Source organism: Scardinius erythrophthalmus (assembly GCF_964197995.2).
Source record: "Scardinius erythrophthalmus genome assembly, chromosome: 13".
Classification (NCBI taxonomy): Eukaryota; Metazoa; Chordata; class Actinopteri; order Cypriniformes; family Leuciscidae; genus Scardinius; species Scardinius erythrophthalmus.
Genome location: NC_138233.1, coordinates 21,249,865 through 21,321,953, shown reverse-complemented (window position 1 = coordinate 21,321,953; position 72,089 = coordinate 21,249,865). Strand labels below are relative to the sequence as shown.

General features: G+C 38.7%; 2 protein-coding genes across 2 annotated transcripts in view; both read right to left on the bottom strand.

The window, feature by feature from the left end:
• The window catches only part of mtnr1ab (melatonin receptor 1A b), a gene marked incomplete at its 5' end in the record, with an annotated part of 14,509 nt that extends 1,749 nt beyond the window's left edge, over positions 1-12,760 (bottom strand). Inside the window, one exon of the mRNA XM_081382146.1 lies at positions 12,571-12,760. Within this exon, the coding sequence (XP_081238272.1) occupies positions 12,571-12,760 (190 nt within the window). The remainder of the gene's footprint in view (positions 1-12,570) is intronic.
• An 8,128-nt stretch (positions 12,761-20,888) lies between these two features.
• On the bottom strand, positions 20,889-60,816 carry fat1b (FAT atypical cadherin 1b; the record flags this gene model as incomplete). The annotated part of the gene is made up of 27 exons (XM_081382101.1): positions 20,889-21,286; positions 23,575-23,694; positions 24,043-24,641; positions 24,724-24,834; positions 24,935-25,088; positions 25,697-26,159; positions 26,247-26,398; positions 27,755-27,886; positions 28,145-28,946; positions 30,422-30,610; positions 30,756-30,899; positions 31,051-31,188; positions 32,078-32,292; positions 32,377-32,766; positions 42,033-42,266; positions 43,346-43,499; positions 43,651-43,847; positions 44,756-48,814; positions 50,175-50,385; positions 50,512-50,787; positions 51,968-52,107; positions 52,338-52,403; positions 53,828-54,038; positions 54,321-54,635; positions 55,028-55,089; positions 56,030-56,344; positions 57,555-60,816. 27 exons carry the CDS (start codon positions 60,814-60,816, stop codon positions 20,889-20,891), a joined length of 13,509 nt encoding a protein of 4,502 aa, XP_081238227.1.
• Between the last annotated feature and the right edge of the window lie 11,273 nt (positions 60,817-72,089).

The window sequence follows — 72,089 nt, the reverse complement described above, 5'->3', positions numbered from 1 at the left end:
ATTTCCAGATGTTTGTTCTTCATTCATGTCATGATTTGTATGATTCACTGACTCCAATAACGTCAAGTTTTCCTTACACCTTGAATACACTTGTGAATACACCAGTGTACACATCTTTATAATTATTTTATAAAATCATACCTTTTCAAAGTACCAGATGTTTTCTTTAAAATATTTTAATAAATTTTTTCGTTAAATATTAATATAAAGAATATGGATATTTTTAAGAAATCAACAGTCTTAAGTTTTTAATTATTTTTTTAGTTGATTTCCGCCATTAATATGATACCTGTGTAACACTTTATTTTTTAGTGTCCTTGTTACACATTACATGTACTTACCATAGTACCATACCATACTACCATAGTAATAACAGTAAATTTGGTTAGTTAATATTACTCACTTAAATAAATAATTACATTGTAACAATGACTCCTTAAAATAAAGTGTTACCGAGACTTGTTTCTCCTGCCTAGAGACTTTTGATTTTTATGTCCCAGAAAGAAAGAAAGAAAGAAAGAAAGAAAGAAAGAAAGAAAGAAAGAAAGAAAGAAAGAAAGAAAGAAAGAAAGAAAGAAAGAAAGAAAGAAAGAAAGAAAGAAAGAAAGAAAGAAAGGTCATCAAATAATCAGGCAACTATCCATTTAATTGAACAATAATAAGCTTGTTATATTACAGGGAAGAACTAATTTTAAAGTGTCAGCAAGTGTATTTTCTATTATAATTCTGTCAATTTCTATATTCATTCTCTACTCATTTCATTTTGGCTCACTTAAAAAGAAAAGGTCAATGATAGCATTTTAAGTTCGAATCATTCAAACTAAACGGACATCCAGTTCAGAGGCTGAACACTGCACTCGCATATTGGCATTTTAATCTCATATACTTGTGAAAACATGCTGGGCAAATCTTGTAACCCTGATGGTTTGCCAAATAAATACATTCATGATTTAGCCAATTAGGAATCATTAGATCAGAAGATCGTTCCAGAACATTCCCGTGACATATCAATGGCTTCTCTATTTTCAACTGTTTTTCTAAAATTTTATTTGAATTGAGGACGACCAGCAGAGAGAGTGCACAACTGCAACAAGCCCAGTTTATCTCCCTAGAGTTTTTGATGCTTTATATGATTACAACTGGAAGGAGATAAATGTACTGTTTTTATACAAACTTTGTTAAGTATCTGATCTGTTGCCGGTATCAAGGGAAAATTAACTGTTTAATTACAGGTTTTGTAAATAGAGTATAGCATGCTTCACCATGTCATAGTGAGATGGCAAGCTGTAGGCTCAAATTAGAATTGTTGTCTGTAAGCACACATCAAACCGCTAGGAGTTTTGGCAAAACTGTCAACATTATGTCACAAACACTACAAAATGCAATATTGGAAATTATCATAATTTAATCATGTCCAAAAATATCAACTTCCCACTGCAAACATGAATGAAGCACTGATCCATGACCATGTGTCTCTGAATGCTGAGCCATTCTACTGTAGCATAAGAGGCAAAGACTCTGAGACTGTAGAGTAAAAGCCCTTACAAGCACGTCACTTCTCCCTGGAGAGTTTGTTTGTGCCACTAATGGCATCTAGGCTGCAGGGCAAACCTTTGGCCATGATTTTTCCACACCACCTCACATACAGTGAGAGGAATTCACAGCCAGATTCACTAGATCCTCTGAGAGCCAGAGGAATGCAAAGAGGATTTTTCACTCTGTTAACTCTTATACATCCAACTGTTTATGTGACTGCTTTTTTCTTTCTTTCTGCTATGCACTATAATGTGATTAAATTAGCCTATCTTGCGAGATTTATTGTTTGCATTTACCTTCCTGCATTTGCCAGATGCTTGGCAAAGCAACTTACATTTTAACAGTTCTTGCATCACCACACTTTACTGTTTGAGCTACATGAAAGTAATCAATCACAGCATATTTCTTGAATTGAAAGTTTTCAATCAGGAACATATATACTACAATTCAAAAGTTTGAGGTCAGAAAGATTTTGGTTACACTTTATTTTAAGGTGTCATTGTTACAGTGTAATTATATATTTAAGTACTGAGTAATATTAAGCAACTACATGTACAGTACTTACTATAGGGTTAGGATTTGGTTTAATGTAATTATGCATAATTTACTGTTATTACTATTATGTTACATGTAACAAGGACACTGTAAAATAAAGTGTTACCAGATTTTTTTTGTTTGTTTTCTTGGTTACGGATTAGTCTCACCTGTTTCTTCAGTAGTTTAGGTCCTCGTTTTTGTTTATAGGCCTTTGATCTAGCATTCCTTTGTCGGTTCTTTTCTTGCTATATCCTAAGTTTGATGTTGATGGTAAACTGTAACGCTGTTATTTTTGTATTGGATTCCTGTGTGTTCCAGTAATTTGCTTTAATAAATTCAGCATGCCATTAGATACATGCCTCAACTTCTCTTCTTCCACATGCACCATGACAACAGTAAAGACATTTATAATACTGTTCTTTTGAACTGTCTATTCATCAAAGATTGCTGGAAAAAGGTGTATCACGGTTTCCACTAGGGGTGTAACCAGTGTTGCCAAGTCTGCGGAATTGGGCCATTTTTAAGTTGTTGCCGTGGGTAAAAAAAAGATTTAACGGGTCGATTGCCACCCCTGTAAGTATGATTTGGGTGATCCAACACCCCCAAAACACCCCACAGACGTACAAATTCAGTGGAGAATTCGGCCTCCCTATATGGAGAAAATCGCATGGGGCTACTTTTGACTGGCCATTGGGCTACTTGGGCACAGACCTGGCAACCCTGGGTTGTAATGGTTCTCTTTAAAAAAAAAAATCTAACTGTACCATTCTCCACCCTCGGTTCGGCACGCACTTGCACCGCGGTTCATCTCAAATCTGACGACGCATTCATAATTTGGTGTGTTAAAAATAGCAACGTGTAAAACACACAGAGTTTCTATGATGTACTGTATTGAGTTCGTATTCAAGTTTTGTGCTTGAATGGACAAATTCACAAAAAAATTATGTCAACATGCCCATCTTAAAGGGATAGTTCACCCAAAAATAAAAATTCTGTCATCATTTACTCACCCTCAAGTTGTTTCAAACCTGTAAGAATTTCTTTTTTCTGCTGAACACAAAAGAAGATATTTTGAAAAATGTCTGTAACCAAACAGTTGATGGACCCCATTGACTTCCATAGTAGGAAAAAAAAAAATCCTATCAGTGAATTATGTCTTAAAGTGACAGCAGCCTAATATTCCTGCTCTCTGTGTTTTTAATGTTAATCAAACGACAAAAGACAAGGAAATCACTCACTGCTCTTGATTGAATAGCTTTTGAAACTTCAATTAATGATTAATCTTTATTTAATTTATACAGTGAAGATTGTATGCAGTGTTAATTTACATTTGATTACTTTATTCAATTTCTGTACCTGAAAAGCACTGTTTTCACAGTAAAACTGTTTTCATAATTGATAATACTAATAAACGTTTCTTGAGCATATTAGAATGATTTCTGAAGGATCACGTGACACTGAAGACTATATTCTTATATATAAGAAAATTTCACAATATTACTGTTTTTACTGTGATTTTGATCAAGTAAATGCAGCCTTAGTGAGCATAACTGAGACTTCCTTCAAAAACATTCAAAATCTTACAAACCCCAAACTTTTGAATGGTAGCATCTCTACAAAGCAAGTATTTTCTTTGTTAAAGCAAACTCATATGTTTTATTTTATTTAGCACATCACACAAATAGATGCAGAGTCATCAGAAAGCAGAGAAAAACAGCAAGAGAGGAGAAAATGAGGTTAAACTGAATGAACCAGTAGCCTGAATTTTCATGTCAATCATGTTTCATGTCTTAGTCATGCGATTCCCCGTTAGTCATGTGATCCTGCCATGTGTTCCCTTGTCTTATGTGTCATGTTGTCATTGGTTGATTGTCTTGATTATTTTCACAGGTGTCCTTTGTCTAGTCATTAGTCTTGTGTGTATTTAAGCCCTCATGTTTGCCATGTGTCTTTGTCAAGTGTTGTTTCCTGTAACTCTAACCTGTCTCCTGTAACCTGGAGTGCATGCCATGCTTTTGTTTGATCACTTTTTCTAAATAAACTGTGCTTGGGTACAAACTTGCCTCCAGTGGACTATCGTTACAGTTGTATGTGAGCAACCTCTTTTAACTTGGAAGCACAAATTCACTGACTGTCAGTGCAAAGAGATAATTACTTACTAAATTTCTCATTGACTACTTTGTTTCCTGCACTGCTATTTCACCACTGCTGAATCTACAGTGAATAAAATAATATTTTAGTAGCCGAGTCGTGACCTTGCTGTATGTGATGAGATGATAAATTTTTACTGGGTACTGTGAAATGAAGCCAAAACAGTAGGGCATTCAACTGTGCAATAAAAAAATAAAAAATAAAATAAAAAATCACACATGCAGCGCAGCGTGACCACAGTAGTCTAATTCACTGATGAATGACTCCTTAGCTGGTTTGCTCAATAAAAAACACTCAAAAAGACAGTATTTTCTTTGCTATAAAAATGTCTACTGTGTAAATGAGATGTATCCTTTTTTGCTACAGAAGATACTTGTGTACTCTTGTTTACATGCAAACAGACTAACAGGCCTACAGGATGCAGAGGTGAATGTATTTATAGTAGTTTGAGATGGTAATGAAGACTAATTGGTTACACACAACTTGTTCAGTAGGAAATGTGATAGAACATGTTTGCTATCAACACAGCATCAAGTTGAAATGAATTTAAGCCCCGTTAGTTTAGACACTGATGCTATAACTACACCATCTAGATCTAAAAAGCATCTTTCACCAATGACAGCCATTCAAAAGCAGCCAAGTATTTCTCTTTTCCCAGATCATGATTTGTTTTTGTTGGGCACTTAAAAGAGTGAAGTGTAAATCATATTGTTCTCGTTTGCTGCCTTTGACATCACAGCTCAGGTTAGTCACTAGTGAAGTCAGTCAATCAGCGTTGTCACATGACATGTGCAGTTCAGGTGATTCAGAATCCTTTAAATGCAAAACAACAAGGGATTCAACAGGAACTGCAGCCAAAATCTGTATAGGTCTCTGTGACATCATGCACTGTGAATGTAACAGTCTGTCAGAACCTAGAATTCTGCAGATACATATTCATATTAATCTTTTAACGCAGAGACCATCAGTAACAGGTCTCTTTGCTTATAAAGCACCAAATAAACTACGTCAAATAAACATGAGAAAATGCTGATTCATAGTGTAGATGGACAAGAGACATATATTTAAGTTTGCAGTGGGAAAGCCAATGGGATGTGTACTATTACAGTAAGTTATTCTATTATATATCATTTTAATAAGATAAATACATTCACTTTTCTTGCCAATTTGTTGCATTGCAAACTATGTACAGAAGTATAACATGATATAAAAACATATAATATTATGTTGTATACTGTGCCCTTGATTGATCAAGAGTCAAATACAACAAAAGACAAAAACATTGATATGCAGTTGCTCTTTATCATCATCACTCATTACAAATGACAATGTTGGGTATTTGTTTTCAGAACTAAGCTTTCTTGGCTTTAACCAAAAGATTTTGGGTCCCGTAGGTACAGTATCGGTTATATTTATTCAATATCCCTTTAATGAAGCCTCTCTACATCTAAGCAACCAGATATTAAAGCAAATACTGTATCACACTGATGGTCAAATTCTGGAATACTGGCTTCTAATTAGTATTGGCTGGGTTTTGCATGTTTTTACTGCAGCCTTTGCAAAATAAACTTTGATATAATTTTGTCACTCCAACTGAGCACTAAAGAGAAGCCTCACTAACCTTGAGTTCACAGAAATATTATGCTTAAATCAATATTTTATTGCTTTGGGATCCTGGAGGGCAGTTTCAAATGATACTGGAGTCTTTAAACAGAACTCATCACTCATGTCCTTAGTACAACTAAAGACAAGCAGAGTGGCAAAAGAAAGAGGAAAAAGTACTGTACTGTATCTAGCATGTACTGTTCAGCTCACAATTGTGCACAGATTATATTAAAGGATCAGCACAATAAAATGTGTCATATTCTAAGGTACTGAAAATACCTTGATATGGTACTTCTAAGAGAAACAACTGACAAGAAAAAAGCTAATTGAAAAACTCTGAAGGTGTTTATCTATATACCTACAAAAAATATAGAACCATGGCAACATTTATTCATGAAGATCATTCCTCACTTCATCTCTGTAGATGATGAGACCATTATGAAGCCCAATCAGGGGGTTATCTGACATTTGATATTAAAGGGTTAGTTCACCCAAAAATGAAAATTCTGTCAGTAATTACTCACCCTCATGTTGTTCCAACCCCGTAAGACTTTCGTTCATCTTCGGAACACAAATTAAGATATTTTTGATGAAATCTGAGAACTGGATCACTCCTCCATAGGCTTATGGACACTATAACTTGCTGGCCCAGAAAATTTATTAAAGACATTGTTAATATAGTCCAAGTGACTCCAGTGGCTAAATCTTAAGTTTATAAAGCGACGAGAATACTTTTTGTGCGCAAAAACAAACAAAAATAACGACTTTATTCCACTTTTCATTTCCTTCTCTCTGGACCTCGAGTTTTTTTTACGTAGTGTAATAGCGTAGCGCGTCTGTGATGCACGTCACCACGTATCACACATGACCAGAGTCGCCCAATAGTGAGCCTACGTGGTGACGTGCAACACAGACGCGATACGCTTAAACACTACGTAAAAAGACTCGAGGTCCAGAGAGAAGGAAATGAAAAGTGGAATAAAGTCGTTATTTTTGTTTGTTTTTGCGCACAAAAAGTATTCTCGTCACTTTATAAACTTAAGATTGAGCCACTGGAGTCACTTGGACTATATTAACAATGTCTTTAATACATTTTCTGGGCCAGCAAGTTATAGTGTCAATAAGCCTGCAGAAGGAGTGATCCAGCTCTCAGATTTCATCAAAAATATCTTAAATTGTGTTCCGAAGATGAACGAAAGTCTTACGGGGTTGGAACAACATGACGGTGAGTAATTGCTGCCAGAATTTTCATTTTTGGGAGAACTAACCCTTTAAGTCATCTGCCACAGTCAAACCCTGATAAAGGGTCATAGTCCAGCCTTGCAGAAATACTGAACAAACCAATTCAAAGCCTGACCACCAGTATGAGTGAGTAAGGATATTGTTTTGTGCATTAACACATATGTAAATTATGTTAATTTTGGCATAACTCCACACACTGATATTTTGTTTGACTCTCAATCAGAACAATAACTATGTATAATATATATAAAATAAGCAACAACCTGGCCTGACAAAACCTAAAAAAAAAGTGTGCTTTAAACAAGAGATTGAGATTTAAACACTTTTTGTTGGACCAAACAATAGAAAAACCACAAAACTAGCCCAATAAATGAACATGGCAACTGCTGCTTCAATTATTTGGAGTATTGAAAAAAAAAAAAATAATAATAATAATATAATAAGCAGCAGCAAAATAAAAAATATATTTTGTCTCCACTTTAAAAAAAAATAGTATGGCCACAGAAAAGTTGCTATGTCATGTGACATTTGATTCAGACCCTGGATTAAAATGTCTGGCACGGTGGTGGACCAGGCTGGCTGTGTTTAACAGCGGATGAGCCAAGAGTGGATCTTCAAAAAGGAGTCAGTCTGTAAGTGAGCGCAGCATCAGTACAGTGTATAAGCAATTGTCCATTCATTGCCCAGGCATCGAAACCAGCCCAAGGGCAGGCCGAGGGCCAAGGCAGGCAGGAGTGAGCACATGAACTCCTTGAGAATAAATAAAGCTTCATCTCAAAAAGCAAAAAATTAGTGAGTTTCCAACAGGGCAATGCAGTCTTTTTGTCTGTCTGTCTGTCTGTCTGTCTGTCTGTATTTAGTTATTTAGTTATTACTGTATTTTGCTATTAAAATAGCAATGAGGACATTCAGATGTGTGACATTAGATTCCATGAACTATCCATTCAATTTGTACTTTAAACATGGTGACATTTTTATTGAGATTGAATAATCACATCGTGGTTCAGTTAAACCTGAACAATAACTTTTAATCATCAGTACTATCACTTTATCTCTATGTATGCACTTTGATTGAGACTTTTATATGCTGTTGTTTGAAAATTCTTTAAGTAATCACTATTCTCTGTCCTCGTTCCAGCCTGCTGAAAGGGCCCTTCTTCCGCTCACACAGCCTCTGTGAATAATTGGTAGAGGAGAGTTCCTCTTGAATGAACAGTGAACTTTATCTAATAAGACCGCCTTGGGCTCGTAAGCAAAGTCAGTGCTAAAGAACAGTAGTTCGAGATGGAGCCGCATAGAGAAGACGGCCTCTTTTACACTGTCCGAGACCTTGAAAAATGTAAAAAGGGAACCAAGTGCCTGTATGGGGTTCTTGTAGCTCAACTGGTACTGCATGATGCCCACAATGCTAATGTCATGGATTTGATTCCCAGTGTGAGTGTATATACCTTAAAATCTACAGGTATTGAGATATAACATGCATCTAGTACAGCATATCATTGCTAGCTCTCAGGTAGAGTTTCATTGGCAGTTTTCTGATGTAGGTACACTGGCTGTGTTGAAAGGAGGCTTACCTAACAGCAGGGAATGGTTAGTCTGAAAAATCTAAACAGACAGTTGTGCCACAGCAGATAGAGTCTTTGAGGTTGAGTAGCTTAAATAAAACAGATAGACCGCAATGGGGAGTAGCGGAACCACTTTGTTTCAGCACAGAAGAACAATGAAGAGCGAATGTGTGCCTGCTCATGTGACCGCATTTTTTTTTTTTTTTTTTAAATCACTTTACCTTTGTATATGTGATGGAATGATTGCTAATTGAATATTCACACTGGGTCAGTGGTTTTCAAAATGGGCCATGGGAGGTCCTCTCATGGCGAGGAACATAATGAAGCACGCATCGTGGGAGGCTAATGGAACAATTACTGGGTTAATTTGACCCACTTATCAAAGGTTATAGTGCACTGTACTCAGTACAGGAGGAAACAAAAAATGTGTATGTATGACTGTATATATGTATGTGTATATTATTAAATACAGTTTTTCTAAATCACTTTGGCACATTTTTCGAAACAGTCTTAAAGGGGTGGTATAATGCCCTTTTCACAAGATGTAAAATAAGTCTTTGATGTCCACAAAGTGTGTATGTGAAGTTTTAACTCAAAATACCCCACATATATTTTTATATATCATGTTAAAGTTGTCCCTTTTTGCGGGTCAGCAAAAATGCACTGTTTTGTGTATGTTCCTTTAAATGCAAATGAGCTGCTGCTCCCGGCACAGAGGGCGGAGCTTCAACAGCTTGCACTCACATAGACATGCACTGAAATTTTCAAAAACTTTTAGCCTTTTATGTTCAAACCGGAGTCAGACAATGATGGAGAGACTCAAGAAGAAGTGACAACATGATGAATGCAACAGGACGTTTCTGAATAGTTAGTTGATGAATTTATGTAGCTTATGTGTAGTTATCTTCTAGTCATTGATTAGCATATTCTGTCTTGATAATCTATAAATCGTGTTCAGGGGGTGGGGTTTATGTCAATTTTAGGGTTGGTGATGTCACTAACCTTAAAAAGCGATTTCTTTAAAGCAAATATCTCCCTTTGCTTTGAACTTTGAGTATTGTAACTTTGCAGATGTTGTTTATGCTCAAACAGCAACATTACACACTAACTAAAGTTAAAAAAGGGAAATCATAATCAACCACCCCTTTAACATTATCTAAGTGCAATTGTCACAACTATTTGCTGGAACATCAGAACTCTATTGCATGTCTGCGAAATGTAGTAACTCACCCAAAACTTTTATGCTTCAAAACCTAGTTATTGTGTCAGTAAATTGGCCAATGGCACTAAAATAAAAAGTGTTTTTGTCATTAAATGTGTTTTCACCATGGAAATATTTGTTATATACAAATTTCATGTTTTTTTCTACTTTTTTGTTGACACTAACTGCTTTATACAAAACTGTCAGCGTGACACCGGTGATAAGAACTCCATCCACTCACAGGAAAATGACTGGCCTCTTCAGTTTTGTTCGATATTGGGCCAGTAACCTGAAACCTCATTTTGCTCACACAATGAAGGAATGTTTAGAAGTTGTGAAGAGTTTGACAATTTCACTGGGAATTTTGATCAACAAGCCATGTGAATTTCACTGTGCAAATTGTAGACAGTTTGCTCTTTTACACACATCATGTGCCAAAACGGATGCAATTTGCTTAAATCAATAAGATATTCAAATCTGATGTGGCCAAGAAACTAATTGTTCAGAGATCTGAACTTGTTTTGAGAGAAAAAAAAAAGTCTCATTTGAGAATTGAGCCAAAGCGATTGAGAAAAACTGTAATTAAAACACCTGATGACTGAAAACATTACAACAAAGATGTGTAAACTGGAGAGACAATAATGAAATAGGTCAAATGGAGAGTAAAGTACTACAAAGCACAGTAAATTTCAGGGAAAAGTGTTACAATTTACATAGTAATAATTTGTTAGATTTTGGTAATGAACATGTCTATTCTTATTGTGGGCACTTCAAAACATTGTGAATTCTAGGTACCTCATTTTCTGAATTGTTTCGATTTTTAGAATTCACATTAGCTTATTTCTGCATCGTGATGGGCTTAACGAAAATGCTAATTCTCTATAGCTGTGTCCCAATTCAGAGGCTCAGTCATTCGAAGGGGCGCATTTGGAGGCTGCATACAATATCAAGGATGTTTTGTTTAAGAAAAATAACCGTAAAAAAATTGACTGTTATTCCTTGTGATGTGCAAAATACTGTCATTTCTTTCTTACATTGCAATCTAACAGTTACTTTTCTTAAATGAGACCACCTCGATGACGTATGCAGCCTTCAAATGCGTATAGCCTGCTGAAGTGACATAGGTGGTTCTTATGGAAAATCAGAAATACAGTGGTTGCCCCGGTTACTCCGGTGCACAAAGCAGCTGCATAACATTCTGTTTCTAATACAGAGAATGCTTATCACAGAGGAAAAAAAGGAAGGCATTCAGTATTTATGTGTTTTCAAACAGGCATTCAAATCTTTGGTATTTTTAACATTTAAATATTTTATTTAAATACATGCCAGTCCAGAAAGGATATCTAGATAGTGATTGAAAATGTTCTGATTCTTTATTGTTGTTCTTTGTGTTTTTTAGCACTTTAATCAGTTTGGAACATTTGTTTAATTAATACATTTGTATTATGTATTGTTTTATTGTATTTAAATCTTAAAGTTTCTTCTTGTTATTATAAAAAAGCTATTAAACGTATTATTAAGAGGACAATACTAAAGTTTGTTTATCAATTACCATTATAAAAGCTTCAGCAATTGTCACGATATGAATATTTGATACCATCACATGCCTAAAGCCTAAAAACATCAACATGCTGCTCCACATAATGTAAGTATATTTAGTTCATTGGAGTTGCTTTGTACTTGATGTAAATATAAGCACTGTAAAGCATGCACAAGTGCAGGCTACATTTTTGTCCAAGACTGGTTTTCCTTGTAAAATAGTGCTGTTGTAGTTTTCAAACTGGTGCCACAAACTTCACAGTTGAGGAACAACATAAGGTCTCTGTCTCTATTGGCAGAGAAATGTGACATATGGGCCGGTGTGACACCGGTGATAAGCACTCCATCCACTCACAGGAAAATGACTTGCCTGTTCACTGTTGTTTGATATTGGGCCAGTTACCTGAAACCTCTAAAAATAGTCCCATACAGTCAAATGAAAAACCCTGTCAGGAATGAGAGAAAATATGAAATCGCACTGAGTAAGAATCCAGTTTATGCAGAATGATGCATGATCCTAATTCATTTATGAACTCTTAAAACTCACTTCATACAGTGTACACTGTCTGTTAAATAGTATGCATGTAATCCTGTCGGTATTTGATAGGCTATCCTGTAATTTAAGCACCCCATTGACTGAAATCCTGGTGACCAAATCCTGCTAGGAAGATTTTAATGAAATAAAGATGTTATTATGACCAGTCATTGCCTCAGTAATAAATACATAAATAAATAAATAAAGCAATTGTAGTGAGATAAGAAGTTTAACTACAAATCAAATAGATATAAATATTAAATACAATGAGTAATTACTAGTAAAGCTGAAAACTATGTAGTAAGTACTGGGACAGTGGCTATTGTAATACATATAGTCAGTTATATCATAACAGTTAATATCTGAACCTATGAATGACAAAAATATCATAAAGTTCAACTTATATTGTTCCTTGTCACTACTTAGATTTACCCACTAAGGAATAAGTAGGCTACTGGTGACGAATGAAATAAATGTTAGTCACTATAGCTACTAGTATCGAATGAATAGTTACAGGTGAAAGTGAGAAAGATACTAATACTGGATCATCTGCTAGCAATTAAAAATAAGCACACACAAAAAAAATACTAGTAACCTAGGTTTACATGAATAAATGTTTAAAAAAAGGCTTGCCGTGTTTGTTTTAAAAGCGACCTTACCTGCGTTTCTAAGTTTCTTGTTTCTGCACACGGAGAAAATCACCAAGAGGTTCCCCAATATATCAACCACGATAGTGAAGATCAGAAAGCAGCCTAAAGTTGTGGAGACCCAGGGAGGGCGATTCAGCGAGATCTCGTAAGGGCTCAGTGAAGAACTGTTCATCAACCGGCTGCTGCCATTTATTTTCATCTTATCTTCACTTCAATAATCCTCCTCATAAAGCATAGGATTTGAGTCCATTGGAAAACCATGAGTGGCTGTTTTTGCGTCTACGTAAACTTGCGTAAATTGAAGGTCTCTTGTCATGTCATGGTCCTCGATGGAGCGCACGCCTTCATGGTCTGCGCGCGGACATGTGTCCGCACTTTTATAGCTTAGTGTCTACATCAGATTGTTGGTATGTAACATCCGACAGCAAGTTAAGTTCTTCTCAAATGCACATGGATGGGTGATGAAGCTGTCTGTGGATCGCTGTAACGCTGCCCCGCTGTGGAAGACAACGAAATCGGCTCGGAATTTGGGTCGGAGATGGTTGAGTTCCTTCTTTCACCTTTCACATCCATGTGCTATTATGCATGTGTTCATTCATTATTTTTTGATAATTCATAGTTTATTTACACATTCACGTAGTTTAATTAATCTTTTCAGTGCGTGGCGTATTGGTTATTGACTTGGGCTGAAACTTGTAGGTTCAAACACTGCTAATAAACCTTTTCGCAATGCCTTTAAGCAAGACTTCAGCCCAAGTTGCTTCGTGGCTGTTTCGTTTTTGGTGAACTGTTAAAGCATTACAGTCATACAGACAGAAACCTAAATTTTAGGTCAGTTTGATGTGCACTTGAAAACATACATGTATAAGTTTAAAACTAATACTAATAATTAAACTTTTTACTCCTGTGCATCTTTCTCAGTGTAGATTTATTTTTTCAAAGTCTGGCATTTCCACCGTTATTACTGTAAAAGATACAGTTCATTAAACACATGTGACAGCTTCCTCCTGAGACAAAATTGAGTTGTTGTTTTTTATCACCCAGCCCTATAATAGCCATGCAGTCAGTCATGCATGTGCATGACTTTCAATGAAAAATTCTGAGAAGTTTTAATACATTTTCCTGGTGTTATTATTCTAAAGAAAAAAGTGTGCCTTGCATTCTTTTATCTATATGTAGGAGTTTTCCAACTGCCAGACAGAACTGCAAAAAGGATCTGAGCAGCAATAAATACTGCCCCTTAAAAACAACTTTTAGACCATGCAGCTGTCCATTAGCACATACAGCCAAATGTATTCGTCATAGCATAATGTGGTCCAAATGCTCTTTGGACTGTAGCTCAGCACCATGCATTAGCTTTGCATTAGAGGATGCCTGTCAGTGCAGCTTCTTTAAATAACTCACATTCAATAGTTGCAGTTTTATCTCTCTCATACACACTCCATTTCAGACATGTCAAAGCTACACATTTTAAGTTAAACGGGTTATATCATACATTGGAACTATTTTCCCCTGAAGTCCACTTCTAAAGTTAGTCAAGGTGTCTTGCACTAAAACGAATGATAATTTAAACTTTTTTCACAATCTCTTTGGCCTTTAAATTTACTGCAATATTAATGGGTTTTGGATATCAGACTCAATATAATTCCCTCATTCTTCAAAAACATTCAACAAAATTACATTATGACAAAACAGTCTGCACTTTAATGTGCCATACATTTGACTTAATTGAGTTTTCCCCTCTATGATCAGCTTTCATGTATAAATTCCTTGAAATCAATATGCCATTTTGAAACTCCTCTATAGTTCAAGTGGTAACAATTGCATTTGACTGAACTTTTGACAGTATAACTTGAATGATGCACAGACAACTTTGGGGTCTGTTTTTGATCCAGGTATTGAAGAGCAGCACACTTGAAAGAAGAAAAAAATCATCTTATCTGAAATGGAACAGATTAATGAGTTGGGAGTCTGGGGGACAATTTAAGGAAGAAGAATCCAATACAATTTTGCATTCGCTCATTCATCAAGACTGAAGATCTTAACATGTATTGACATGTACCCTTACCCTCCTATCAGAACACATTAACACTGGATCTCATTACACTTTACTCATGGTTACTCTAGAGGACACATTACAGAGGAGAATATTCCAGCATTTCCATTTTTTTTTCATGACATTGACATTAATATTTACAGTAATGGAGGTAAAGACTATTATAATTTTTTAGGGCTTGGTTATATAATTCTGAAACAACATTGCATTTGATCTCTGTAATGTGACACATAAATAGCAAATAGGTCATGCAATGGTGTGAAACTGCCAGCATCAGCTTTCAAACTTAAGTCACACATGTGACGCGCTTAAACACTTAAACAAACAGAGGCTTGGCCGTTTTCATTTCTGTTTACACTTGTAATATAATAAAAAAAAATACCTCAACCTTTAAATCATGTCACGCTATCTACTACACCTTATTGTGAAGCAGATGGGAACAGATAGATAAGAACAGACAGCTTGGCTTAATGGCAAATTTACAAAGATATGATGATCTGATGACTGTCAGATTGAACAATGAAGGACAAAGCCCCGTCCTAAGTAATTAACTTAAAGTGCATTGTTCGTCTCTCTGGCATTTCATTGATAAAGGTTGACGTGCGGTGGACATGTGACCTCTCTGTGTTACCATTGGTTTCCCAAGTAGAGGTATTCATTTGTATTGAGTTTAATTACATTCTGAACTTTGTCGGTCCTCAGATACGAGGAATCCTCACTCATTTTAAAGAGTGTGAGAAAGGGGATACTGGACCGTAGTCATCAATAAATCATTAAAGTGTACCGCGAGTTAATTCTGAGACAGAGCCTTTGTTGTAAAGAAGTAAGGAGACACTGTTTTTTTTTCGTTTTATCGTTCACTGTGTATCCAAGTAATATTAGGTTTGAGCTGAAGAAACTTTTTGACTCCATTTCAACTTTTCTGAACAGAATGATCAGAATGTTATCGAAACGTCTGTAACAGTGTGCTTATTAAGGACAAGACCTGAATGTCTTCCATTGGCTTTCAGAGAAGATTGATTTATGACCATAGTGGTTGTGGAGAATCCATATCATGATGGTGTTGCTGACAAACTTGTGATTTGTACATTACATGGACAGTTTGTACAAAGAAGATCCTCTAGAAGCCATGTGAGAACATATAAATAGAAAATGCCCTTACTAGGATGAATAATGTTGACGTTTGTGTACATAAATGACCTACCTCAGGCATTAAACCAATTTTCAAGAGCAACAGCGAATCTGTAAAGGAACAGACAGCATATTCAGCTTAGTTAAATTTCTGATTCATTATGACACAGCCATGAGTAAGTCTTGCTGTGTTTCTGAGGCATGCTGCTCCAGGTCTTCGTGCGACTGTGAGTCCTCTGTCTTCAATAAACATTTGAGAAGTGAATTTAAAATGAGAAATGCCATGTTCTGTGCTGACCCAAAATGGTATTTTGAGGTTTATGAAATAAAGAGAGGCTTGTAGTAAAGCCTGACATATTGTTAGGTCAAGATAAAAGGTATTGGGAAGAAAGAAGGAGGATGGAAAAGACAAAGCGAGTGTGACAGTCATATCGGTTACCGAACAGATGACTGAAGGAGGAAAGAGGAAGTTCTAGAAGACACAAAGAAGAGATAATGAGAGTGAAGAGAGTCACCTGGAAAGATGGATGAGGTCGGTCTTAAGTGAAAGAGAGAGAACGGAGAAACATCAAGCAAAGGAGATTGTGAAAAAGTTAACAATTATTGACCACAGTTGAACTGCCATTTTCTTAACTGGTTGTCTCTGAAAGGTAAAGATTTACTGTAGCTTTTCAATGTCTTTCAAATCAAACATTGTAATTTATTATTGTGACCATTATTATTATTATTCAAGGGGATATTATTTATTAATTTTATCATAAATGGGCTGAATAGAAAAATCTATGCTTCAATTAATTTGCTTCTAAATGTCACTTGAACTTGAAAATGGTTTGCACTACAGTAAGTTACAGTTTCTCAGATTCGGAAAAGGTATATGAGAACCGACTATTTGGGAAATGCACAAACCTTTGCAGACGTCAGTGTCTACCACAGCAATATTGAAGTACACTGTTAAAAAAATGCCATTATCAGCAAAATTTTGGCAATGAAGGTAAAATTGATAAGGAATGATTATTTCAAATGACATTTTGTAGGTAGAATGGTGTGTGTGTATCTTGTTGGGCTATTTTGTGTTTCATTTTATGGACAATTGGTATTTTGCAGCAACACGAAATGGCGTTCTCCATTTTCTCTGGATGATAAATAACATCGAGCATGAATAATAGGAAGAGCACAATAGGTATTCAAGGCTGGAATACAGCTTGTTGTTTATTTATGTATCCATTTATTTATTAAATTCATTATTTCTTCATTTTCCTGGAAATGGCCGGGAGCAACAATAGCTGCCATGAAGAGGTTATTCTTTGTAGATTTTTTTTCTTCCCCAAAAAATACTTTGAAAGCACTTAAGAGATCTCTGTATGGGCACTTACAGCAGCCAGAGTTGAAACAAGGACATTCAACATTTCACCACTTTATCACCTTCAGTAGAGGCCAGGTGTGAGGAGACTGCTCATGACAATTACTCCCACTAAACAGGCTATTACCACCTGGTCTGCTCATTAGCATGTTTAATTGAACTTTCTGTGTGTGTGCGTGTGTGCGTGTGTGTGTGTACAAGGATTACATCGAGTGCAATACAATAGGAATACAATTGAAATTCTGAATGTTCTGGACGCAGTGGAATGTGTAAAGTGGTTTTCTTGAAACAAATGTTTTTTCAATTAGCAGAATTTTTTCGTCTTCTTCGATCGTTTTAAAGATAAAATACTGTTAAAAAGGTTCAAGATATAATGAATAGGATATCATTTTATTGTGTTTTTTTATTATTCCTATTTTTTCAAAAGTTTTGAAATGTTTCATTTTACATAATTTCACAATTTTGGGCTTGTCCTTTGCGCAGACCTTTTTTTTTTTATTTTTTTTTATTACTATTCTATAATAAAGGTCTACTTTTCACCTGTCTCCTTTTGAAACAGTTTGAAGAAGTTTTATTTTTCCCAAACTGAAGAATTACCCATTTACCCATTTAGCACTGGGGTAACACTTTATTTGACAGTGTCCTTGTTACATATTTTACATGTACTTACCATAGTAATAACTGTAAATAAGGCATAATTACATGCAACTAACCCTCAACCAAACCCGAATCCTACCCTAACCCTATAGTAAGTACATGTTGTTAAATAATATTACTCAGTACTGTAACAATGACACCTTAAAATAAAGTGTAACCAGCACTGGTCTATAACTGCTGCTCTAAAATATATGTATATTTATATTTTTGGAGGACATTGATTGTATGTAAGTGCTACTCAGGGTATACATATTTATAGACAACCTAACTCAAGCTGAAAACCCCCTTCACGCACCTCTTGTTTAGGAGAGAGTTTCCATCCATCATTGACATTTGAAATTCAATCATCTATTATAGGCAAGCATGTCTCTTCTTCTATGTGCATTGGGTTATACGAGTGCACTGGAATTATACAGACACTTAAGTTGACTAGATTTATTTTGATTATTTTGACTTTTTTGATTAATAAATCAAAATCTCTTATTTGGCAGTTCACTCAAAGGGATGTTGAAAATCCTGACTGGCATATATTACTAGTTCATTTGTATAAATGGAAGGTCAAGTTGAGCACATTGCATTGTAGGATACAGTAATGTATATTGTGTACAGTACACAGTATGTGGTGTGAATTTTGCCAAAAGTCATCCATGGATTCCATGCATATATTCCATATAAAACCAGCATGCCTAATACTATATAAAATTAGCATGGTATTATGTAATTTTGAACATAAATTCCCATTCATGAAGATCCTTGTAATATTTGTTGTTCATCAAGGACCAGGGTAGGTCACACAATGACAGCGTCACATGACTGCATCATACAAGGTCAACCTGTCACACTGCGTTACGCACATATATCCTGTTCCTCGCCTCAGGCCTCTGTCACTACTTGTCAAAGCATTTACATGATGTTACTCTCATATAGTGATTTGTAAGACATGCACTAGTGTAGACCTGTCTTCCCTCCAGTATAGGCTACTATAAGCATGCTGTGGCCATTATATTATGCCTCATACAGTCAATAGAGAGAATCATTTAACTATCAGCAACATTCTAAAATGAAAATATATTTTTATCGGAATAATCTCAAAATTAAGTGTTCAAATGTATTATCGTTATCAAAATAAACGGTATTAAGGTCTGAAATCTTGTAATAATATTTTTTTTTTTTTTTTTTTTTTTGACAGATATGCATGCAGTCAACCTGGTTGTTTGAATTTATGATTGTGCTGCCCTCTAGTGTTCAATTGTATATATAATATGGAAAGAATCTCCCTGGTAATCCCATTTACAATGCAAAGACTTTAAATTAGGCATATAAAGTTGACACACCAATTTTGCACACCAATATATATATTATCTGAAATTGTAACATTGAAACAAGCATTTTCTGTAAAGCTACTTTTGACCTGAATACTGTAGTCAAAAATAATGTAGACGTTTCATTAATCAGCTAGCTATTATTCTATTCTATTCTATTAAGTTTGAATTTTGCGAACATTTGAAACCATTAAAATGTTAACGTGGTCATGCCCTAAGTTGTAAATTAGCGAAACGCTCCTAATTTTACAATAAAATATAGCCTTGATAGCAGACGATCTTCTAGTCATTATTGCCATAACGGCCCTATTGAGGACATCTGCTATTAGCTCCGGATCATCAACCTTTGCGAATGCAAATTTCACAGCTTCAGAAAAGTTTAAAGTCCCCTAATGAGACTGTTTGATTGCAATAGTGGGGCAAAAGCAGCAGGAGAACAGTGGAGGGATCGCATTCTGTCATTCTCAGAGGATTTTTTACCTCACTGAACACAGAGATGCTCTCTACTCCCCAACCTCTTGCTGTTGATTGATGTGCAAGTTACTTGTTAACAAAGACCTTCAGGTTATTTACAGTCTTAAAACAACCACCAAAAGAATATGAATGCATAAATGAGACAGAATAATGTATGTCTTAAAAATATTTTCATTTATGTACATACAGAACATCAACATTTCAAAGAGTCCACAAGGAGAGTATAATATACATTTTACAGACCATACATTATTGTGTAAAAAAAAAAAAAAAAAAAGACAAATACAAATACATTTCTTTTTTATGTTTCTAAAATTTTAAGTTGACATACTTAAATAATGCCTCTTGCTGGGCACTGGTCATTGACAAACCTCAGTAATTAAATACTTCAGGGATTAAAACTTGAAACTGATTTCCCAAAACTAACTTATATCATAACAAATTTCACAACAGTAAAATTCTCACACTGACCATATCATTTCAATGATAATATTTCCTTTTATGTCAATTCATGTCAGCATGGGGAAAATGTTTGTTTAATTAAAGCTGAAGTGTGAAATTTTTAAATACTTCAATATACTGTAAACAACAATGGCTAAACCAATGGAATGAGTTTGGGGTTGGACTACTCTATATGTCTCTCTAAACCAATGGCAGAAGGTGGCAGTGTGGTTCTGTAATTCTGTTTGGTGAAGCTAGTGGCACAGAAATGACAGTTATTCACAATAATTTCAAGGTGCACTCTGGTTTTCTTTCCTCATAAAATAATGCACAAAAGGAATGTATAGTGCTATAAAAAATATATGTTTAAAATCGCATACATAAAATTAAGATCAATCATATCGAAGGCCAAATACTCCTCCGTTTATCTGATTGCCCTGATTTGGAAATTTTCACTTGCAGAATAAATCATGGCTGACTGTGAATAGCACATTTGACTATGATGACATCGATAACTAAAAAAACAATACTTTACTGTGATGCTTCATCTATATTACTAGGTGAGAGTATAAAGTCCAAGACTGTCATGTTGTCACTCATTTTTTGAAGAAAAAAAAAATAACAGGAGTGCACCTTCAAAGTAAATCTAGGAGTGCGTGTAACAGTGACATATCCAACCATACAAGATTTGACTTTAGGAATAAAGACATGATTCTGCATGAGAGACTAAAGGTGGTTTCAAATCAGAGCACATCAACCCACCAGTGTCACACCTCAGGTGTTATCAACCGCAGCTTCACTAAGATCTTCACGGTCACTGACCGTAGAATTGAATTTCTAACCACTGGCTGGCAAGTCTGAGTTAGTGAGTTTAGAAGTGTGTGGCTCACAAATGACTTTCCGAGAAATCGTTAATCTCAGCAGGTCCTATAGGTTGGCCCTGAGGCATCTCAAAGGTTGTTTCAATGGGCCGTGGGTAGCCATGGCTGTGATGTTGACTGGGCAACATGGAGTTTGACCTTGCTGTTGGGTGGATAATGTGATGGACCTCTGGTCTGGTATCCTGGTCGTACTCTGGAACTGCAGACATGTCAGTATTAAGAGGGAGAGCTGGAATTGGCAGGAAGTTCTCAATGTCACCGCCAGGAGTAAGGTAGTCCATGCCAAGAACATCTGGAGCGGTGTGCATAGAGGAGGACATCTGTACAAATTCATACTGGAGAAAACCTTGGACCACAGGAGAGTAGATATTCTGCAGCCAATCTGAGGTATCCCAGTAATAGCCTGTTAGAAAATCAGAGTTTTTCACATTTATCAGAGATGGAAAAAAATTAAAGCTCAAAATATATATAATGTTGGTACTGATAAACAGTCACTATTTTGGACATGTTTTTACACTACAACCATTCAAAGGTTTGGGATTGGTTGAATTTTTTAATGGTTTTGAAAGAAGTCTTTTTTCTTTTCCTATTTATTTGTAATTCACTGTTTTCTATTTCAATATATTTTAAAATGGAATAGCAAAGGTGAATTTTCAGCAGCCATTACTTCAGTCTTTAGTGTCACATAAACCTTCAGAAATCTGATTTGGTGCTCAAGAAACATTTCTTGTTATCATCAATGTTGAAAACAGTTGTACTTAATATTTTTTTGTGGAAACCGTGATATATATATATTTTTTGTGGATTCTATGATGAATAGAAAGTTCAAAGGAGCAGGATTTATTTGAAATAGAAACCTTTTGTAACATTATGAATGTCTTAACTGTCATGTTTGATCAATTAAAGGAATAAAATCATTTAATCCTTGCAGAATAAAAGTATTAATTTTTAAAACAAACAAACAAAAAATCTTTCCGACCCCAAACTTTTGAACAGCAGTGTATATTGTCACATCATTCACACTCTCACAGCTGCAAGACACATTTCAGTAACGCTCACAGGTATCTTCAGACTATGCTTTGATAGTTTTGAGGCTCATTAATCTTAGACAGTGAGAAAGATCTGAGCACACTGGTTTGAAAGAGATTGTTATAACTCCTCCGAGTTAGAGAAGATTAAACAGCAAAGTGCCCCAGAGATCGATGCCAGTGCATAGAGCAGAACTTGTTATAGGCAATTCACAAGAACCGATCAAATTCACACAGTTGGTCAGTGTAACCAAGCTTGCTAAAGCAATGGAGCATGCATGAAGGGTCTGATAAACAACAAAACAGAAATAACCACTGTCATTCTCAGAGTACCAAAGCTCACAAGAAAAAAAAAATGCAAAATTTCAAATGGCAAAATTAATCTCTTAAAATGTCCATGCGATAACATTGGTCAGTGTTTAACAGTGAATAAACAATCATCTGAAGCGAGTTAGAGAAACATACAGAATGATGATAAATATGAAACCACTAACATGATGTGATATGTACATACTGTATACCTTTTTCACACCATGTCAATCTATGTTTTGACAGGGTGTTTCACTTTGAAAGCTTGTAAAAGTAAAGAATAAAACATCAGTTATTAAATCTTATTTTACAATTCTTTTAATTTCATAAAACTTTACAAAAGACCATCCCCCAGTTTCACAGACAAGGCTTAAGCCTAGTCCTAGACTAAAATGCACGTTTGAGCTGTTTTAACTAAAAGCAACTTGACCTAGTCTGTTTTGTCTTAAAAAAAATACCTAATTGAACTAAGGGATATCCTATCTTAATATAAGCCCTGTCTGTGAAACTAGGCCCGTATGTATTAAATCTGATTCTGATGATGGCGTTCGGTAACTAGGTCTTCTGTAAAGTCGCTATAAAATGATTATTAGAACAGTAAGATCAGTATATCACCAAACGAATATTACACTTCTGTTCCAAAATTTGTGGGTCAGTAAGATTTGTTAATGTTTTTGAAAGAAGTATTTTATGATCACAGAGACTGCATTTATGTGATCAGAAATACAGAAAAAAACAGTAATATTGTGAAATATTATTACAATTGAATATAACTGTTTTCTATTGTAATATATTTTAAAATATAATGAATTCCTGTGATGCAATTTTCAGCAGCCATGACTCCATGTCTTCAGTGTTTTTGTTTTTTTGTTTTTTGGAATTATTTGATGATAGATGATAGAAAGATCAAAAGAACAGAATTTATTTGAAATTTAAACCTTGTGTAACATTATAAATGTCTTTACTGTCACTTTTGATCAATAGAATGCGTTCTTCATGAATAAATTTATTCATTTATTTCAAAATAAAACAAAACCCTACTGACCCCAAACTTTTGAACGATAGCACCATAAGGATAAACACATTGTAGTCTAAAAGAAAACATAAATTGGTAACTACTCTAGTTCTAATTAATCACATGCATAACACTTACACTGCAGTCTGTTCAGAATCTCTGCTCAGATTTAATCCATATTGGGGCTGAATTCATTATAGACACAGACACAAGTGAATACACCAGTGCACAAAATAAAAAATAGATGCTCTACAGAAAAATACCTACGTTTGTCAGATTTGTGCATTTGTGGAAAATTATATAATTTCAAACTTGAAATTTTTGGTTTGTGCAACTTACTGTTGTCATCCGTGAAGTCTGATTGGAGGGAGCAGATGGACCGCAGCCCTCTATTATCGCGAGAAAAGGAAACACTGTCGCCCTCAATTTCTAAACAGGAAGTCAAGTCTTGGACTTTTTCTGGAAGAATGAATATACAAAGAAGGAACAGAAAAGTAAAGAGCAATTCTGCAAAGGTCATAACTAAGACCAACTACTAAACACCTGACTATTCATGAATTAATTTCAAGAACTCTTTTGTTGTTTAAAGGTACCCTTGGTTTTTACACCTAAAAATAGTCTTAAATAATAAATAAAAAAAGAAAAGCTGACAATCTACATGGCGGCCACATGTGGAGATCACACAACCAGCCAAATAGTACTTGCTTTTTTACTGAGTGCATAAACTGAAGTTGCGATATACTTTTTTCCCAGATGACGTAAATCTCGAACTTGAGGCCTTCAACTGAAGCTTCAGACTGCACTTACCATCATACTCCTCATCCCAGTCTGCTTGTATGGAATCCTTTTCCGAGTGTGAATGGGATGCTTTGTGATGTGGTAGGTTAGGGGCAACACTGCACACAGCCACAGTCTTCCTAAGACCAAAGAGTGGATCTGGCGTGAAGCTGCTGAACTCAGGCACTGAGCCTCGGTTGTTTCGACATTCTCCAGGAATGCTGGGTGCGTAGGAGATGGGTCGCACCGGGACCTGCGGCGGGGTGTCCGGGCAGGATTCTTTTCGGGCTTGGTTGTATACACTGGACCTCTGAATGTAAGAATCAACATCTTTGTACTTATCAAGGTCTTTATCTCTCTTGCCAGATTTGGAGGTTCCTTTCCACACTATAAAGAAGAGCAACGTCAAAACAAAGATGGCTGTCAGGAATGCCAGCATTGCGACCAGTTCTCCAATCCAAGAGTTCCAGGATGAAGATATAAGTTGGTGTCTCACTTCTGTGTCCATCTCACACAGTCTCCCACTGAATCCCACCAAGCAAGAACAGTTAAAAGATCCATGTGTGTTGACACAACGGCCGTCATTGAAGCAAGGCCTGTCCACACACTCGTCGATATCAATCATGCACCTAAAAAATAAAAATGCTCTGTCAAACATACTTGAGGAAAGTACTAAGATTTGTTAAGAGGTCGATAATAACAACAACAGACCTTTCTCCTTTGAATCCTGACTCACACTGACATATGGGTCCATCAAGACTGTCTATACACTGTCCACCATTTTGGCATGGATTCTCCTTGCAGAAAGGACCTATCTGACACCTGCGGTCATACAGAGAGTTTTGGGCATACAGTAATTATGTCCCATTAGAAGATTTTATAGTCAAAATTTCACTTGTACAGTACATTGAAAGTGCAGTACCTTTGTCCTGAGTACTGGCCCCTGCATTTACAGGAGTAGTCCAGGTTATTCTGGATGCAGGTTCCTCCATACAGGCAGGGGTTGGAGTCACACGGACTGATCTTGACCTCACAGTGAGTCCCAGAGAATGAAGTACTGCATTTACAGGCATAACCTGGGAGAATATCAATGATTTAGCAATAAACCAACTGATAGATACAGTATAACATGGAGGTCAGATAAAGATGTTTCATCTACAGTGGAGTTAGAAACCAGAAAATGTTGGAGTTAGAAAGCAAAAATGTTTCTGTTATTCTAATTTATATGTAACCTATCATCAGATCAAATATTAAAATGTAATTCTGGTATAAATTTAAAAAAAGGAAACATAGTTACAGTTACACACACTTTACTCAAAATTGCAACTACACTACCATTCAAAAGTTTGGGGTCAATAATAGTTTTTAATTACTTAATTACTTCAAGTCTATATTTATTTGGTAAGAAAACAACTAATATTACTACTATACTACTATAACAACTAATATTATAAACGAATATTGTAAAATATTATTACAATTTAAATGAATGGATTTGAAAAATGTAATGCATCCTTGCTGAATAAAAGTATTCATTCAAGTCTTACTGACCCCAAACACTCCCAATGTGACTTAATATTTCACAATGAGATGTTCGGTAACTAGAATAAGTAACTTTTATATTAATACAAATACGGTTAGTATGCTATTTTCATTAATCTACAGTATGTGGGGTTCAGTTTACCTCCACTCTGCCTCATCAAGCAGCTCCCTCCATTCAGGCAGGGATTACTGGAGCAGTCTGGAGATGGGAAGAAGACACAGCCAGGAGACACTCCTACCATGTCCTCAATGGCTACCCCTAATGGATCACTTGAGTCCAAGGACAGTCTCTGTCCATTAAACAGCACAGAGTCCATGCAGGCCTGTAGGCTGTTTGATACAGGCAGATTGCGCCTGAGTCTGGAAATGAGACGTTGAGCGTGTCCACCCAGGACCACCTGGTCGCCCAGGTTTAGGCAGTGGAGGGGTCCGGGTGCGATGCCTGACGCAGAATGGAGCTGATCCAGAACCAGCCTGGCATAGTTCCCCTTCACTTCAAGTTCTGCCATGTGCCACTGTCCATCATTCACCTGGACACTGTGCACAGAAACTGTGGCGAGACCCAAACCGCAGTCAAACTGGAACTGCAGTCTGCCTCCAACTATCTGAGGAATACATACAGTCAGTATTAAGAAAATTAAAGAAAATGAATCAAGAAAATGAAATTAAAGTGATTTAATATTCTTTTATACCTCTAGAATGCTGTGGCCTGTTCCTCTGGCAAGCATTACTGTTCCTTCTCTTGAGAGAGTTTTTAACTTGAGCGTGAGCTTCACTTCTCTTGTGCTTTCTCTCAGGCGATATTTAATATAGCTGCTCTGACTAAATGTCATTGAAGATCCTCCTTAGAACATAGAGGGAAAACAGGAAATAAAGTTAGTAGCACATTAATTAAAATAAATACAGATGACATTTAAGTTTGGATCATGGTTGCATGTGTCTATTTTACGAACCTTTATACTGGCTGGAAAAATAAATGTCTAACTAAATCATTTTAAGCCATGGAAAATTGTAGAAAATGTCATGCACAGAATACCCATACTAAAATGTTTCTACCACAATCTCGTTCTGCCCCACAAAGGGAAAACCCAGAAACTACAGCAACACTAGAACTGAGAGAACTCACGGGACAGTTTTAAATGTACAGTTACTGAGTTTTGCCTTTGGCTGCATTGTAACTACAGTTATTGATTCTATAATAAAAATAACAATATTACAGAAATATTTTGAAAGCTTCATACATGATTTGAAGAATATCCCATTTTAATACTAAAGTGTTACCGTCATTTTTGTAATAACAAAATTAACGTTAAATCCACTTGTAACGATTCTAACAAAAGAAGTATAACACGTGGTTGTGGGGGTCAGAGATAATTAAAGTCCCCCTGTGGTGAAAATCAAGCTTTTAATGTTGTTTATATGTCTATGTGATGTTTTTAATGTTTTAAGACAAACCATGTACAAATTCAGAAGTTTAAAACGGCAGTGAACCAAAGACAGTCTCAGAAAGTTTGAACCTTTGAAATCGCTGGTGTTTCTGATGTCACAAACCAACCTGTAACCAATCAGGTCAACGTGTGATCGTCAACCAGTGGATCTTTGAGCTGGTGTGAGTGAGTGGAGACGGGGATAATTTGCATATTCATAAAACCGCGTATACTAAATGAGGTAAAGGTGTAGCCCTTACATTGAATAACCTGAATAACATTCAAGCTATTTTTAGGCATGAAGAATTTTTTTTCAAGAAAAATCTTTTTAAAAGTCATTTTGGTGATCGAAGATGAGTTTTAAGGGATACAATCATTGACTACAGGGGGACTTTAAAGCTGTCAAGACATTCTCGTTAAGGATATAATGGAGGATACCCATTATCAGCTGAAGAAATTCACTTCTATTATCTTGTAGTTGATTTACTGTTAAACACCTCATAGATCCTACTCAAGGGAAGCTCAAATTATGAAAAAATACCCTTGTGTTAAATTGCGCGTGTAAACACTGCTTCACCTAGTGATTAAATCTGCAAATAGCTGAAAATGAACCCTTTATTATTGTACTTAATGAATGTGTGTTTACACTACACACTAAAAGCTTGCAAATTATTATTAATTAGGTGAGCGGGGAACAATTTAATCTGCACCTGTGATGGGTCCTCAAGATGACACTTCTGTCTTATCTGATAAGGAAATTAATTTACTGTTACCTGAGCATTTGACATTGGCACCACTTGTGCATATGCAGCTGTGTTTTTCTTTCCCAAAGCCTGACACACACTCATAGCCCTCTGGACATGGGTTGTTCACACAGGTGGTTTCATGCTTCAGGCACTTACTGTCTGGAAAGCAGAAGGTAGAATTATTTTTTTAATTGAGATTAAAATTACGTTTCAATTTAATTGTACTTTACTGTATTGGCATGATTGCTACATATTGTCAGTCAAAGCATCAGTACACATAATCAGTACTTTTCAACAAATATTTTTACTTTTATGATTGTTAATATAATAATAGTAGTTAACAGTAAAAATAAATAAATAAATAAATAAATAAATAAGGTTTTTAATGTCACATTTTATAATGGTCACATTGCATACCTGTGCAGAGGCATTCGGCTGTTATGTTGTGTTTAGGAGTGACATAGCTGACTCGGGCAGTGCTGTATGTGGCCATACTGGTCTGGTTAAGCAGGACCACTCGTCTGCAAATACTCCTGGGACATTCAGAGCTTGAGCACTGACTATTCAAAACCCTCACTACTTGTAGTCCTGTCATCTCTTTGATGGCTGCTCTGGAAGAGTTGAGCTTCTGAGAGAGGGCTTCCAGCGAGCTGGCGCCTTGTCTTGGTCTCTCAAAGAATAGAAGAACATCCAGGCCGTCGTTCATTTCTGCAGGCTGCAGACTGATCAACTGCATGGCGCCCCTGCGGACTCCGGCTACACTGCGGATCGCTTTTTGGACGTTTTTCCAGTGGTCCAGGATAAAATCCTCTGCAGAGATGCCAGCAAAGCCCACAGAAACAGAACTGTCCAGCATCTGCTCTGTGACCCGCAACACGTTCACTGTGACACTGGCTAAGGCTGAGAAACGACCGTCACTGACTGAGACATTAAGCTGGTAATAACCCACGTCCAAGCCTCCACGGGCCAACAATCTGCCATCCTTGCCAATGACAGAGAACAAGCTGTGTGACTGTGGTTCCAGATTGAATGTGAGCGTGTCATATTCATCTTGATCTGTGACGTGGACCTTGCCCAGCATGCCTCCGAAATACTCATCTTCCAAGATCATGATGAAAACATCCAGAGAAAGCACAGATGGAGGATACACACTCGCCTGTACTACAAGCACACTGACAGAAATGACTGATTTCAGTGGGGGCCTTCCATTGTCAGACACCTGGAATCAGATACAGACCATTTTCATTTTAAATATGAAACTGAGGTAATGGTTTGCAATAACTTTCATACTTCTCCATAACCTGTACATACATATAGTTCAAAACTCCATGAAACCTTTAATATTTTCCTTTTATTCAAATTTGAACATACATCAACTCACTTTTTAAGCACTGAATAATATTTTTAAATGACAACTTAACCAAATAGAAAAAAAATAATAAAGAAATCTAATCTTTACGCTACCGTTTGGGGTCAGTGACATTTTTTAAATGTTTTTGAAATAAGTCTCTTCTTCTCACCAATTAAGGCTGCATTTATTTGATCAAAAACACAGTAAAATATTGTGAAATATTATATCTATGTCTATTTTCATATATTTTAAAATGTCCTTTATTCCTGTGCTGGCAAAGCTGAATTTTCAGCATCATTACTCCAGTCTTCAGTGTCACATGACCCTTCAGAAATCATTTTAATAAGCTGATTTGTTGCTCAATAAATATGTATTATTATTATCAGTTAGAAAAAAAGTTTTTTAAAGATTCTTTGATGGATAGAAAGTTCAAAACAACATAACTCATTTGAAATAGAATTATTTTGTAACATTATAAATGTCTTAACTGTCATTTTTGTTTAATTTAATGCACCCTTGTTGAATAAAAATATGAATTTATGAAAATATGAATAATATAATATTAAAATAAATATAATATAAAATGACACATAATAATATAAATATAAAAAAATATATGTCTATAATTTATTATAAAATTATGTGTTTAATGTATGCAAATTCTGTCAATATTATAGAACAGGCACAGGACCAGAAGTTGTGGATAGTAAGGTTTTCACTTGACTGCAATGGCACTTGTTCAACACAAGAGGGAACTTTCAACACACCAATCTTTAAGAATGTCTGCTTCGTATAACACGATAAAATCTTCCACTAACAGGTATATTTTGTTAACAGTAAAGGAATTATGCATGTTTTTGATTTAATAACAAATGTACTTTTTTAGGTTTACATACATAATGCTGTTCTCAGCCTACAAATCAGACTTTTTTTTTTCTTCGATTCATTTGGTAGCAGAACCTGATCCTGGATCAACATCTTTGTTGATTCTGGAACAATATTCCAACCAATCAATCAGATTTGAGGGACAAGTTTACAGTTTATGTGAAGTTTAGGCTTACAACAAGGGTGCTGAGGATTGAATTTTCAAGGCTCAAGGCTCTCCTAATGCAACGTTCATTGGCTCTCCTAATGCTCTTTTTTCATTTCTAAAGAGAAAATGAACACCTATAGAACCCCATTCTGCTGAAAAAGTAACTTTTGCACTCTATCAGTGAGGTTTCTGGTCTTCTGGCTATTTGTGAAGGACCCACTGGGATCTGTGAAGTTCAGTTCGAGAAACACTGCTCTGAAAGTCCCCTGAAGGACTGCTACACAACAAAGGGACAAAGCTCAGTTCTCACCTGCACATGGAGTATGTGTTGGCCCTTTCTCAGAGGTCCAGCTGTCTTTATCACACCCTGCTGGTCTATGCTGAAGGGGCTTGTCTCATCACCCTTCAGAATACTAAAGGAGAAAGGAGGCCCATTTTGGGGGTAATCATTGTCTGTCACATTGAGCTGTAACACACTGGTCCCTGAAGGGAGATTCTCCTGTCGAAGAGAGAAAGATACACAGAATCATTCCAACAGACCTGAGAGATTACACCATCACCTCTCACTGAGAACTCAGGCATGGAGTAAGGAAAGAGTGCGTAGGATTTAATTTGCTCTACTCTATAGGAGAGAGTGGTCTTGCCTGGATGATGAGACTGTTGTTAGTCTGAGAGAAGACAGGTGGATTATCATTCACATCAGACACAGCCATGTTGATTACAGCGCTGTCGGATTTGGGGGGATTTCCACTGTCGGAGGCCAGCACGGTCAGCATGTAACTTTCTACCTAATTTAAAGGAGAAGAAAAAGGTGGAAAAGATGAAGTCATCCTTGGCTTTCGCAAAGGAATTAGAAACACTGTTATCAAGACCTGTGAAGATCATTTCAAAGCCCACCTTTCCATAGTGAAGGGGAAGAAGTTACTTAAAAAGCATTACCTTTTCCCTGTCCAACGGTTGGACAAGTCGAAGTTCACCACTGACTGCATCCATGATGAATGGACACGTTTGGTTGTTGTCCTCAATGGAATAGTGGATTTGGTTGTTTAAATGCCCATCAATATCATTCGCTAGTACCTAAGGAAAAAGATCATTACACTTGATGAAAATCTGTTTATCTCACATAAACTATATGCCACATCTTTCTATACTGGTTTAGCAAACCAACCAAAATACTGTGTCATCATTTTAATTATGTGCATACTGCTCACACAAAACTTGCCGGCGCAATTCCAGGGTGTACGGAGTTTTTCATGCGGTTATTGCGGTTGGTGTTCTGAGTGAGTTTTTAGCAAGTTACTACGTACAGCACGTGGTTGCCAGGGCACTTCTAGATGGTTGCTAGGGTTTTTGGGGTGATTGAAAGGCAGTGCTGGTTAGTAACTGTGTAACTGAGTTACGTAATTTAATTACAAAATAAATGTAACTGTAACAGTTACTGAGAAAAAAATGTGTAATTAAATTACTTCTGAATATTTTCTGAAAAAGTAAGGATTTGGTGAATAGAATTTTTTAGTTTTTCCTGTTTTTTATGTACACAACGCTATTTAAAGGCTGTTTAGTTAAGCAATGCTATTCTGATGCTTTTGATTGGTTCTCGTTTGAGTTTGCAGCTCATCACATCTGCCAATTAAATCAATCCACATTACAGATAAAGATGCGTACCAGTGCTGGAAATTAGAAAAGTAATCAAAAAGTAATGAACTTAATGAATACTTTAATAAAGTAATTGAAATAGTTACACTACTTATTATATTTTAAATAGGGTAACTTTAAAATCAGTAACCTATTACATTTCCAAAGTAAACTTCCCAACATTGTTGATAGGTGATAGGCTACAGTATGTGATTGGTAAAACAGATCATATTGTGATGAAAAAGTTAACCTACTGTAAAACATAACTACCTACACTATGGACCACTTCAAGGATAAGGTGTATCTTAATGCAAATATGCTAAACACTTACCGTCAGCACTGTGCTCCCGAGTCTGGCGTCCTCGCTGACTACAGCCGAGTAGATCTTCTGGTTGAACACAGGGCTGTTGTCATTGATGTCAAGGAGGTGAATGTTAACAGTTACTGTGTCACTGAGCGACTGTTTCCCTCTGGCGGTGGCTTTCACTGTCAGGTAGTGCTGTGGAGACACCTCATAGTCCAGCTGCTCCATCACAAAGATGTCACCTGCAAACACAAACATTCACTAAGTGATCCCCAAATCCACAGTGGAGTCCTCTTTGAGCGACTGTGTGTATATGTGTGTGTCACCTGTCTGTGAATCAATTCGGAAAGCTCCTTGCTCGTTGCCACTGGTGATAGAGTACGTTGTCTGGGAAGTAATTTCTCTGTCCCTGCTTGCAGCAAAGACATTCAGAAGCTTAGTCCCTACCGTAACATCTTCAGGAACTGTGGAAACGTAGTTCTTGCGCTCAAACACTGGTGGATGGTCATTAGCGTCCAGCACTGTCACCACTACAGAACTGAGAGAGGAGAGTCTATGGGGAGAGCCCTGGTCTGTAGCACGTACCCTCAGCACATGCATGGCCTTCGTCTGTCTGTCCAGGGACATTTCTAAACTGATAATTCCTGAGCTCTCCTCAATTGAAAACAGACCTCCGGCAGAGTCCTCAAACGAGTAACGTATTTTTCCATTCATCCCTGGAGATAAAGAAAAGGGAAAGAGTATTAGGAAATGTCAGGTTTGGAGGTCTCCATTAGATTTCTAACAGCCTTTATTAGATTTGTGGCAGCAAGGGACTGGGTTGGTGTTGGTGGAAGAAGGCTGTCTGAGAGTAGTTTTATTCTATTATTATTATTTATTTATTTTAGTTTTCTCATTTCAGTGAATCAATTCTTTTGAAGTTTTCATTTCAGTGAATCTGGGCAAAAAACTTTTGAGTTCAGAATCCATTGAGTTCAGTAAGTGTTCACAGAACTCCCCTTTCCCTCCTTCCATTTTAAGTCCACCCTCTCAAACCACTCACTGCAAAAAGATATCTTGTCAAATTTACAGTAAAAAATTATGAAAAAATGCCACATGAATAGGAGTTCATCGTAAGTGGGCTGTCCATAATACATGGTGTACAGTGCGAGCAGAGGGTCATAAACACAAAACCAAAACAGCATCAGGGTAACACATGACATTAAAATAATGAAATAAACATAACTAAATAACAGAAAATGTAACACAAAACATCCTAATGTACATTACTGATAACAAAAATAAAGGTAACTTGCAATTAACCAATAAACAGGTTTATACTGTAGCCTTTTTTTTTGTAAAGGCTTTTTTTTTTTAAAGTGCTTCTTTCTACAATAGTCTTTACTCCACGAGAAAGAAAGAAAGAGTTGACAAAATCATTAGTTGAAAATTTGTTGAAAAAAAGTACTTAATAGGTAAAAGTGTATTTAAAATTAAATTTGTAAGTGTTTTATAGTATATCAAAGGACCTCTGGAGTACATGTACTTTTTTTAAAAACCTTGGCTTTGAGCAGGCCTGAATTAACCTCATATTTACCCCTTTTCCACCAAGGCAGAACTGGTGCTGGTTCGGAGCCAGAGCCTAGTTTCAAATCGGTTCTTTGTTTTTCCACCGCCAAAGCACCAGCTCCGAACCAGTGAAACTGGTTCTCTTACGAGAGGTTCTCTCGTATTGCGTAAGTAGCTTACGCATCGGAAAGTCTTCTTTCTTCGAGATCTGAAGCCAAAAAATTATCCTTAATTTTGTATTCATTGTCAACGCAGTGCAGCAGCCGACAGACCTAGGCAGGCTGTATAAGCGTGCTCATTGGCTGCTCGGCTGCAACTGCTTAAGCCTATCGGTGAGCGCTATGAACGCGGCAACCAATGAGGGCTTCGCGCCCTCCGCGCCCTTCTAACCGTCAGAATGGGCGTGGCCAGCGTGTATATATTCAGCGCTCACAGGCTAAAATTCTGATTTTCTTGTCTTCAGCGACGCTCTTCGCATCGCTGGATCTTGAGAGCCGCCGCCGTTGAAACCAGCGACCAGCAAGCTTAGGACAGCGCCTGAGGAAGCCGGCCGTCTTCGCCGCCTTCAGCCATCCGTGCCTGCTACGCTATCCGGCGACATATCCTTTACATTATTACTGTTTCTGTGTGTACTCTAAAAGAGCACGAGGCGTTTTTGTAAAAACGCCTCGTTTTTGCGGCTCGTGCCGCGCCCCGCTCAGCTACGGAGACCGCCACCTCTCTGCGCTCTCCGACTGGGCCGCGGGCACGCCGCCACCGCACTCTCCGAGTGCGAAGAGCTTTCAATGTCGACCCTGCGGGCTCGACTTGAAGCTTTCGACCAAGCTGTCGCTCCGCCTGTCCCTGCCGGGCCGCGCAATAAGAAGCGCCGCTCGCAGCGACCACCGGAGACTGTTGTGACTGAGGAGCTCGCCGGAACCTCTCCCTCGAGCTCTCTCTCGCCCTCTCCCTCCCGGCCGCTCAACCGCCGGCTCTGCCCGCGCCGCCGCCGCGTCAGGAGATGAGGCGAATGTGATAGATACCCGTACTCTCCCTCTGTTCGAGCCGTGCAATACGCCGCTCACAAGGGATGGCAGAAGCGGACGGTCTCGGAGCGAGTTTCCTCTCCCTCTGTTCGAGCCGCGCAAACTGAGCCGCTCACGAGGGATGGCAGGAGCGGACGGTCTCGGAGCGAGTTTCCTCTCCCTCTGTTCGAGCCGTGCAATACGCCGCTCACGAGGGATGGCAGGAGCGGACGGTCTCGGAGCGAGTTTCCTCTCCCTCTGTTCGAGCCGCGCAAACTGCGCCGCTCACAAGGGATGGCAGGAGCGGACGGTCTGAGCTTTCTTTACGTTACAAGAAAGCTACTCCGTCCTCGCGCGTCACTGGTGAAAGGGGAACAGAGTGTTTTCGTCCCGCCGTGGCCTGGACTATAACCTCCATTCTCACACATTTCTCAGTCCCCTCTTAAGTTCAGGCGACTGGAATTGTTACTATTGCAGTATACGAGCCTGTTATAAATACACGCTCGCCTGCAAGCAAACGCTGTCACAAGACATGATGACGCTAACCGCGTACCTAATGTATTCTCCCCTGTGGCTCAGTGGCGGAATCCTAGACTGTCAAGCTAGAGACCCGGGTTCGATCCCCGCTCTCGCGGCAGTTAAAGTTTATGCTGTTCGCTTCTCCGAGCTCGCGGCCAGTTTTTCTTACATACAGAAAACAAGCCCGCTCTCTCCCTCGTTGGGCCGTGCAGATTGCGCCGTTCAAGGGATGACAAAGCGGACGGTCACGAGCAGCGTTCAGCGTGCGCGCCTCACTCACCGGCGAAAAGAGAAGAGAGTGTGTTAGTCTCGCTACGGCTGGACAACCGCCAATCCTCACACATTTCTCAGTCCCCTCTTAAGTTCAGGCGACTGGAAATATTACTATTGCAGTAAACGAGCCTGTTTTAAACACACGCTCGCCTGCAAACGAACGCCGACGCGACACAAGAGGTCGCTTTTTATATGCTCGCGCTAACTGAAAGCCTATGTGATTCCCCTGTGGCTCAGTGGCAGAATCATACGCTTTCATGCGAGAGACCCGCGTTCGATCCCAGCTCTCGGGGAAAATAAAATTTATGCTGCTTGCTTCTCCGAGCTCGCGGCCAGTCTTTCTTACTTACAGAAAGCGAACCCGCCCCTCGCACCACACCTTCTCAGAGTGCTCGAGTATTTTTTGAGCGTCTAAACACGAGAGAAGAAAAGACGGTTAAATCCCGCAGCCCTGCGGCTGGACCACCGTCGAAGCTTAACGCTCTGTCAGTCCCCGTTGCCACGGCTACTGCAGCTGTTTACCCCGCAGTCAACGAGCCGGTATCTACTCGCTCGCCTGCGCGCATCCGCCGTTCTCACGGCAACCCAGAAAATGTCAAAAGAGCATAATGTCTGGTTGCACGGCTGACGCCGTATGTGTTTCTAGTACAGTGAATGTGCCCACGTTCTGTGCTCACCCCTGTACACAAGCACTATACATCCCGTGTCTCTCACAGAGCCCACTCTCATGAAGCAGGCAAAAGCCGCTTTAGTGTTAAAAGTAGGTCACGTGTCCACTTCTCCGTGCCCACACCTACTCACTGCCCGCTCTGTCACACGGCCTTGCACGACCGGTCATGTTTTAAATGTGAGTCCTGTGCCCGCCCTCGAGCGCTCACACATACATTTTCGCGCCTCACACTATATGTTCCCCGTCCAAAGCCACCGGGACACTGTGTGTAAAACGGCCAGCTATCGCTACGTGCGATCCGCCGTATCTAACCACCAAGAGCGCGCGCGCCGCGCCCGCCCCTGAATGTAACTCCTGTGCCCGCCCTCGAGCGCTCACACATACTAACGAACATTTTCGCCCCGACGCCGCCATCGCGCGTCGCGCCTCACACTTTATGTTCCCCGTCTAAAGCCACCGGGACACTGTGTGTAAAACGGCCAGCTATCGCTGCGTGCGATCTGCCGTATCTAAGCACCAAGAGCGCGCGCGCCGCGCCCGCCCCTCCGTTTCGAGCTCTCGAGCCCACGATGCGCGGCGATCGGAGCCCGGAGGCCATTCTGCCCCTGGCTGCACACGCAAAAGCGTGGGAAACTATTCCAGGCGCATCAGAACGGGTGCTAAGCACAGTAAAACAGGGCTATACTCTGCAGTTCGCTCGCCGCCCTCCGCGCTTCAAGCGCGTATCGAGACCAGAGTGAATGGGGAAGTAGCACATCTACTTCGAGCAGAAATACACTTCTGTGCAAAAGGGCTATGGAACCGGTTTCCCCTTCCATGAGCGAGTCGGGCTTTTACAGCCGTTATTTCCTCGTTCCCAAGAAGGACGGAGCACTCAGACCAATTTTGGATCTGAGACGTTTGAACGAGGCTCTTATGAGAAGACCGTTCAAAATGCTCACAACCAGACAAATTCTCGCGCAAATTCGCCCGAGGGACTGGTTTATATCTCTCGATCTAAAAGACGCGTGCTTTTCAGATCCTGATAATACCCCGGCACAGGCCATTCTTGAGATTCGCCTTCGACGGTCAGGTATATCAGTACACGGCCCGTCTGTCGACACAGCGCGCGCGCTGCATTCGACGCCTGGCCGCGTCTCTCCGGCCGGGCAGCACCGTACCTCTCAAAACATTTCAGAGGCTACTGGGTTGTATGGCCTCAGCCGCAGCAGTGCTTCGGCTGGGTCTTTTACGAATGCGCCCGCTACAATGCTGGCTGAATGCCCGAGTGCCTCACAGAGCATGGGCTTCCGGCGGTATTCGCATCAGAGTGACTCAGAGCTGCGTTTCAGCTCTGAAGCCCTGGTTAGCGGCCGACTGGTACCAGCGGGGAGTGACAATGGGAGCTATCTCACACCGCAAAATTATCTCGACGGACGCTTCCACCTCAGGCTGGGGCGCTCTGTTCGAGGGCAAACCGGCTTTTGGCCTATGGTCAGACCGGGAAAAATGCCTCCACATAAACTGTTTGGAGATGATAGCGGTCGAGAACGCGCTCAGGCGCTTCCTCCCATTCATACGGGATCACCATGTGCTAGTCCGCTCGGACAACATGTCCGTGGTATCCTATGTGAACCGACAGGGCGGTGTCAGATCCAGGAATCTGTGCAGGCTGACAGAACGCCTTCTCGTGTGGGCTTACCGCTCGCTGCGCTCGCTGAAAGCCGCGCACGTACCGGGCCACCTGAATGTCGGTCCAGACAGACTGTCCAGGGACAACATTCCCCCGGGAGAATGGTCTCTGCACCTCCAGACAGTCCAGTTTCTCTGGCGCCTATTCGGCAGAGCGGAAATCGACCTCTTTGCGTCGAAAGACAATGCTCAATGCCTGAAGTTTTATTTGAAGAGCGAAGACGCGCTGTCCCAGACATGGCCCAGCCTCCCGCTGTATGCTTTTCCTCCGATCTCCCTGTTGCCACAGGTCATTTAGAGGATCAGAGAAACGCACCACTCAGTGCTGCTTATAGCCCCGCGATGGGAAAACCAAACTTGGTACCCAGAGCTAGTGAGGCTGTCGCACTCACCCCCATGGCCGATCCCGGTGAGAAAGGATCTCCTCTCCCAAGCCGCTGGATCGATCTGGCATCCCCATCCAGAGCGCTGGTCGCTGCATGCATGGGTGATCAACGGATACCCGTTGACCTGTCAGAAGGGGTCGTGAACACGATCACGCAGTCTAGAGCCCCCTCCACGAGACGGCTCTACGCGTCTAAATGGTCGGTGTTTTCTAAATGGTGCGCTACTCAAAACCTGGATCCGCGCGCATGCGGGGTTCCGCGGGTGCTCTCCTTCTTGCAAGAGCTGTTGGAAAAGGGCAGATCCCCTTCCACGCTCAAAGTATATGTGGCCGCTATTACAGCGTTCGCTGAGACGACGCTCGGCCGGGCAATGGGAAGGAATGAGCTCATTATCCGCTTCCTCAGAGGAGCTAGACGGATGAACCCCCCGCGGCCCCCCTCGGTTCCCTCGTGGGATCTGTCCTTGGTCCTTGCGGCCCTAAAGGCTTTTCCCTTTGAACCGCTTGAATCCGCGGATCTAAAGTATCTGTCGCTTAAAACCGTTTTTCTGATAGCTCTGTCTTCAGTCAAACGAGTGGGTGATTTGCACGCGCTATCAGTTAGCCCTGCATGTCTCGAGTTCGGGCCGAATGACTCGAAGTCATTCTCAGACCGAGGCACGGTTACATCCCCAAAGCGATTGGAACCCCGTTTAGGGCACAAGTTATTTCCCTCTCGGCTCTGCCAGCATCCGATGGTGGGGACAGTGATAACCTCCTATGCCCTGTCCGGGCGCTGAGAGTTTACATCACGCGCTCCGCCGCTTTCAGGCGTTCAGAGCAGCTCTTTGTTTCCTTCGGCGGACGCACCAAGGGTCTTGCCGCCTCGAAGCAGAGCTTGTCCAGGTGGATAGTGGACGCGATAGCAGCAGCTTATGCCTCCAAACACCTGCAGTGCCCTCTGGGCATCAGAGCCCATTCCACTAGAGGCATGGCCTCGTCGTGGGCCTGGTCCAGCGGAATTTCTATCCACGACATTTGTATGGCGGCGGGCTGGGCCTCCCCGTCTACATTCGTGAGGTTTTATAACCTGGAAGTTCCTGCCCTACAGGCAAAAATATTGTCAGTATAAGTGACATGTATGCTCTGCCCAGCTCCCGTGTGCAGACTACGTTCATATGCTGGCGCTATTCTGGTAACTACTCAGGGTGAAGTGTTTGACTCAGACCGGCTGATCCGTTCTGTTTCCTATTTCCCGTTACGCGCTGTTATCGGTGCTGGCCCGCGCTGCTGGCCGCCCGCATTATTCTCTGCCGCGTGGGAATTTTTCTCTTCATGTGAGACCGACTATGTCGTTTTCTCCTACCCTTATGAGTGCTTATGTACTGTTTGGGCTCGCTCCGCCGGCCCTACTGTTGTACTGCTATGTTTATAGACCGGCCGCGCCGCTCTATTTCATATGCTGCATGAAGTGCATGTACTACGCTGGCCCGTCTCTCGACCGGCCACATTTTCCAGCAGAGTGTTTTCCCCGGTTCCCCTGGGATTCATGGGCTGGATGCTCGGCGCACACGGCGTTGACAAAGGGTTCCCGATGCGTAAGCTACTTACGCAATACGAGAGAACCTCTCGTAAGAGAACGTACTCGGTTACTAACGTAACCTCGGTTCTCTCTAGAAGAGGGAACGAGTATTGCGTAACCTGCCGTGTCGCGCCACGAGCTTTTGCGCTTCAGACTGCGAAAACCAGAATTTTAGCCTGTGAGCGCTGAATATATACACGCTGGCCACGCCCATTCTGACGGTTAGAAGGGCGCGGAGGGCGCGAAGCCCTCATTGGTTGCCGCGTTCATAGCGCTCACCGATAGGCTTAAGCAGTTGCAGCCGAGCAGCCAATGAGCACGCTTATACAGCCTGCCTAGGTCTGTCGGCTGCTGCACTGCGTTGACAATGAATACAAAATTAAGGATAATTTTTTGGCTTCAGATCTCGAAGAAAGAAGACTTTCCGATGCGTAAGCTACTTACGCAATACTCGTTCCCTCTTCTAGAGAGAACCGAGGTTACGTTAGTAACCGAGTACGTTCTTAAGTAGCACCAAATCATTGCAGGGTCTAGAACGGAGCCAAGAAAGAACCGCTTGCGTCAGGGGCTGGGGGCGGGGTTACTGTGACCAACAAGACGAATAGAAACTTGTGACCGCCATTTTTAAATAGCAGCTAGTCGAGCTAATAGCAGCTCGATTATAATATCCGTCTATGTAAGTTACGGCGAGCTGCACGAACGCGTTGGATTCCGATGTATTTTTGCAAACCCATGAGCATCCATAGTATTGCAACGTCCGTTATTGTTGATGGCTTGTTCGAGATGCACCGGAGCGGCGAGGACCGATCGGAGCTGCGGGAGTGTTTGGAGAGCATACGACTCCTTGTGCTTTTAGATCGCTATCGCAGTGCTTTGATGTCATGCGGCGATCGATCTGCGAGAAGCCGATGCATCTCGAACAAGCCTGGAGTGTTTGTGTTTGGCGCTACCGCACTAGCGGTTGCTGGGCAACATGAGACGTATACAGTGACGTAAGATCTGGCTCTGTTGTGGCTCTCTAGCCGGTGGAAAGGCAAACCGGTTCTTAGTAAGCTCGTCAGTCGAACCAACTCTGAACCAGCTCTGGCTCTGGCTCTGAACCAGCACCCGGTTCTTGTTGGTGGAAAAGGGGTAATTGTGACATAGGCGAAATAATGTTTGGGCCCCCGTGTCTAGAATGCCTATGCATAAATCTGGCACTGGCTTGGAGCAATAGAATAAAATTTACTATAAACAAGAGAAGCAGTGGCCTGTGCTGTGATTTGGAGTCTTTGTAATTAAAATGACCCCCTTCCTAATGACAAAAATGAAGTCTAAAATAAAGACACATTGCTGAGAAGAGTAAACATTTAAAATTCGGACCTAAATTGAGTAAGTGGGCAGAAGAATGTCATTATATAATTAAGTCATGAGTGGGCTGAAATGATAACATTCTGATGAGAGCGGCTGGCCTTGCAATGAATCCCAAGTGATGCAAAAAATTTGTCTGTCCCTCTAATCTAATCCCTTCATGACATAGTGAGGCAGGAAGGCAGAAATATGATCTAATTGCTTCTTGTTGGGTTAATTTGCAGTTTATATACAAAACATACTTGTTCTCGTGCTCATTAGAGCAATGAGAGCAGGCCTTGTTGTTGGTGTCGCCCGGTCGTCCAGCCTAATTGCATCTGACTAATTAACGCCTATGAAAATCGACAGAGCTGAATGAATTGAAATTAATCACTTCACAATCTCCTCTCCAATCAGAAAATACTTGCAAACACATCTTGATGATGTTAATTCATGAAAGAAACGCTAATTACAAGACATCCTACCTGGCAGTGTTTACTTTAGTTAGAGGCCACAATAATGTTTGCAAGACATACGGGCCTCCAAGTGGCCAGAAGCTTCGAAGAGTAATGATGCGGCAGAGAATGGAGTGATGATTGAAATGTTAAACAAGCAACAGGCAATGTGCTTGAGATGTCAAAAAGGAAAAAGCGATCTGAACTTACAAGGCATAAAAATTCAGATATCTATATAAAATTAGAGTGTGGACTACTGCAAGAAAGTAATTGTTACTTTCGCAGGGAGCTAAGACAATTGTGCAAGAGTGAAGATTATGCTAATTTGTTCCAACGTCATGGAACGCTACATGCTGAGTGAAGACGAGAGTGATGAAAGGCCACACAGAGTGAAAGATGGCACAGATTATGCAACTACTGCTCCAATCAGGTTACACCGCTGGAACCAACGACTGTACATCTAACTACAATCTAACAATTCTTTCTTCATTTTTGTAAGAGGGAATTTGCAAAAACAAGGTTACCAAATAATAGAAACGGTTGCTTATGTTGAAAAGTTGTTCATACCAATATCTGCATCGAAGGCTTCTAGTCGTGCCACGTACGTCCCAGGTTGTGTATTCTGAAAAATGCTCACATGATGTGGGTCCGATGTGAATTTGGGGGCATTGTCATTAACGTCACCAACAGTGATGACCACAGAAGCTTGGCAGAAGCGATTGCCCCCATCCACTGCACGCACAGTTAGGTTGTACACATCTGTCATCTCTCTGTCCAGGGTTACCAGCGTTTTCACTACACCTAGAAGAAGAATACAAAAATGTAAACTACCGTTTAAAAGTTTGGGGTCAGCACTTTTTTTAAAGAAATTAAAAAACCTTACTTTATTCAGCAAGGATAAAGGATACAGAAAGGACAATAAAGACATTTATAATGTTACAAAAGATATACTTCAAATAAATATATATTTAATGTAAATATACATTTTTCTTTTAAATTAGCATTTTTATCAGGCTCATGTGTTAAGGTTCAGTAATTTCACTTTAATGCCAATAAGTTTATTAGTCAGTTATTGAAATTATTATTTTCAAAAATGTCACTGATAAGGGTCAAATTAAAAACATGCTCATTTCAAAGAAAAATGTCAGACGGACTTAGAGTTTTTTGCATATGAAGTCTTCAAATGCTGTTCTTTCTTATTTAACAAGAAATCCTGAAAACAATTTTTATCACTGTTTCCACAATGAATAAAAATAAGAAATGCAGCAAATCAGCATATTAGAATGATTTCTGAAGGATCATGTGACTATGAAGACTGCAATAATAATGCTGAAAATTCAGCTTTGCCATCACAGGAATAAATTACACTTTAAAGCCTATTCAAATAAAATGTTATATTAATACAATTAAATGCATATTTTGATCAAATAAATTAAGCCTTAGTGTGCATAAGGAGACTTCTTTCAAAAACATAAAAAAAATCTTACTGAGCCCAAACTTTTGAACAGTAGGCTAGTGTTTACGATACACTAATATATACTACATGTCAGCAAGAGAAGGATGGGCTCCCTCTGTTGAGTCTTGCTTACTGCCAATGTTTCCTTCTGCTTACCTCTTAGAGAGTTTTTTCCTTGTTACTGTCATGCTTGGCTTGTTCACTTAAAGTTTTGAGGGATTATTTTATGTAAAGCGGCTTTGGAACAATATGTATTGCAGAAATCGCTATTCACATTGAACACTGCTATAAAGTCAATAACGATCAGGACTGATAATCACAAGGTTGTGGGCTTGAACCTAGAAGGGATTGATTAATGAGCTACTGCCATTATGTCCTTGAATAAGATACTTAACCCCTTGCTTTAGATACAATTTAATTTTACCTGTTTTGGTGTCAACTGTGAATGATTCAGCTCCGCTGCCACTCAACTGGTACGTGATTTCCGCATTTGACTGGATATCTGCATCAGTGGCCGAGACTTGAAGAATTTGTCTTCCAACAAGTGCATCTTCAGGAACAGTTTGCGCATACACATCCTGAGAACAAAAGTGGATTTCAATTTAAAGTGACTGAAGAAATGGGTGTTATCTAAAAAAAATCATCTGTGAAAAATGTGCATATTCATTAAAAGTTCTCTGCACAATCCAGAATAAAGAGCTCAGGGGCTAATGAATATACACATCATGCCTTTTCACAAACAGGACTGTTGTCATTTGCATCAAGGACAGTGATCTCTACGGTAGCCTTTGACTCAAAGGTTCCATCGGTGGCTGTGATGTTTAAAAGATAGAAATCTCTCTCCTCCCTGTCCAGGGTTTTGCTGACAGCGACCACCCAAACACCATCTGTGTGCTTCACATCAAACAGGCCCTGCGGGTCTCCACCTGAATACATTAAACAAGGAAAAATTAACTTTGGTCTAATCAGAAATATTTAATAAGGAGATTAGCAGTCAAATCATCATGCATTTAGCGTCATTCTAAACATCTTGGGGATTTTCATTGTATTTCTAGCTGCATACAAGATACTAATCAGGCGATGTAATGAAACTGAGGACAATAACAAGATGCTCTGAATATCTCTAATCAGCGTCGGTATTATACAGAACACTCATATACATATCATAGATTATTCATAACATTCAGCAATTGAGCTGGTGGCATTAGTTCTGTAATTTCTTTCCAAAGGTTAATAAACACCTCACAAAATTGTCATGTTGTAATGCCAGTACCAGTTTCTTTAAAGGGATAGTTCACATAAAGATGAAAATTTGGTCCATTTCTCACATCTATCGTATGGCTTTAAGGGTTTTCAAACTGGTACCAGGGGTTGCAAGGGAATTTTAGGGGGCCAAGAAGAAAATATTTTACACCATGAATTTTTTGAATTGTAAAAGTTTAAGTTTTAACATTAAATATTAATTAAATATGTTTAATGCATTTTTTAACTTTACTTTGGAATGATATGTATTGTGAAAAACACTACAAATAAATCTGAATAAAATAAACAGAACTGAAAATGTTACGCTATGTTTTAGACATTTGCCTTTATAATATGATGAATAATATGTAACACACAGTATCTTTAGTGAAATATATATCTTAGCATTTAAGCAAGTGTTGCTTTAGAGGACTTATTAGCTAAAATAATGTACCATTGTATAGAAAAGAGCAGTCTGGACATTCTTCTTACAGGAACAATAAAAAATTACAGGGCATGAGAGTAAGGCAAATAATGACATTCATGGTGATTTTAATCTCACTAGTTTTACTTGGTAGAATGGACAGTGTACCTGTGATAAAACAGCTGAACCTCCTGTTGATCTCCTCACTGTCAGAATCAGCACAGTTGAGAATGGTGATAACTGTGCCTGGTGTAGATTCATCTTCTCTCACAGTACCTTTAAAAACTGCTTCAGCAAATAATGGAGGGTTGTCGTTTGAGTCCACAACTGTCACTTCTACAACAGTAGAGCCTGTCATACGTAGCCCTTGGGCTCTGTCTGTGGCAACCACTGTGATTCGATATCGGTCTGCCTTTTCTCTGTCTATCTCTGTGAGGGTGGTTATCCAGCCCGTCTCACTGTCCACAGCAAACATCTCCAGAACATCAGGGTGCTCCTGGATTTCATGCAGAGTATAAGTGACCTGACCATTCAGCCAAGAATCAAGATCAGTGGCCTTGACTTGCACTACAGAAGTCCCTTCTGGTAGGTTTTCAACAATATATGACTGGTAGGGGAAGGACTCAAATTGTGGACTGTTATCATTGACATCTTTGAGATGGATACTCACATCTATAGTTGAGACCATTTCCATGCCATCTTCAACGTCTCGGACCTGCACTGTAAGCTGATACCATTTGATAGTTTCATAGTCTAGTCTTTTTGTGAGTGCAAGCTTTCCAGTACTGCTGTCAATAGCAAAAACATCATCTTTGTTACTCTCTGGGGTGTTCCCTCCAACAAGGCTGTAGATCACAGACCACTCATTCTGGGCTTGAAAGATATCCATCTCAGTTCCGACAGCCAGGTCTTCTGAAAGCTCCAACCACAGTGACGGCTCTGCAAACTTTGGGATTAATGCTTCAGGGGGAACTATTCTAATTGAAACAGGAATAATAGATTGCATTGGTGGGTTTCCAGAATCTTTAGCCTTCACAAAGAAGGAATACAGGCCAGTTTCCAGTTCAATTAGACTTTCCTTTGTGACAATTGCACCACTAAGTGGATGAATTTCGAAGTGCCCTGAATCAGAGTCAGCAGTGTAAATGATATCAGCATTACTTCCCTCATCTTCATCTACTGCTGATGTTTTGATCACAGTTGTACCACGGGGAGCATCTCCTGGCACAGTAACTTTATATTCTGAGAGCCTGAATTTGGGTAAATTGTCATTCACGTCAGAGAGAATTACAATAACAGTACAAAAGCCTAATCGCCCACCGCCATCTTTAGCCATTAAACTGATGCTAATCACTTTCTCTTCTGGGTTTTCTCTGTCAAAACCCTCTACTGTGTGAATCCAGCCATCATCCTTGATGGTAAATTTATCCCTGGCGATATCATTTACAATGATGAAAGTCAATTGACCATATATCCCTGGGTCATCGTCAAAGGCTTCAACTTGTCCAACCAACGTACCAACTGGAGAGTTCTCAGGGAGCTCAATAAGATACTCATCCTGGGTAAATGATGGGCTTTGTCTATTCTCAGCCATCACATAGATGTTTGCTTCAGCAGTACTTCTGAAAACACCATCAGTTACTGACAAAATTAAGCTGTAGAAGTGCTCAAGAGACTGTCGGCTGATGTTGGCAATCACAATTTCTCCACTTGACGCATCAATTGCAAATAAATTGTTGTCATTTCCAGACAAAATAGCATACTCCAGCTGTCTGGTTACACGGCTGTCAGCATCATATGCTTTAACACAGGTCACAAGCTTCCCTGGAGAAGAAATCTCACTTATGGTGGCATTATAAAGCTGCTGTGCAAAAATAGGTGGGTTGTCATTAAGATCAGTTACATATATAATCACTTGGACCTCAGCAGACAGCTGAAATGGTCCACCATCAACAGCTTTTACAATCAGTTCATGCTGCAATTGTGTTTCATGGTCCAACAGTCCTGCAGTCCAAATGACTCCACTCTCAACATCTATTCTGAAGTGATCTGAGGTGGCTCCATCCTTTTCATACAACTGATAAAACAATACTGCATTGCTTCCTGTGTCAGAGTCCATGGCTGCAACTTGTAACACAGAGGCTCCAATTACAACAGATTCAGAGATGCTAATATTATACACTGCCGCTTCGAATTTGGGTATGTTGTCATTGACATCTTCCAATATGATATCTACAAAAACATCAGAGTTGGCCCCGGTTAGACAGTCTGTTGCCTGGACACTCAACCGATATGCGGGGTGAGCCTCATAATCCAATGGCTGGATGACTTCAATAAGTCCAGAATTGAAATTAATGTTGAACTGATTGAATGGGTTTCCTTCACTGATGCTGTAGACTGCACAATGTCCTGCAGATTGATTGGCCATGACTTGGAGTATAGAAGTACGAACTTTCACATTCTCAGGGATTACAATCTTGTAAAAAGGTCTTTCAAACACTGGTGTGGCTTTGTTTACCACTGAAATAATGACCTCTGCTTTTGAGAACAGCGGTGGGTTGCCTCTGTCTTGTGCAGTAATGTTAATGATGAACTTGCCAACATTTTCAAGCTCTAGAGGTCTCCTAAGAGATATTTCTCCTGACGGGCTTACTTGAAAATATTTATCATGCTTGTTCAAATAGTATGTAACCTCAGCATTTCTGCCAATATCTTTGTCCAAGGTGGTCACCTTCCCGAAAACCGAACCCACGATTTTGTCAATCTGAACAACGGCGCTATTGGGCTGATCTATAAAGACAGGGGCATTATCATTCACATCCTCAATGTGCACTCGCACAAGCACATGGGCGGTTCCATTCAACCTTGACTCTTTTGTAACCTCCACAACGATTTCAAACAAATCCTGCTCTTCGCGGTCAAATGGGATGCCTGTGGAGAAAAGCACTCCAGATGTGCGTCCTATTTCAAATTTACTGTTAGGGTTAAGAATAGAATAAAACAAAGGCTCGTTGACTCTATTTCCAACTACAGAGAGAACTGCCAGGGTCTTCTTCTCCGTTGAGTTTTCTTGCACATAGGCGGTGACAATTTCCTGAGTGAACTTCAGATTGTGACCTTTATTATCTTTAACATTGACTTTCACAGTTGCAGTGCCAGTAAAACTTCCATCAAAAACCCGGATTGTCAGTCTGTACCTACTCCGCATCTGTGTGGCATTTTGCACAAAAATATCACCTGAGGTTGGATCAAGCAGGAATTTTTTCCCTATGTTTCCATCTACAAGTTCAAAACGTAGTTTGGTGTCTGGCAGTGAGTCCTCATCTGTAGCCTTTACTGTTATCACTTTAACCCCTTTGTAGGTTGGAAGGAGGAGTGTTGTCTCATATGAATCCTGAGTGAATTTTGGAGCACAATCATTGATGTTAATGACATGTATAGTCACGTTGGCAGTGTTTTGAGCAAACAAACGTGGCATTCCAGTGTCATGGACCTGAACTCTGAAGTTAAACACCTTTCTCTGCTCATAATCCAGACTACTGAGAGTTTGAATAGCTCCAGTCCCAGAAACGATAGAAAAATAGTTATGAGCGAATGGCTCCATAATCTCATAGACAAGCCTGGCGTTTGACTGCTGATCAGCATCTGTTGCACGAACAACAAGTGGAACATTCTGAGAGGTCAGAGCCAGACTTCTGACAACAGCCGACTCACTGATGAAGCCAGTAAATTCAGGTTGAGTGAAAACAGGATTATTGTCATTTTCATCCTTTAGATGAATGTTTACTGTGACACTGCTCGACATTTCAGCCATGTCCGAACCTTGCACAATCAGTTTATATGACGAAAGGGTTTCAAAGTCCAGTTTTTTCCTTGTGATGATAGCGCCAGAGTTTGGATTGATGTCAAACACACTGTTCGCATTTCCCTCTTTGATCTGATAAATGATGGTTGATTGACTGAAGGCAGAGACTAAAGTTACAAAACTTCCAACAGGGACAGATTCACTGACTTCAGCCGATATTGAATTGAAGGGGAACTTCGGCTTGGTATTATCCGAGATAGTGACTGTGACCTGGACGCTTGTAACCACACTGAGAGGAGGTTCCCCTTTATCAGATGCTTTTATTAACAATTCATATTGGTCTCTGTATTCACGATCAAGTTCCCTTGCAACTGTTACAATGCCTGAAGACTGATCAATGTTGAAGGAATTTCCATGATTTCCTACAGAGAATAGTATAGTGAGAATAGAGAGCTTAAAAATAGAGCAATTACATCTGATAAAAAAATGCATTATTTGTAGTATTATTTATATTATTAATGCACTGCTGTCTTTTAGAGAACTATTCATAAACTAAATAATTTTTAAGAATTGTTTTTATAAATGCACTTGTCTGGAACACTTACCCTGTGGCCGATTTTCCGGCATTCCTCTGGACTGGCTTTGAATAACTAGACTCATCATGGTGGAACATACTGAGTCATCAGCCATCCAAATACCAGTTATTTTATTATTTAACCTACCTCCCAAAATTGTTTTTATGTATGTCTCTTTGTTCATATGCATATATATATATATATAAATATGTGTGTGTGTATATATATCCTGTGAATGATTAGATGATTCTACCCTTTCGGGTTGGCTCTTCATTAGTAACTACAGCATGGAATCATGATAACTAGTAATGACTCAAGTGTTAATGCATACTTTTATAGGACTTACAAATTATTTGGATCCGTATTCTAAAGTGAAGATCATGTTAACTAACTAGTAATGACTCAAGTGTTACTACATACCCCTATAGGAACTACTAATTATTTGGATCCGTATTCTAAAGTGAAGATCATGTTAACTAACTAGTAATGACTCAAGTGTCTCAAATGACTCAAGCTATAATAAAATAACTGGTATTTGGATGGCTGATGACTCAGTATGTTCCAGTACTCACCATGATGAGTCTAGTTATTCAAAGCCAGTCCAGAGGAATGCCGGAAAATCGGCCACAGGGTAAGTGTTCCAGACAAGTGCATTTATAAAAACAATTCTTAAAAATTATTTAGTTTATGAATAGTTCTCTAAAAGACAGCAGTGCATAGGCTAATTATTGACAGCTTTCCCAAATCATAAGTCTGCTACGCTATTACATATTTATAATTAGTGTACAGTATCTAGCAGTAATGTTAATCTAGTGCTAGTAATTTGTCCTGCATTAGTTATTAATTAGTTTTGCATGAATTGTGAATTTTTTTCATTATTTCTCTGGGAAGTATTGAAAAATAGTAGTTATTGATTAGTTATTAGTGAACTACCACTTAAATCTGTAAAAAAAATCAGTAGTTCTCTGTGAAGTATTAAAAAATAGTAGTTATTGATTAGTTAATAGTGAACTACCACTTAAATCTGTGTGCTATTACTTACTAATTAGTTAATCAGAGTTACTTGTTAGTTAATTGTAGTTACTAGATTGTTAATATTGTGTTACTCATTTGTTCCTGTGTAGTTATTCATTAACGAAGGATCCGTATTTTAAAGTGTTACCAACTTTTCCAATGATTTGACAGTGTTAGTAGAGATAAGCTGTACCTGAATCTATGTTGTAGAGGATCTCAGCATTTAGGCCTTTGTCTTTGTCCAGAGCAGTGGCCTGTAATACCGATGAACCAATCGCAGCTGTTTCAAAGACACGGGCGGCGTACTGAGAGCTGGTGAACCATGGTACATTGTCATTACTGTCCTCCACATTAATGATCACTCTCACAACATTCCTCTTCACAGGCACACCTTGATCTCTAACCTGGAATAAAAAAATAAAAAAATGACATATATTACCAGCAATCAGCTGTTAAATGCAGTGTGGTTTTTATGCAGTTTTTCCTAATACCTAGTGTAATGGACAAAAGAAGTATATAGATGGCCTTACCATTACTGTGAGGATATGTCTGTGCATGGTTTCATGGTCCAGTTTTTCAGCAGTGTACAGAAAGCCTGTCCCAGGATCAAGACTAAACTTCTTCAGGCTAAATGAGTCTGTGCTGCTCAACAGTGTGTAGGATAATTTGTTCTTCTCATCTTTATCTGTTGCATTTATTTCCAGTATCTTCATACCAGGCTGGGTTTCCTCTGGAATACTTATCTCATATTGATTTTGGCCAAACTGGGGGCGATGTTCATTTGTGTCAAGAACTTGAATTATGACCTGTTTAACAAAGCACAATCCACACAGTACATATTTTGAATATGTATTTGTTAAACATATGTTATATTATTATTATTATTATATTATATTACTTACAATATTTTAAGTATATGATTATTTATATTACCGGTAACCATAATATAACAAAGGGAAAAATCTAGCTGCTTTAATGAAGTACTCCTACTTTTTTTTTTAAAGTTCTTCCAGTCAAAATCATTGCATATATGTCCAAAATCCACACTTAATCATATTTAGATTTACATATTATTTTTGGAAGATGCATGTTTACTCAAGCAAAAATAACGTACTCAGTACGTATTATTTGACCTTAGACACACATTTATTAAATATTTAATTCACACAGACCCTGAAACTGCCCACAAGTAAGAAGCCCATTATAGGATGACAAACTGTACAGAGTGCAATCTCCAGGAGGGCAATGCTCTCTGCAACAGGAGAGATGGACTGAGGGCTGAAACAGAGCTCTCTTTTAAAACATTACTCCCTCTCACATCATTCTTTGCCTCTGGGTCTGCTCACACTGATGGATGAGTCTCGCACTGTGACCTGATAAGGCTGGCTGGCTTGGCTGATACATGCAGGTATCGCCCAAGGAGAGGTATGTTCACACCATGACAAAAGGACAGTGGCAACTTATACATTAGAAAGACAGCAGTGAGCCTGACTTCAGCTAAGTGCGCCCAATAGTATCACAGTATGCAGGTGCCAGGGCACATTCCAGCTACTTGGGTTATCCTTCCTCTTTTTTTTAACATGTAATTTAATATTTTCTATTAAGCTTAAACCTGATATTTCTATATGTCATGTGTAGTAAGATAAATGAGTGAAAGTTATACTAAGACACATGATCAAAAAGATTAAAATATCAAGCATTTAGAAAAAAGCTAAATGATATGTTTCCTTTGTGACAAATTTAAACCTGGCATTCATTGTGAGACATGCAATCTTTTTAATTTTAAACTCTTTGCAATTTGAGCAGTGGCGAAATGCATAGGTAATACTAAACAACAAAATAATTATCCTGTCAGAATACAGATCCACGCGTACACAATCTGTCAAAGCAAAGATGTGCATCATTTTCCTTATCTCTCCATCCAACTGATCCTATTTTACAAATGCATGGGCAATTTCTTAGTAAGTGCCATTAAAGACAAAACACCTGAGTGCTGATGGATCTTGTTCCATCTGTTGCTTCAACAGTAAGGTTGTAATTTGACTGCCATTCAGCATCTAGAGCTCCAGCGATGATAATTGTGCCACTCGCCTTCTCCACATCAAAGCGGTTGTCAGCGTTTCCACCTTTTAGTACCAAAACAGACAGCAGCCACATATTAATGCTATTCACAAACAGGCAGAATTTTTGCATAATATAGAATTTGCATTAGCTATTAAAGTAGCAAACGTTCAAAGTAAATATTGTGCAAGATCGCTTCCAGAGAATATGAATTCAGAACTCTTTCTGGTATGTGACAGGAAATAATGCAAGAGCTGTGAGAAGAAAGGAAATATTTCAATTTATCAGCAGATACCTGCTGTACAGTTCAGGTCACAAGACATCTGTAGAATGTGAAAAACTTCTTTAACATGTGTGACTCCTTGTGAAGCAAGAGAAACAAGAAAAGAAAAGCAGATGAGCCAGACAAGGCGGCGGCAGAGGGGGAAAAAAACAGTTGAAAGCTGATTAGGGCAAAATCAAGGTTGGGTTATTGAAGATTATCTGAACATTGAACTTTAAAGAGCTGAAGCATCAAGAATGACTAGAGATTAAATAGCAAATACAATTCTGCCACCATTTATTCACCCTCATCTAGTTCTTCTAACCCTTATGATGTTCTTTCTTCCAAACATAAATGGAGATATGTAATGATGTTTTTTCCCCATGCAATTACAATGAATGGGAACTGAGGCTTTCAAACTTCAAAAAGCACCATAAAAGTATTATAAAAGTGATACATACGTGACTTGTGTGATGTCTTCTAACCCATTCAAAGACATTTTGTGAGGATTAAACTGAAGTTTAAATGAAATGAATTCTGTCATCATTTACTCACCCCCTGTGTGAGTTATTAGTAAGAACGTTGAAAAACAAACAACACTGGAACCCATTGACTATCATATATGGACAAAAACAGAGACATTCTTCAAAATATGTTTGTCTCTCGAGGCCGAGGGCCATGAGAGAACGGCGCGAGGCCAGTGGCGTGATTGAAAATGAGCGACACCTGCGCAACGCACCAGTCTCGTATCTCTCATGGAGGAGCGGAAGCATAAAGGAGGACCGACTACACTACAGTGAAGATCGAGAGAGGCCAGGCCTGGATTTATGTTGTGTTTTGTTATATGTGACAGCAGTCATCCGCGAGGGGCTGTTGTCTTTACTTTCATTTTGCATTTGTTTATTTTACGTTTATTAAAGTCTTTGAATGTTCGCCGGTTCCCGCCTCCTTCTTCCCACAACATCTAACCTTGCTACAGTGTTATTTTTGTGTTACAAAGACGAAAGAAAGTCATCAAGCTTTAAAACACATTAGGGTGAGTAGATAACAGAAATTGCATTTTTATGTAAACTATCACTCAAAAACACGATAGAAGTAACAATGTCCATATTTGTTCAACGTATATTTGTTCATTGTCCAACAATGTTCATTTGTCATCAATTCTGGAGTTTAACTCACTGGCTTTTTATAGCGTTTAACAGACCACTGGAGATTAATCTTATCAGTGAATAACAACTTAAAATTTAGGTGTTCTTCACTTAAAGCTACCATATGACTTCAGTAGGCTTGAAATGTATCGGATGAGTGTAATGGACACTTTCATGGAAACATTAATGATGCATTTGTGTCTGCTTTGAAGCTTGGAAACTCCTATACATTGCATAAAATCCAGCATACTTGTATTAAATAACTCATGTTGTGATTCACTGAAGAAAGAGTCATATGGGTTTGGAATCACATGAGGGTGCATAGGTGGGTGGAAATATTAATTTAAGGCTGATTGTAGAGCTTTTGATCTTTACCTTTGATCGTAAACCATACAGGAGAGTCAATTGGCTGAGCGCTGATGACTCCCACCATATGGGCAACTGGATCATTCTCCATCACAGAGAATGAGAGCGGAATCTCCTCAAACGCCAGCAGTTGTTTAGCCAGCTTAGGCTTTGGAATCCACTCTATGTGCAACCGACAGATGGACGACTTTGAAGGCTTTCCATTGTCTGATGCTTTAATCTGCAAGACAGCAATGTGAGTGTTTTCTCCTGTTTTTTTGACATAGACATATCAAGAGTCTACTTTTTAAGGATGGTAACTGTATGGGGCATACTGTTTTTGTTAACTGTATGTCAATGGGTGATTTCTGTCACAATATTTACTTAATTTAATTATCAAAGTTAACAAAATTCTCTATCATTTAGAAGCTGCATTCCAAATCCACTTGGATCAAAAATATTTTGTGTCCATTCATTCTGAAGCAGCCAATACACCTCCATTAAGGAATTGAAATAAACGTACTGTGAGAATATGATACTCCCCCGCTGAAAAAGCCTCTTTGGAGAACACAAACCCAGTTGTGTGCTCAATGGAGAATTTCCTGTGCTCTTCACCCTCCTCGATTGTGTATGAGATATCAGAGGAGGGACTCTCATCTCTGTCATAAGCAATCACTCGATAAATTGGCTCCCATTCGACTGCCTCCGGTCGTTCCACCAGCTTGATTTTAAAGGTCTTTTCCAGAAACTGGGGACTGTTGTCATTTTCATCCAATACGTTGACTATCACACGAACCGTTGTAGACTTGGTTGGACTGCCATCATCCGAAACAGTGATCTGTTTAAGAATAAAAAACAGATCTCAGGCCTGAGCGCTTGAGAAACTACTGCCAAAACAAACATGAGAGAGGCATAATAAAATGTATTCAATTAAAGGTAAACTTCAATATCTCTTCAACATGAACAGTTCACCCAAAAATGTAAATTATTTTCACACCATCATGTTGTTTTAAACCGGTATGGTGTCATTTTTGTAATTAAAATTAGAATGTCTCAAAAGAGTATTTCATTCATGAAGCAGACCAACCACTTTTATATCCTTTTTAGAGCTGGGCATATTGTCACTTTGTTCTATTGTTGAATGAAGAAAAACAGCATGAAAATTCTTCTTTGACTTCTGTGGAAGTAAATACAATGCAATATCATCAGTTACAGGGTTCAGCAGCTTACTTCAAGAAGATGCTCTGCTTGCTTTTCTCTGTCCAGTTTCCGTGATGTGGTTGTCACCAACCCTGTACAAGAAACGAAAAATGGTACATTTCAGTGAGTTTCTTTGTCTGACTGAGAAAACTTTCTAGTAGTAATAAAAGATTCAAGCTGTTCTCCAGACAAAAAAAAGGGAAACATTCAGGCTTTACAGATAATACTACCCTACATTTTGTGTTCTTTTATGTTGCATTCCTTCAAGTATTTTTTTGCAAAAGAGAAAAAAACTAGTCATAGTTTATGTAATATGTTCTCTGTTCCTGGAAACGCTAACTGAACATTCACAATTATTCTCCAGAAAAACATTGAGTTCTCAATGTACCAACTAAGTTCAGTTTGTTCAATTGACTTTGGCAGCGAAATCCTTTGAAAAACTTTTTTTCTTGCACTGTTGAGACCTTAAGCTGAGCTGACTGTGTGGCAAGTAATTTGGTGGAGGAGAAATCAATTGGCGCGTCAAATTAATTAGCTGCATTCATTACTTGTGCTGCTCAGTGAATGTAATTAACCAGCTGGTGTGAATATCAATGATGTTTAAAAACTTCAGGAAATATTTCATGTCAAAACGTATTTTATGTTCAGAAAATGTGTTATTTACTTGTACATTTGTGAACATTAACATGTTAATGCTCATAAATTTTTCTCCCTCTCAGGTATGAACATCACTCAAATTTTACAGTTTATTTATGTCTATTGATTGGTGTATATATTCAAGTACAGGTTAAAATGTAAATTGTGTTCCCAAAATGTTCAAGGTGCTCCTTGTTGCATATGAAACACGAAGGGCATTGCTTTAATAACACAGTCCCATTTTCATCATCATAATAATAATAATAATAATGCTAACACTGAAATAAATGTAAAAAATATGTCAAATGTAGGCTATTTGAAATTCATTATTTACATGTTTAAAACACAAATCCACATGCTGGGATTTAGCAGTTTTGATCAGAGGCATCTATTTACCTGTCTGGGAGTTGATGGCAAAAAATCCCTGTGGATTTCCACTGGTTATTTTATATGAGAGATCATCACTTGATTCAGAGTCCAGGTCAAATGCTTGGATCTGGATGACAGAGACGTCTTTGGGAGAGTTTTCCAATACAGAGGAATAGTACACAGGCTCTGTTGTCAGTGGAGCATTATCATTGACATCTTGAACCTCGATGTAAACCTCCACAAATGAAGAAAGTGGCACAATTCCTTGGTCTGTAGCATAGACTGTAAGCCAGTAATGATTAGTAGTCTCACGATCAAGGGTCTCTTGTGTCCTTATAATGCCTGTGACAAAGAAAAGAAGAAGGAACATGTTGCACTACATGAAGCACTTTAAACATTTAGACTGAGACAGCACCAACGGTGCTGCTATAAAATCTTGTCACATGGCACTGGGAGTTTTGCATTGCAAACTCTAAAGTCTAGATAAGGATGAAGCCACCATACATAACCATACAAAGTAGGAACGTCTTATACATTGCTAATAATATTCTTTTTAAATGAAAAACGTAGGCTAATCAACATACAGTAGAAGCAACGAATGAATCTATTATCTATCAGGGAAATGAGAATTCATAACATAACATTTGCATAAAAGAATAAATGTGTACAGGGCAGACATTGTACATAAAATATTGAGTGAATAAGAGGGTAAGGGGAGATGAGGCAGTTCTTTTTGTTTCTCTGTTTGGCAGTGTCTGCTTTCACGCTGTGGGCTTTTTTCTAAAGGTAGCGGTGTGGCTTCTACAACTCAGTAAAACTTGATAACCTCCTTCCTCAGGGTGAAAGTGCCCAGCAAATCGCTCTTTGTTTCTCCCTCTTATTCTCTCTCTCTTTGTCATTTGGTCTCTCTCACGTCTTTAGATAGCACTATAGTACAAATAACAAAATTAAATCATTGTTGTTTGTTAAAAATGCATAGAGTGGACCCAAAGAGTATTGGACACTTTTTTTATAGGCATGAAGAACATATTAATAATTTAAATATTATAACCCTCTAAATAAATAACCCTTTTCCACTACAAAGAACCTTTTGTGCAATGGAAAGGTTCCATGGATGTTAAAAGTTCCTCATGGATTAAGAATGTATAAATTCAGTTCCCCTCAAGTTCACACAAGTGTCCTTGCAGAGTAACCACAGATGTAGTTCATCACATACTGTAAACTGTAACCATCATTTTGAACAATAATGAAATATTTTACTTGAAAACTTCAATTACATTCACAATGCAAATAAATATATGTTTAAATGTTCAAATACTTTTTGGAGCAATCTCTCCTCATTCAATACAGAATAACAAAAAGATGACTATGAAAATAAGCCTCCATGGTATGCTCATTTAGCTTAGTGTTTGTTTGTCTTTAAATTTAGTGTGTAGATTCCTTAATACTACTGATGATTTACTTACAAATGTTTTGAATTAATAAACCCGATAGACTAATTTAATAAATGCTTTTCCTTTAAAAAAGCAATAAAGAATACAAATTAGCTTACCGCTCTGATCATCAATGGTGAACACTCCAAGGCCTGAACCGCCTCGTAAGGAGTAGCGAACTTCTCCATCCCTGCCGCTGTCCTCATCATGAGCTGTAACTTTCATAACAGAGGTGCCAACTGGGACGTCTTCACTCACAGTGCCCCAGTCCACAAAGAATGGGAAAGAGGGGCGGTACATATTCTCATTAACATCCACGATCTCCACTTGAATGAAGCAGGATGAGGATAAAGGGTTTGGCTTGCCTCTGTCTTTGGCCTTTGCTGTCAGATTATGTACTTGTCTTGTTTCGAAATCAAGGGTCTGAGAGACGTACACAGCCCCAGTCATTTTATCCACCTGAAAGTTTCCATCTTCCCCATTTGTTAGACTGTATCTCACCTGTCCAGACAGGCCAAGGTCAGGATCGTGAGTTTCAAGCCAGAGCACCAAGGTGCCCACTGGAATGTCTTCTCTAACTCTGATATGGTATTGTTGGGGTATAAATGTAGGGGCATTATCATTCACATCCTTCAAATTAATGTGTAACAACACTGTTGATACCATTTTAGGCTCATCAATTGCTGCATCAAAAGCAGCCACCCTCAAAACAAACAACGGATTGGCCTCTCTGTCTAACAGCCCATTAACAGTTACAATCCCTGTTTCCTCATGTATGACAAATTTGTCAGTTTCAGTAAGAAACGAGTACCTAACCATTCCATTGACCGCTAAATCTTTATCTTTCGCTTCAAGCTGAATGATGTCTGTTGCCATAGCAGTGTCCTCACTTATTTCCACTGAATACTCACGCTGAAGGAACTCTGGACTGTTGTCATTGACATCCAAGATGTTAACATCTAAAATATGAGATGACGATTTCTGCGGTAAGCCGAGGTCATAAACAGTGATGTTGAGAGTGTAGCTATCTGTTGTTTCTCTATCAAGTTGCTGGAAAACTTTAAGCCACCCTGTGTCAGACTCTATCGTGAAGCGGCTATCAAAATCTCCCCCTGAGATCACAAAAAGCAATTTCCCATTGAAGCCAGAGTCTGAATCGACAGCTCTGAGGAGTGCTACGCTTGTCCCTACAGGAAGGTCCTCTTTAACTTCTATTACAGTAGGAGTGGACTCTATAAACTGTGGAGCGTGGCGGTTAACAGAATGGATGTCTGCGAATTCATCCTCTGCTTCTTTCTGACTGTGTAGTTTAGAGCCAAAAAGCAGCAGCCCTGCTAAAGTTCTCAGAACACCGGTCTCTGCACATTTGGAGTGGACATGTTTGAAAGCATTAACAACTGTTAGATTTAAGAACATAGGAGTACTTGATATTTCTCCATCGCTAGCAGTTATTTGCAGGTGGTGGAATGAGTGTTTCGCGGCATCGCCATCCCTCAGCGACTTTTTAAGTGTCAGCACCCCAGAGCTGGAATCCAATTCAAAAAGTTTCAAGTTATTACCAGTGTCAATTCTGTACTGCACTACGCCGAGATCATCGGCATCAATGGCAGACGCCACTATTATTTGTTCACCAACCCCTAGAGTTCTTGGCACAGTAACATCACAATCGATATTCTCAAATTGCGGCTTATTATCATTCAGGTTGGTGAGAGTGATTGAAACCACAGCCTCTGCCTCACGGCGGAAAGGGGAGCCCCAGTCTGAGGCTCGAATCTTTAGGGAGAATTTGCTTGGCATTATCTCATAATCTAGATCCTCCGCGGTGCTTATGACACCAGAGAAATAATCCACTTCAAAAGGCTGTTTGTTCACATTGACAATACTGTAGGTGACATAGCCATTTTCTCCGTCGTCTTTGTCATGAGCACTGACTGTTAAGACGCTGGTCCCAATGGGCACATTTTCGGCGACACTGGCTTCAAAATGAGATTTTTGAAAGGTTGGGGTGTTGTTGTTCACGTCACTTACACTGACAACCACCTTGGTCACTGCTCGCCTGTCACTGGTAACAACATCAAATTCATATTGACTGACCCTTTCTGCTTTTATAGGTGTTGTGGTGGTAATAAGGCCTGTGTTTGGATTAATAACAAATGGATTCTCATGTTGTTGCATTTTAAATTGTAACAAGTATTTAATCTTAGAATGTTTCTGTACAGTTTTGACCATAACAACAGGAGAGTGAGGAGGCGCAAACTCACTGAGACTAACTCTATAGATGCCCTTCTCAAATGCAGGAGTCTCTGAGTATTCACTGGGTGGTCTCACCCTCACAACTATGGCTGAGGAAAACTTTGGAGGATTTCCCTTATCTTTAGCCTGCAATGTAAGATTGTACCCAAAACTATAACCCTCCCATTCCACTTCCTTGATGGCCTTGATCATGTATTCTTTGCCCCCAGGGTTTGTTCTGAATGTCTTGAACTGCTGGAGTGGATCTCCAGCTACGATGCTCAAAGAGGCAATCTCGCCGTTCTGCCCTTCATCACTGTCCTCCACAGTCACACATGCATAAGTGGGATCCCTGGTTGCGTTCCATGGAGTTAAGGGGACAGCTGTGACGACAGGTGCGTGTTCATTGGCCTGCAGAACGTGCACCTTTAGCTTTGCTGTGCTACTGCTGCTGCTACTCCCATAGAGCTTAAGACCTCTGTCCACGGCCAACACATCAATCTCATAAAGAGCCACCTCAGAGTAATCCAGCTTGCCTGCCAGAGTTATAACCCCACTAGTAGGATGAATAGCGAACATGTCAGTCCACTCTTTGAATCTGAAATAGTACTCTCCGTTGGTGCCTGTGTCAGCATCTGTGGCAGAAACTCTGCCTATGCTTGTTCTGATGGCTAAGTTTTCAGGTACAGAAAAACTGTATGTAGTCGGTGAGAAAAGAGGTCTGAGATCATTCGTGTCCAGAACTTGTATTTTAACTTGTGTTTGTGCCTCAGCACCAGTATGTCTTTCAATAGCATTTACAGACAGTAGATAGTGGTCTTTTACTTCCCTATTGAGAGTGGCAGAATTCCCTCCTCTGGTCCTTATTCGCAGGAAACAGAAATTACCCAAAACATACTTCTCAGCTTTGAATAAATTATCATGGTCTCCGGATTCTATTAAGTACCAAATGTCCCAAGACTGGTTCGCCATGAAAATGCCCATTTTTATGGGGCATTCAACAAAGGTTTTTGCAGCTGAATTTTCGAATATCATTACATTGTAAATTGGATGAGTAAACTGAAAAGGCAATGCATCATCTAGTTGCTGGGCACCTAAGCAACTCCACATACACAGCATTACAAGATGGTTAATCCAGGATTTACCCATTGTGACACAGGTGATTACAGAGCCAACTGAAAAAAAGAACAAAGCAACAGGTGGAAGGAAAAACTGTAAATATGACATTAAAATAAATAATAATTTATCAATTCAACCCCCATGTGAAATTATTTAACCCTGTAAAGCCTATACTGTATCATATTTTATACGTGAATTTATAAGGCCTACTCAACCTGATCAAAACTTTGTTTTCTACATGTCTTCTGTCATCTGATTGATAGTTTATACATTTTTAGCAAGTAAATGGCATTTTAGTATAATTCGAAAAATGTCCACCTTCAGGTCTTGGTCACATGTTACTAATTTTTTATAAATGTCCTTTTTGTTTTATTTTTAGATGTAAATTATTTTATTTAAATATTAGATATTTAAATATTTTAAGATAAATACTGGACCGATGCAGCTTAGGTTTACTTGATTATCCACACTTTTGTTTTTTAAATATCAAGTTAAAATGTGACTGTGAGTCTGAAATATGATACTTCTGGCATTTGAGGAAAGTTATGGCCTACTGTACATCTCTCAATCATCATTGATTGCATTAAATGTTTTCCCCCCACAATAAAACTACAGAACTTTAATCATAAAACTAATCTAATATTAGAAACTAATAACTGATATTTAAATATCATCTTTCTAAGACATATTATGGGGAAATATAAAGTGACAATTTATTCTTAAATGCATTTTATGTAACTAGCTTGCTATACTGTTATAAATACCTTGGATTAGGCCTCTAAATAAAACTGAGGTGGTTTTTTTTTCATTCTTAAGTATTTAGCTCCATATTCTCCTATATCATAGAGCAATAAAATCCCAATTAAATGTGATAGCTATATTTAACAAAAACACTAATGTAACCTTTTTTCTTTTTTTTTCTTTTTTGTCTAAACTGTTCAGTTGAAATATATATTTATTTTTGTCTGATTTTTATTTTTAGGGCTACTTCAATAAATACTTATAAATGCTTGATTCTGATTGGCCTATGGTAATATTGAGAAACACGCAGGAAGCGTCTGAAATCGCGTAGGCCTGCTACGTTACTCGCAAATGCATTAATTTTAGCCATTGACGAAGTACAATTTTACTACGAGGATTTTCGTGATAACCCTGGCACTTAAACTTGGACGTCCTGTCTACGTCCTGACTACGTTAAACTTGGTTCTATCTCCAATCGAACGGCTCCTCAACGGCTCAAGTGGCTCGAGTTGCTCGCCGCACACATCCTCAGCTCGTGCAGTTGCCTTGGCTACATCATTCAGGTATTAGTTTTTACTCGAGTCGTAGTAAATGAATAGATTACTTATTTTCGTATTTATTTGTTTGTTTGGTCGTGTAATAAGAACGATAATGTAGGTCAGCACAGAACAAACACGTGTATTTAGCGATAACGGCTTGATGACAGAAAACAGTCTATCCCATATAATTATTTGCCTAAATATGAGCTGAATAAAATGTAAAAAATGTAGCCTACTGGTATTAAACTGGTATTTTATTAATTGTATTTTATTTGAAAGTTAATGTGGATGATTTGAACGTGCAAGACTTTGTCAAGTTTTTGATTAACTGCAAGCACATCGACAGTTCCGACTGAAAGACTCAGTTCTAAAGTTTGTCCTTATACCAAGCTCATTGTTAATGTAAGAAATGCACGCGTCTTATATAACAGTGATCATCTTAGTAGGCTACAGATATTTATCGAGAGAGCAGAGGAAGTTATGGAACTATTCTTTAAAGAAATTGATTTACCTGTATTATTATTTGTGAATAAAAGTGCATGGCTTAGCTGTTACTTACCATCGCTGCAAAAGAATATTCATGTAAATTAAGAAGCAATCCACATATAGGCTATCTATCTCAGGTATTTCCCAAATAGAAATGCGGTTTAAACTCCACATGAGCCGGAGAGCAGTGCCTCACACAGCTCACTCTGATGCTGGATCATTACTGCTCCTCCGAGGACAGGTCCGTCTCGATCAGCCTCGATGATGTCATCAGTGTCAGAAGTTAAGTGGGCTACAGAATGGTTTGTGTGTGATCTGTCAGAAAAATATTTAAGTAACACATCAACAAGATTGTGATAATTCAAATACATGATAATTACACAGCTCTGATGCTACAAATAAGTGGAATGAAATATTTCAATCATTTTGGACCAGAGGGTATTTTCACCCTAATACTGTAGATGGGTGTGGTCATACTAATATGACTATAAATGAAAAATAATAAGTTTTATTTGTTTGTCTGTTTAATATTTATTTGAAATTTTTTTATATATATTTTTATCCTCTGAACTTGGTTGTGCTTATGCCTGTCTCATTACAATCTGCCATCATCAAACCATTTTGTCTCGAAATTTAACTTTTCCTCCATAATATTCCCTCTTTTATGCTTGATTGAGTGTTACAGTTTTTACATGACAAACCTTTCTGATTTGTTTTAGTCCAAATGACATTAAGAAGCATTCAAAGTGTGTGTGTGGGGGGGGGGGGGGGGGGGGGGGGGGGTTCACAAAGGAAATACAATGGGGGAAAAGGCTATATGCACTTTCCTAATATCTTTTCCATCAAATCCAGAAACACCAAGACACCTCGATATGCATCAGAATATTACTCCATAAAGTCCAGTTATTGTCCATTAAAAGTAACTTGCCAAGTGCATGGTAACATGCTTTATTTCTAAATCTAGCAATAACAAAACTTAAACAAGCTAGACTTGCATACCTGTAAAAACAGTTTGAATTTGTTGGACATTTTATTCACAAACTTGGTTATCCTCTCAGACTGGTGTAGTTTTTAAGATCCATTCAATAAACCACTGCCAGATTTTCTCCTTAATGAAAAACAACAGAATGCAAACCCTGCAGTTTCATTTTTGATTGTATTGGCACTTGCTTTGCAACAAGATGATACTCACAGCGTGGAAGCTGTAAGTGTCGCATTGATCGTTCATGAGTGGGAGGATATATATTGAATAAGCCTGTGAGCAAAACACTTTCGCTTTTTCATCTCGCTCTAACATGTTATTTGCATTCATCACTGGCAAGAGACTACAGAGAAGCACTCTGCTGTTTTGAGACAATATGTGCTTTTGAGCGTCTCTGTATCCTCTTATGATACCGGCGATGATATGCCCCTGTACAGTGCTGTTAAGTTAGACACAAAAGGAGAGCTAAACACATAACACAGAGCCAAGAGAGAACCCATACTGCATCGTCTTTATTTCCCTAGCAGGATTACTCAGGTTCTCTGTAACGATGCAAAGTGGGATGATAGCACACGGACATTGGTAATTAAACATGGAAAACAATCTGTGCAACACATTTACATAAGAAACTCATAGTCATATGAAAATTAAAAAGTACAGCTGTATAATACTGCCAAATCTTGCCAATTTAATTCAGAGCAAAAAAAATGAAATAAAATCATTCATTCTGTTATTAACAGAACCTTTCATCAAAGTTATACATGAATTTTGAACAACACCCGTTTTTGTCCTAGGACAACTTTGATGCCCTTTTTTGATCCACTTCAAATGTTGACTGTATTTTAAAGGAACTCTGCTTGTTTATCTTTTGTACATGCACTGATCATCTTTATGCAGAAATGACAGAATTGAAAAACAGGTGTGTTATTTAGATGCACTGTCCATACAAAACACACTGAGCCATTTATTAAATCCCAAAACTGCAATACTTACACGATCTTTTAAACTTTACAGCAAGGATACAATACAGAATGCAGTTCTGTTTAGCCAGTGAAAGTGTGTATCTTGGCCAGTGAAAATAGCACTGTTGCCATCTTATGTGTGCAGGTCCAAGACGAACAGATGAACAGCTCTAACTTCTCTTCCTTAGCTCTGGTCACAGAAACATAATGTTAAACAATAAATAGAATGGGTATAATACAGTGTAGGGGAGAGCCGGGACAGTTGAAACACTTTTCAGATAAATGTCGTTTTCTAAGATAAGGTTACAGATAGATTTTTTATTTGTTTGTGATTAACAACTAACATATGTGTTCTCTTAGTATCATGTGTTATTCGGTACAAATATAGAATGATTTAAGTAAAATATGACTTTGAACGGGAGTTGTGCTTTGTTTCAATCGTCCCGCACAGGCGGGACGGTTGAAACACAGGGGTGGGACGGATGAAACATGACAGTTTAAACGGCAACTATTCATCTAATGCTTTTTTTTTGTGAACAACACCTGACAAGTAACTTATGTACATATTTTTACAAACATATTTTGTAATTTATTTTCATTTAAAGGTTCATATTAACCATTTTTGTTCTGTCGCCCAATAAACAATAGGCGATAAGCCTACGCGCATTTTGTAATCTTTCTAACAGGCTATTTTGACGAAGACAGACAAATCAGTTTACAATTAATTTTCTTACATTTCTTCCTTGAGTCATATTGAGTGTTTGCTAGTTGAATAGCCTGTTATTATGAAGAAAACGAGGTCAACCAGATGACGATAAATGACATTTATTGAATATTGAAGATTGGACAATTGATGATTATTACAGAGATAGCATGTGTTGCGTAATTGAAAATTAATTTGCATTAAAAGAAACACAAGTCTAGAAACAGTATATGAATCTATGAACAGTATAGGCTATGACCAGGTTTAACGGGCAGGACGCGCGGGCGGGACGGTTGTAACACTGTTTCAACCGTCCCGACAGCGCATCCTGTCATTTAAACCTCTTTTGCTCTTAAACTAAAAAACTCTGATATTGCCCACTTATGGGTATGTTGCAGTACTAATACACCTGCCGTATTATCATTACAATGGCACATGAAACAATAAATCCAACTTGTCAGTCAAAAAAAAGTACCGCACGAAAGAATTCACTCACCGCATTCAAAAACAGCTTTGCGGCTTTAACTCCAAAACGACACGACGTAAAGAAGAAATGTTTTCGCGGGTATGTTAGGCATTGCATGCTGTACGTGCTGACGAAATTTGACGTACATGACGTGAGTGGTTTTCAAGAAAATCTCAGTGTTTCATCCGTCCCGCGTTTCAATCGTCCCGCCTCTCCCCTATATACAGTATATATATATATATATATATATATATATATATATATATATATATACTGTATATATATATATATTAGTGGTGGGCCGTTATCGGCGTTAACGCGCTGCGTTAACGCGAGACTCTTATCGCGCGATAAAAAAAATATCGCCGTTAATCTATTCCCCAAGTTGGGTTGGGAGATGGCTCTACTACACAAGCTATGATGACGCAATCTACCCGCGGCCGCGAGGTAAACCCGGCTGCAACGAATATTCGTCGTCATCTTAAGTAAACACGGCTGAAAGTGAAAGCTGCGACATCCATTATTTGGACTTGGTTCGGATTTAAGCCGTCCGACAAACAGCAGCAAACTATCCGAGTGTGTGGGGTAACGGTTCGGTAAGTTAACACACGACTAATCCGTTCTACCACCTCAAATTCAAAACGAAACATGATATCACTGAATAGCCTACCAGCGCGCGCGTATTATTCTCAATCCAATATATCTTAGTGGTGTAACGTTAACACATAATCTCTGTCTACGCCCGATTTTAAGAATCGTTGTTGTGTTTCTTTTTAACTGAAAAGACATCAGTTAGACAATATTATAACTTTAAATTTGGGGTTTCATAATCTCAAAGCTATAATAAACATTAGACCTACTTAAGATCTCTGCAGCTAGTGTACTTAAATTTTATTTATCTGCAAAATTATGTTGTATACTTACAGTTTTGCACAATATATGTTCTCAAAACTACATATACCCTTTAAAAAAAAATTTAGCAGTTGTTTAGCAGGGTCTGTGTAACCTGTTCTGAAATGGTTTTATATATAATATATATATATATATATATATATATATATATATATATATATATATATATATATATATATATATATACTAATATATATTATAATATACTGTATATACTGTATATCGGAAGAGGCTGCAATGTATATCACAATATAGATTTTAGGCCATATCGCCCATCCCTAATTGATAGCCTATAGTAGTTGATAATAACATAGGCCTATGTTGCCTACGGACGGTAACAGTACAGAAGTAACCTTTTACAGTCTATGAGTAGAACAGCTTTCTCAAGCAGTTTGTGATGCATTTTGGAGACAGGAGATGAGCCCCTGGTCTAATGCGCCACCTGGCTTGAGAAACCCGTTCTCAAAGACTTAGCCTACTTTTATAGTCATTATTTGGGTAGCACACATATTCTGAATGCCTTCGGCAGAATTCAAATGAGCCATTTTAATCTAGATTAATCTAGATTAATTTCAAAATTAATCTAGATTAATCTAGATTAAAAAAATTAATCTATGCCCACCTCTAATATATATATATATATATATATATATATATATATATATATGGCAAAAAAAGAAGCTTTGAGTACACAACTAGTTTACGACTAAGTTTTTTTTTTTTGTACTGCAACTATATTACAAGTGCATTTCTTGGTATACTGATAGTTTACTTGTCAAGTACTTGCCTTGTAGCACTTTTTTTGTTTATGAAAGTTCATAAGTTTATGTGCATGGCATATATGAAAAACATCACAACCTGCTGTTTTTCTTTTTTTAACATCCATAGAAATGAATAAAGAAAAATTATACAAATATACAGAACATTCTTAACTCTACCTTTACCAAATTATCCCACAAAAAAATAAACAGAAGAAAAAAGAAAAAAAGGGCGAGAAAAAAAATCTAATAAAAAAAAGGAAAGGATAGGATTCCACATTTTATAAAATTAGTTAAAGGAGAACTCTGGTCAATTTTAACATTGAGCTCATTTTTGTGTAAATTTGGAGTGGTGTCAGTACAGAGAGAACAACGACAAAAATCAGTGTTGCCTACACCGTGTTATCCTCTTTTTAAAATTTGCACCCTGTTGACTTCAATGGGGCAAGTTTTAAACCAGCTTTTAGCCTCTTAACATCCTTGATGTGTCATTAAGTGCATCAGCCATGTGAGTGATTCCTTCAGAGTGATCACGGGTGAATCTGACTGCAGTAGATGTGAAAGATATGAATAAAAATGATGTTATTTCAGCCAGCGCACATACCTGTATTTTCTTCCTGTTTTCGGTCGAAGTCCATAGTAATCGATTGTCGAGTTCACGCGCGTGATCATAGGTAACTAAACCTATGCGTGTGAACTCGACAATCGATTACTATGGACTTGTAATCGGGAAAACAGGATGTAAATACAGGTATGTGCGCTGGCTGAAATAACATCATTTTTATTAATCAGGAATCACTCACATTAGCTGTGCACTTGTAATGACACATCAAGGATGTTAAGAGGCTAAAAGCAGGTTTAGTACTTGCCCCATTAAGTCAACAGGGTGCAAATTTTAAAAAGAGGATAACATAGTGTAGGCAACACCGATTTTTGTCGTTGTTCTCTGTATTGACAGCACTCCAAATTTACAAAAAAATGAGCTCAATGTTAAAATTGACCGGAGTTCTCCTTTAACAGAGTCTCTGAAGGAGTGTTTAATTTTTCTAGGTGTAGAAAGGACAGGTATTAAGCCCTTCAACCAAGAAAAATTAGAAGGGGGGCATGAAGATTTCCAATGCAACAGTATTCGTCTTCTGGCTACCAATGAAACAAAAGCAATAATATCAGCATGGCGCATGTTGTAGCTACAAGCCATCAACAGGTGTTATTCCAAAAATTGCAATTATTGGGCAGGGTTTCACAGAGACACTAGCCTTTAACAGTGTAGCAAAAAAAGAAGAACAGAAGGAATACAATTTAGGACAGGTATAAAATGTATGAGGATGATCTGCTGGGGATAGTGAACATCTATTGCACCTATCATCTTCTGTTAAAGAACGTTTCTTCAATTTTGCTTTGGTGAAATGAATTCTGTGAACAACTTTAAACTGAATAAGATTCAAGCGAGCACAGATGCAGACAGAGTAATTTTAGCTAGAGCATTATTCCACAGCTCCTCGTCAAGCTCCAGTCCTAGCTCTCTCTCCCAGGTTCCCTTGAGTGCAAAAAGAGAAGGGAACTGCGAAGAGCGTAACAGGCCATAAATTGAGGAGATATGGCTATGTGATTTCGGAAGTGACATTATATCTTAAATTGAAGTTTTCTTTGGCTGGTGAGGGAAGGTATCAAAGTGTGCTTTAGCAAAGTCACGCAATGAAAATAGCGGAATAAATTGGATTTAGGAATTTTGAATCTACTCAGTAAATCATTAAATGATGCAAAACATGATCATCAGGAAAACAAATCATGAAACAGTACTAGGCCCATCTCTCTGAGCTGTGCAAAAGTTGAATCCAAAGTAGAAGGTACAAAAAGACGCAAATAGGCATTAAGGTGGACAATGGGTTTAAATTTAAAATGATGACGAAACTGTTTCCAAATTTTCCAAAGCATAATCGGGTTAGTGGTGTATTTAGAGTGGCGTCGCAAATTGGGATCAAAAACTAATGCCGATAACGAGGATGATAAGCAGTTCGCTTCTATTATACACCAATCAATATTCGGAGAATTACACCATGCATATATTTTCTGAATATTAGCTGCCCAATAATATAAAAGGAAATTTGAAAGGTAGAGACCTCCATCTTGTTTGGTTCTTTGAAGAGTTGACTTGTGTACACATGGAGGCTTACCAGCCCAGATATATGAGGATATAATGGTGTTGAATGATTTAAAAAAAGATTTAGGAAGAAAAATAGTAGTCTGAAATAAAAAAAGTATTTGTGGTAGAATATTAATTTTAATTGATTCAATCCTACCTACTAAAGAAAGTGGAAGATTGCTCCAACGCTGAAGTTCTGCTTTAATGCGGTCCATTCATTTTGTAACATTTTCTTGGTGCAATGACTTAAATGAGTTTGAAATATGAACCCCTAGGTAGCGGAACCTGTAGAGGACATGTGGAAAGGGAGCCTGTGCATTTTGAACTGGAGTCTGTTGTTTACCTCCTGACGTCTTAGACTTGGTCATTTTAAGTGTAAGATTCTGAAGGCGGAATGTTTCAAACATACAAAAAATGTTTAAATGAATATGATGTTCTGATAAAGGGTGTATTCTGAAGAGATTACATGAAATAATGAGGAGCTTTGACACTGTGCGTCTCAACACCGCATTACCAAACTGGAAGTCTTCTAATGCATCCTTTTTATCAAGACTTGAATCTGGGTAAGTTTCATTTAAAAAGCAACATTTTAAACAAAAAGCTGAGAAAATCTCATTTTTGTCAAAGACTATCCGGATCGTATTCAGAATGATGATCAAAACATAGATGGAGTAGATCGAGCGCATTAACACCCCAAAGCTTCATACTCTTCCTGGGTCGACATTTCATTTGGTCACTTGCCTACTCAAAAATTCAGATACTCAGAATTAGGGACATCAGTTTTCTTTATAAATCAATATTTTCAAACAGTGTGAGTTTATAAGAAAGTGCGTAAAACTTTGTGGAAAGAGTATTTAATAGGCTACTCAATCAAAAGAGTAAACACGACTACAAGCCAAGAATACTTAGAACACTTAATTATACTTCTAGGTATATCTCAATCAAAAGATTGAGTACAAGCACAGACTGTAAAAAAAGATGGACGACGCCCCTTCGCTCTCTTCCATTGGTGAAAACTGAAGCCGCCAGTGTCCGATATGGCGCTGACATCTTGGGACTTGAGTCTGTGCAGTAGCAATCTCGGGACCAGAGCTGCGCAGTAGTGAGCAGGAAGTAAAGCCGCGAAATCAACGCCCCGCCCTCACTCTCGCAGAATGCACTCTCCCTGCACTTTTTGTGGCCTATGTCTGCTCCGTTCCACTCCAATTTTGATGTCTTGATTGCAGCACGACAAGAGGCTTGTTAAAATAAAGTAAATACAATCTACTCAGTTCTCCGAAGATTGCGAAAAAAAGTCTGTTGGTGCTTCAGTGACTACTTTGCTCAGAAAACCTGTCAATCACAGCTGTCAATCATGAAGTTACACCACCGTTTTTATAGCATCATGTAACTTACTAAAAACAAACTTATTTTAAAAACAGACACTTGAACTTACATCAGTGTGATAAAAAAGACAGCAAATGACAGAAACCATCTTTGGAAAAAAGATATTTAAAGTGTAATTTAATTGTTTAGTTGGTCTCACATCCCGTTGAATAACACGGGGAGGCAGGGTTTATGACCTATAGGACCAGTCACCGGGGGGCGATCGAGACGCTTTGGCTTCACTTTTCAAGGCTCGTGCGGCACGCTTGAGTACAAGTACAAACATATTACAGTGGCTTAGTAAATATCACAGTACTAATTAAAGCCACACCGCGGAACTTTTGCGGGCGCTAGGGGCACTAGACCTGGAACTTTCACGTCTAGCGCCCCTAGAGGCCACAAGCACCGCAGCACTGTCGCAAAAGTCTAGAAGACAGTATATCAGAGCCTATGGTCACGTGACGGCCGTAAAGCGATACGTTCTCCAGGTCCCATGACCTGTTCAACGACGGTCCGTCTCCTCCAAACTTACATAGGCGGTATTTCAAGAGGGCAGCCCCGCTCGGAGCATTAATAGTGTCAAACGCTGTATATTGGCCTGAGGAATCATTTAAAATAACTCGTATGCGTCAACTCTTTAGGTCACAAAGTCCACGGTGTGGCTTTAACTTTATTAACTTAAAATCTCTGAATATTATTTACTTGATGGTTTGAGTTGAACATACAAAATAATTAACTAAAAATCCAACAGTTAATTTTGTCAAATATTTTGTTATATTTAAGTTTTTTTCACTAAAAGAATTTTGTATTTGACTAACCAATTATTTATTTATAATACACTTAATATTTTTGTGAAGTTTCTATCAAAATATTTGAAAATGGAGAATTAAACTGATCTGTTTCAACAACCACAAATATTACTTAATTCAAATCAACATTATTAATATATTTAACTCACTCATATATATATATGTTTACTCAATTAAAACAATGCACGCGTGATTGAAATGCCTGATGCCTTGCCTAAAACACACGACTTTATTCATAAAGATAATAAATGGAATTATTTTGGATGATAAAATGTTCTCAGAACTGTGCACTGTTTGTTTATTGGCAGGTTATCCAATAGTGCAGCATCTTTCGGCTATGAGTGAAACGCAGGACAGCAGACTAAAGTTCACCCGCAGAGTGCGAGTCCATCTCCGGCACGAGAACCAGCGCTGATACGGGAGATGGTCCTCACTGC